This window comes from Gymnodraco acuticeps, unplaced genomic scaffold (assembly GCF_902827175.1).
Source record: "Gymnodraco acuticeps unplaced genomic scaffold, fGymAcu1.1, whole genome shotgun sequence".
NCBI lineage: Eukaryota > Metazoa > Chordata > Actinopteri > Perciformes > Bathydraconidae > Gymnodraco > Gymnodraco acuticeps.
The window spans coordinates 201,284-273,372 of NW_022989924.1; the positions used below are offsets into that span (position 1 = coordinate 201,284).

General features: G+C 42.8%; 2 protein-coding genes across 19 annotated transcripts in view; one reads left to right on the forward strand and one right to left on the reverse strand.

Moving 5' to 3' along the window:
- zgc:158328 (uncharacterized protein LOC567225 homolog) overlaps positions 1–2,342 on the forward strand; it is an 80,452-nt gene extending 78,110 nt beyond the window's left edge. For both annotated transcript variants that reach the window (XM_034209897.1, XM_034209898.1), the window contains exon 39: positions 1,179–2,342. In XM_034209897.1, coding sequence (XP_034065788.1) covers positions 1,179–1,258 — 80 coding nt within the window. In that variant the 3' untranslated portion in view covers positions 1,259–2,342. The remainder of the gene's footprint in view (positions 1–1,178) is intronic.
- A 10,566-nt stretch (positions 2,343–12,908) lies between these two features.
- On the reverse strand, positions 12,909–50,205 carry mecom (MDS1 and EVI1 complex locus). 17 transcript variants are annotated; one of them, XM_034209876.1, is made up of 17 exons: positions 49,550–50,204; positions 47,914–48,048; positions 38,815–38,917; positions 38,597–38,710; positions 38,099–38,210; positions 37,842–37,957; positions 37,512–37,748; positions 32,789–34,151; positions 32,525–32,612; positions 31,093–31,119; positions 25,115–25,281; positions 24,847–24,924; positions 22,900–23,069; positions 21,897–22,041; positions 19,555–19,800; positions 19,259–19,469; positions 12,909–14,716 (listed from the first exon to the last, which is right to left on the reverse strand). In XM_034209876.1, exons 3-17 carry the CDS (start codon positions 38,861–38,863, stop codon positions 14,582–14,584), a joined length of 3,258 nt encoding a protein of 1,085 aa, XP_034065767.1. In that variant the 5' UTR covers positions 38,864–38,917; positions 47,914–48,048; positions 49,550–50,204; the 3' UTR covers positions 12,909–14,581. The 17 variants fall into 17 exon arrangements, with proteins under 17 accessions (XP_034065767.1, XP_034065766.1, XP_034065777.1 ...); XM_034209875.1 differs by having other exon boundaries at positions 32,525–32,615; XM_034209886.1 differs by having other exon boundaries at positions 37,536–37,689; positions 37,810–37,957.
- Positions 50,206–72,089: the final 21,884 nt, after the last annotated feature.

Sequence of the window (72,089 nt, forward strand, 5' to 3'; positions counted from 1 at the left end):
ACACACACACACACACACACACACACACACACACACACACACACACACACACACACTTACTTTAGGACAGTGCTTCTCAAAGTGTGGTCCGCGGACCACTGGTGGTCCGTGAACGTCCCCTAGTGGTCCGTGAGTATATTGGTAACATTTCACATTTTAAATAAATAAGTTAATTTAAGTTTTCCGCACTCTCGCGGAAATATCTCCGCAATGTAACGAGGTTAAGTTTCACTTTCAATTGCATGATATAGCCCAGAGCAACACCTTCGTCACACATGTTACCACCTGTTTGTACAATTTTCAGGGCGATTTGTAATCTGTTCTAGAAAAACGATGTGTTTTTGGATATTTGTGGAGTTAGGTGGTCCGCGAGTGTTTTTGTATTGGTTAAGTGGTCCTTGGTATGAAAAAGTTTGAGAAACACTGCTTTAGGATACTTCATTAACTTACATTCATTGTCGGGACATCAATTGTGTCCTCTTAAAAAAGGGGAGTCCTCTAAAAACTTACTTTAGAGGATATTGCACAAACAAACACACACACATACACACACACACACACACACACACACACACACACACACACACACACACACACACACACACAGGTCAAGATAAAGCAAAACGAACACACACACACACACACACACACACGCACACACACACTTACTTTAGGATGCTTCATTAACTTACAATCATTGTCGGACTTCAATTGTGCCTCCTAAAGAAAGGGAAAATCCCCACAATGTGACTGTACAGACACACACACACACACACACACACACACACACACACACACACACACACAGGTCAAGATAAAGCAAAACGAACACACACACACACACACACACACACACACACACACACACACAGGTCGTCACGGGCTGTAAAGCTGAACCAGCTTTAGTGAAATACTGTCACTGTGTGTGAGAGGCTGAGCCCCATCATTCTGTGTGTCAGCCTGTCTCCCTCAATAGCTGCTCCTGTCTCCTGACAGTTATTTTAATCTGCGCCCAGCATGCAGCCGCCTCAGGGCTGTCTTCATTTTACCTCCTCAAAGCCAAGCACACGGGAGACGACGTACCAGTTACTTCTCCTCCAAAAAACCCAGAACATTTGCTTTTCATTTCCAAATAGTGCTGATGTCTTCTTGCTTATGTTTTTCTCCTTTCTTTTCAGCGCTGCTACACCAAACCCCGGGACCGTTGAACTTTTCAGTGTCCCAAAGAAAGAGAAGAGCGGGCAGCAAAACCACATAACCAAAGCAGAGGTACAAACTCCTGACTGGACGTCCAGACACGGGGCTCGGCTCTGTGAGGCATTACTCAGATCATCTTGGTGAAGGTGATGTTAGTTGTGAAACTGGTACTCAGCTGTCAGAGACTGGCACTCCATCACTGAGCCTGGAGCTGGGGCCTGGCATGTGAGGGGCCCTCAGGGGACCATCTACCTACCCCAGACTGTCTACGATTCAAAGTCCAGGGTTACACAGACTTCATAGCAATAACCCACAAATACCTGCATCATATTTGTGAGTATTGCTGATGGAAAGCGGTTCATTTGCTTTCCCAGTTTTACATTTAATCACCTGGTAAGGTTTCTTTCTTAAGGGAATTTGTACAATACGTGTAACTGAGACATTCTTGTCACTGGAGAACTTTTATAACCTACATTTTGTTTTTATGTGGCCACAAAAAAGTGGATGGTCAGCAGAACAGAAGCATATTTCTGGTGAAAATTGAAATGCCTCTTAAACAGATTTCGAAAGGTATGGGTGACTTATTCAGAACATCCACACAGATCCACATACAGGGACTAACGTTGGGCTGATGTTCTAATAAAGAAGCCATACATGTTGAAGCAGGGGGTGTTACAAATCCTAGGATATAAACATGTACTTGGCTTTAAATTATAATTGATGTCTGATTTGTTTTCCTCACACACATTTCAAAAGCCAGAATCTATTAATATGAAAACATGCAAAGGAAAGTGTCTTCACCCTCACCAAGCATTATGCAATTAATTTTAATTTGTTGCTCAAGTTTTATGTTATGATTTCACACATTTCTTTGTGGAACTGTATATTTTCCCAAACAATTGTAACCCTGTTGTTCTTGTAGTAGGTCGGTAGTGAGGTGGATATAAGAGTGATTAGATTTGACCAGTGTGCAGACAAACACAAATTATTTGAACGGCCAAAGAAAAGGAGAATCATAAACCATTTCATCAGGTTTATCACTCAGGCCCCTCTGCATTCAGTTAAAGAGAAATACATCTCGCAGTACACAACACACTGTCCTTCCTCCATTTGTTTCTGCAGTGAAAAACACTAGTGATGTGTCCGTCGCGAACGAGCCGGCTCTTTTAAGTGAACGACGGGAGCCGGTTCTTTTAAGTGAACGACGGGAGCCGGCTCTTGCCCGCGAACGAGCCGTTTTTTTTTTTTTTTTGCGGAGGGATCTAGATCGGCTTGAAGGCACATTATGCAATGTGCAATGTGCACATTATCCCGCTTATTACATGGCGACATTCTCAACAAAGTAACGACATGACTCCCAATATTAATTTAAATGCTTTTATGGATTTAGAAAATGATTTTATTGATTTAAAAAATAGTTTTATGTATTGATTTAAATTGACATGCATCCGCTAAGAAAAGTAGTCCGTTGTTACTGTTTGAACTAACGTAGCAACGGCAGGAACTGCTTCGATAGTGTTTTTGAGGAGCTTTTTGATTACAGATTTGAAAACATCGTTGCTTGCTTTAAAAGTAGCACAATTCATGATGTCAAACCTTGGAAAGTATCTAGATATCCCTGCCCTAATGCCAAAGTAACTGGCAACTGAATGTGTCGCCGTTTGATGTCTATGTCTGGACCGCTGCGTAAAAAGGAGGGTTTCTGCCCCATTACTTCTCTTCTTACTTCGATAAGAATAAAACACGGAGGACGGAGATCTCTTTTTCTCCCCCTCTTCTGACAGCCCAGCAGCTGATCTCAAAGCACGCTCCCCTCTCCTACAGGGGGGCGTGGTCAGCTGCAGCTCACAGAATCAGCCCCCTGCAAAAACAGCGCTGGAAAGAGCAAATAGAGCGAAATGAGGCATGGTTAAAATGCAGGATCTTTTATATAGGTCGATACAGTAGCCCCTTTTTTTAAATAGTTTTTATAGGTGTTGCTATCTGTTTTGTGTAGCGTGGTTCCAGAAGCAAGTCAATGCATTCATTGGGTGGTATCGGAGAGTTACATGGGTCTGTAAATGCAATGAAAACAATTGGCCACAGCAAATCATTTATATTAAACATGTAATTTTTACCTTTGAATACTTCAGTACAAAGGTTGTATTGAATAATTTAAGTGATATATGTGTACATATATAATTTGTCAAAACAGGGCTACATTTGATTTAATTAAAAGGTATAATATGTGGTAAACTGAAGAGCCGTGTGGGAGCCGAAAGAGCCGGCTCTTCTTGGTGAGCCGAGCCAAATGATCCGGCTCACCAAGAAGAGCCGGAATTCCCATCACTAAAAAATACACAACGACCCGTCTGTTGTGTGCTGAAACTTTTACTTCCTGTCACCTGCTTCTTGTAGCCAATCAGAGACAAGCTCTGTAATCAGTCCCACTTTAACCCAGGTGGAATCAATCTCTCCTCATTTGGAGCTACATTTTAGTCAATTGTACTTTAACAAAAGATAATTATCACATGGGTCCTCTCAAGAGACATAACCACAATTCAAATACATTATTATTTGTTGATATAGGAGCAAAAATTAAATTATTTTGGACATTAAATTAGTAAAAGACTTCTTAAAGGGGAAGTGCACGCCTTCTTCTTGAAGGATGAGGCCGGTAGGGAGTTAAAGTCCCCCAAAAAAACAAAACATTACACATTTATTTCTATAAACTTCGAGCAGATGACCAACATTGACAAAGAAAAATGACATAAGCAGTGGAGGAAATAGGCTCCATGACAAACTCAGATCATTGGTCTCTTGGTTTATAGATTATTCTAAACAAATGCTATCATTTCACAAGAAAAGAACCCTTCACTTATTGTCATTGTCCCTGCACCTTTTACGAAAGCCCATTAAGATATTGCCTATCCATAAGTTATTTCAGCATGGCTCATGGTATCTGAATGAACATAGTTAATTTACCACCAGCGTCAGAAACACTCTCCATTTATTAGCATTGATTGTGGGTTTTCTTATTGCAGTGCGGTGTGCTGGTCGCGAAATACTGCGGGCAAAACTTGCAGACATTGCACTTCTTTCAGATCTGTGTTTATTGAGTCTGTTTGTTTGAGTCTTATATACAAGCATCAAATGTTGTTAATACTTTTTCTGCAGTATTTGTTCACGTTTTTATGGTTGCACAATATTGAAAAGACCCATATCACAACTGCTATCAACACTACACTTGTGCATTTAAATAAGGGTGCGTCTTATTTGTAAAAGCTGTATTTGTATACTATCTCAGGTCACTTATATCAGTCATAACCTACTGTGTTCATTTCCTGTCAGTGGAGCTACATTAGGACATTTTGTCTGTGTAAAAGTGATAAACTCGAATTTCACTGTCATTATTTCCATGGTCTTTTCTTTATTGCGTCCATGTGTCTTAAACGGCCCCAAAAAACACCTACTTTTAAACGTCTATTTTTGAATTGTGTGTTTTGAATGCAGTGTTGCATGGTATTGATTTCTTTGAGTGGGGTGGGAGGGTGCAGTAAGATATGGACGCAAGGTGGAGAGAGGTTGCAGCTGTCATGGAGACCTATGGGATCCTGTGTGTGTGTGGATATATCAGTGTGTGTTTCTACACGCGGCTAATACCAGGCATCTCTCATCAACCAGAGAAGGGTCAAGCATTAAGGCCTCCCTGACAGTAGTCTAAAGTGAGTGGGGGTGTGAGAGGCACCGGAGCAGGGTCCACTGGTGGTGTAAAAGGTGTGTGTGTGTGGCCTAGCATTCCTATACTTGTGGGGACCTAAATCTGTTTACACAGTCACGTGTGGGGACTCGCCGCCCTTATGGGAACAAATTGGAGGTCCCCATGAGGGGAATCATTAATTTTAGGGTGAAGACTTGGTTAGGTTTAGGATTAGGGTTAGGGTTAGGGTTAGGGTTAGGCATATGTTGGTTATGGTTAAGGTTAGTCTCCAGGAAATGCATGTAAGTCAATGTAATGTCCCCTGAAGTGATGTATGTGTGTGTGTGTGTGTGTGTGTGTGTGTGTGTGTGTGTGTGTGTGTGTGTGTGTGTGTGTGTGTGGTGTGTGTGTGTGTGTGTGTGTGTGTGTGTGTGTGTGTGTGTGTGTGTGTGTGTGTGTGTGTGTGTGTGTGTGTGTGTGTGTGTGTGTGTGTGTGTGTGTCAGAGTGAAAGTGCTCTCCCTAAGGCATTTTTCAAGTGCGCTGGAGCACACATTTTCTCCTCTATGGGCCAAAGGGGGCGGGCAGAGGCAGGTGCCTGGACCGAACATGCTCCAGCATCCCGGGGTGAGTGATGGAGGATGGAGTCCCCCCCTCACCCACTCTCTCCGGTGTGGCTGATGGATGGGGGGCCGCTCCTGCTCGCCCTGTGTTGTGACAAGCAGCAGATGTTCTCCAATAATGTTTATCGGCCCGGCCTTCATCTTCAGATGACACACCTGTTTCCAGTCAAACAGGCCCAGAGAGCCCATCCATCCACGGAGCGCTGGGTGGCCACTGCTCCGCCCATCAAACCTGCACATAGAGGTGCCACTAAGAACAGCTGGCATGCCCATCTTTATCTGAAGTGTAAAAAATTAGCGCAGGTTGAAGCCAAATCTTGGCTACGGTCGAATTGTCAAAAGAAATAGGTTAGGGTTAGGGGTTATTCTATGTCTTTTCCAAACCACTTTTCCTTAACCTCAGGGGGAAAAGAAAGATGATAAGTAGAATCCATCAGAATTTAGGAAAACAAAACTGTGGGTGCTGACTTCACTTTCACTTTGCGATGTAATTATTATGCGCCAAGTTGATGTTATTATTCATTTCACAACAAAGAGAATCTAAATTATTCATCCGATGCATTATTTTGGTGTTGTTTCATTCAATCTGCAAGTGAAAGGTTAAGGGTCGAAACACCTGATGAACGTTGGACATTGTCCCCTTCTGGCCAAGACTGCACGTTTTTGTGGAATCATCTCCAGATGGATTTTCATGTTTAGAAAAACGAAAGGGAAAGTCAAAGGAAACGGTGGCTCATGCTCTACCTCCTGTCCACTCATATTAATCAGCATGAATCCAAATTCATAGTATGATTTTATGAACAAATGTAAATAAATAATGTGTTTTGCAATATATGCATGACTTATTAATTTAAAAAGCACCATTACTTACATGATCCATTTCTCACGACAATTTGTTTTCATGAACGGCCAAATGGTGCGTCACTAGAAACATTGCGGCCCCAAGGCATTGTGGGATATGGTTTTCTAATTTCCTTTCATAAAGGATGGTCCAGTGTATCCTAAACTAAAGGAGATTATAAAGGAAGCATTAAACTCCTTTCTGATCATCTACCAACTAAATTTCATCGCGTGCCACATTCGCATAAAGGTTGCACTCAAAGGGCCGGTTGTAACTATATAAATATATAATATATATATATAAAATAATGTATTATATTACATTATTGCCTCTGAATTGGATTATTATCGGATAGGATAATAACTTAGTAATTAACTACGTCAAAGCAGAAGTCCAGGGTAAATAATTGCAAGTCTCTTCAGTGCGCATGTCACAAAACGAGATGCATTGTGGGACATGTAGTTTATGGGCAACCTGCTTCTGTAAAGTGTTATGTAACCATATAATAAACGTATTATATTCTTTGCAAGCTCTTGCGGGGCCACATAAAATGAAGTCGCGGGCCGGATTTGGCCCCCGGGCCGAGTTTGAGACCCCTGATCTAGAGAATTCGAACATCTCTTATCATGGTCATGTTAGGAAACGTCCTAGTTCAAGAAAACTTAACTGGAACCTATATGTGCACCCTTTGCATGGTCTTTCTTCCTTTGATTTGAGATGCTCATAGGGAAAAGAAGCTGATTCAGACATCATTTGGTTTACTCAAAATGATCTCAGCACTTAGAAAGCCACTTTTCTTTTATTACAAACTCATGAACAAATGCTCTTTGTGCAGAAAGGCTTTTGGAGGGAAAAAAGGCCAACTGTTGTTGCATGCTGGCTCATCAGCAGCGAGGGAGAGGGAGAAGCGTGAGGGAAACTGCAGATGTAATAGCCCGTAAAAGGTAAGATCGCATCATGGGTACTTTTTGGCTGTAATTAAGCATAAGCCACTCTTTGCAAAAGGAGATTCTATCACTTAACTGCCTCAGTTTGCAGTCTCAGAGATAACTACTGCCCCTCTGCGTTGAACCAGATCTCCCAGAAGGCCACAGTGTTTTGAACTTCAGCTGACGAAGCTGTCGGCTCGGATAAAAGAAAGAGTGGGAATTCATTTTCGGCACGTCCTGCACCATTTGTTAGGTTGTTGGCTGGAAAAATAAATGTTAAATGTCGAAAGCTGCAAAAAGATGCGTATCAGGGAACTCTCCCACACTCTGGATCTGTGTGAAGACATCCTCTGTTTGGATGCGACATGATGTGTGCAGCAGAAGTTAAACTACACATAAGTGGGTGCAAATGAGTGAATTCACCACTGGATGGCGCTGAACAGACCTCTGATTCAAGTGAGTGCACATACATGACTGGTATGATATAATGAGCATCATAAAGTTCATATAATCAGATTGGCTGATACTAAAGCGTGCATTTTAAGTTTAATTTGTTCCAAACGTCTCGACTGCACTCTTTCTGATCTACCCAATGAGCGAAGAATGAGATGATTTCACTCACAGACGCCAAGATGTTCTGCCACCACGCCTGTCCTGATTAGACCCGTCATATTAAAAGCATGTGCCCCGCCGCTCTGAGTTCCATCAATAACGCTAATGACCCGTAGCCTGCAGGGAGAACAATAAACAGAGAAGGAGACCACAATTTAAAACTCTGCTGCTTTCTAACAGACTGAGAGGGGGGAAGAACCAGCAATATAAGCAGAGAAGAAGAGAAGGAGAGGCCTGCGTCCAAACACTCAGTAACAGTGACACCAGTGTTACTGAAATAAAACAAAACAGACTTTTAAAGGGTTATTTTTAGGGATGATTTAAATATGATGCATTGTTCTTATGTTTATGTACTTGTACTTTATGTACTCGTTTTTGGTATTGCGCTGATGATTTGGTCCTTCTGGACTTGAAAGTATTATCTTTATTATTTGTTTTTGTTTTTAAGTTTTGGAGAATGTTTATCGTGTTCCGAGGCGTGTGGCGCAGTGGGTTGTGCGTAGCGCGTTGGAGTTGGGGTCAGGGGGTCACAGGTTCAAACCCCACTGCAGTTAGCATGTCGTTGTGTCGCTGAGACACTTCACCCCAAATTGCTCCTGTGGGGATTGTCCACACTATTGAGTATGTAAGTTGCTTTGGATAAAAGCGTCTAACAAGTAACATGTAATGTCATGTTTTTAGTTAGATTGCCTTGATTTTCTTTAAATTTTTTACCAGGGGTGATATTATATGATTGGAAGACTCCATTTAACTAACATTTTTTTTTTTAATGTAGCCCATTTGAAACAAATACACCATCACTTACACGTTTTTAAATGTAATTTTATATGTGATTCCGCTGTATCTTCATGCTCCTAAAATGTTTTGTAAAATACTTGTGTTGATGGTGCTTTATAAATAAAACTTGCCTTCCCAAGGTTTGGCTTGCTCTGAGTTTGCATCTGTATTTGGACTTATTGTAAGTCGCTTTAGACCAAAGTGTCAGCTTGATGTAATTTAATAACTCACAGGGGGTATTTTCTCGCCCTCCTGCTTCAGCTAACTCTGCTCTCTTGTCTGTATTCATACTTGATTAGTTGAATAAAAGAACAGTGACAGAGGAGGTGCTACTATTATTGTTAACACAACAGAAACGTGATGATTGGTGACTTCCCACTTGTGCCAACTGTTAGTAAGCACCACTCACTACACCCCCCCCCCCCCTTAAAGGCCTCACTCCCTCGCCCATCCATGCCCCCCTCTCCGAAAAATATCTCCCCCGGCGTCTGAGTCAGCACGGGTGCCAAGTCAATCAGTGAGAGAGCTGCCAGCTGTGATGGGGGGGGTGATGCATGTTGCAGCGAGGGGGCAGTTACATGCCACACGGGCTGAGAGGACGGGTGGCAGAGGAAGAGGAAGGGAGGGGTGACGAGAGAGAGAAGGAAGGAAGGGAGGGGTGAGGAGCAGTGGAATAAGTACTCAGATGTATTACTTTAGTAAAAGTAGCAATACTGAATTGAAAAAATACTCAGTTACAAGTCAAAATACTGCTTTCAATATCTTACTTAAGAAAAAGTACAAAAGTATTACTTGATGTACTAAAAGTATTTGTTTTGCGTAAGGGCCCATTTCAGAATTGTATATTATTAATGATTGGATTGTGGTTATTCATGTGTAAGTGTGTTTTGTCACAGCTAGAGCTAATTGCAAGTGCTTTATATAAAGATGCTGGATTTTTTAAACCTTTAATTATATGTTAAAGTTTATTTATAAATTGACTAAACTAAAATAAAAAATTAGCCAGAAATTAAAGCTTTAAAATAAATGAAGTCAAGAATACAATATTCGATCCAAAATGTAGTGGAGTAGAATAAAGTAAAGTTTAGTATGAAGTAGCATAAAGCTGACAATACTCAGGTAAAGTACAAGTACCTCGAAATTGTACTTAAGTACACTGAGGAGTGAGGAGAGAGAGAAGGAGGGGAGGAAAGAGAGAAGGAGGGGAGGAAACCCTAATGAACTCTGATGGATTCTGAGGCGCTGCCAGCTGCACCATTAGCTGAGTGAGCTTCACCCAGTGCTGCCCACAGTGTGCCCATCGTACACACACACACACACACACACACACACACACACACACACACACACACACACACCCACACACACACACCCACACACACACACACACACACACACACACACACACACACACACACACACACACACACACACACACACACACACACACACACACACACACACACACACACGCGCGCGCACACACACACACACACACACACACACACACACACACACACTCCCAGGTCTTGCCCGCCACACTTCCATACACACTGAGCCCTTTATGAGAAGCGTTGGGTTAATGACGGCCATAACTCGTCCCAACGTGTTGATTAAGTGTGAGAGGATACATGGGTGACGTTGGCATGTGCTAATCAACACGGATCGGACCAGCACAAGGTCCCCTCCGCTGCCCACACACAATGACATTAGGGCTATTCATAATATTTTGGTGTTCTTTCAAGAGGCAGTGCCTTTGGACTTTTGTCTGAGGGGAAGTTCTTTATGTAGGTGATGTAATTACATGGGCAATTTGATTTGCAGGGGGGGTGTGGCTGCTCGCTGAGGGGTGGTGGCAACATCCTGCTGCCAACTTAGATCCAATATGTAGTCGAGGTATGATTCCGATTGGTTAAAAGCTTGCTGTATGCTTGTTGTTCATTGCACCGTGTTGAGGGGGAGACAAAAGTGTTCTAGATTTGTTAATATAGAACAAAGATCTTATAACGTGTGTAAAGGGGACGTTTTATGCAGTTCTTCATGTTCATGTTTGTATTTTGTGTGCCGCTACTGTCTTTATGTTTCTCATACTGCCTGTGCTGCAGCACATCCTTTCATTTTAGCCTTTGCAGACCATTGACATGCACACAAACCCATATAACTCACTACAAGAAAGGGAAACAAAAAAAAGAGCACAAGCGTTTTAATCTGAACTCCAGCTTTGCATTGAGCATAAATGACATAATGAAGCAAAGTCATACACTGCCACTAGAAGGGGACTACAAGAGCATAGACCTACACCAAAGGGTCCATCTAGCAAAGTGAAAAACAATTTGATGATTCAGTTTTGCTTCAAGTCTTATTGGCATCACCCTTGGCCTGTGCTTAACAAGCTTTGGATACAAGCTGACAACCAAACAATATCCTTTGCATTATCAATAGATCAATTCTCTACGTGCAATTTGAAAGGGATGGATTGTAGTGGATGTTTTGCAACAACAAACTTTATTGTTTTCACAGTAGCACTGTGTTTTGAGCATGTATTGCATCTGTTCATCTGGGTATGTCACAATGCTAATGTTTCTTCCATATCACATCATATAATGCTAATGTCACAATGCTAATGTCACAATGCTAATGCTAATGTCACAATGCTAATGTTTCTTCCATATTACATCATATAATGCTAATGTCACAATGCTAATGTTTCTTCCATATTACATCATATAATGCTAATGTCACAATGCTAATGTCACAATGCTAATGCTAATGTCACAATGCTAATGTTTCTTCCATATTACATCATATAATGCTAATGTCACAATGCTAATGTCACAATGATAATGCTAATGTCACAATGCTAATGTTTCTTCCATATTACATCATATAATGCTAATATCACAATGCTAATGTTTCTTCCATATTACATCATATAATGCTAATGTCACAATGCTAATGTAACAATGCTAATGCTAATGTCACAATGCTAATGTTTCTTCCATATTAAATCATATAATGCTAATGTCACAATGCTAATGTTTCTTCCATATTACATCATATAATGCTAATGTCACAATGCTAATGTCACAATGCTAATGTCACAATGCTAATGCTAATGTCACAATGCTAATGTTTCTTCCATATTACATCATATAATGCTAATGTCACAATGCTAATGTCACAATGCTAATGCTAATGTCACAATGCTAATGTTTCTTCCATATTAAATCAAACTAACAGAATCCAAAACAATGCTGGATGTGTATATAAGCAATTCAACGCATACTAAATGTATTGGTGAAGATGTGTCTACACACCTGTCCTCAAGTGACCAAAACATCAGTAAATGCAGGATTAAGATACTTAAGTTCCTCACTAATCTTAGTGAAAAAAGTAATCGTACTCACCACCTGACATGATCATATAAACGAGTCCACATCAGTACAGGTGGCAAACCTCAGAAGCATTATCACTCCTTCCACTCTATAACGCCCCGGTCTGCACCATCATACTGTCGCTGCAGCTGACCTCATCAAAGCTGGACGACCCGTGCTGACCTCATCAACACTGCCTGACCCCCCGTGACCTCATCAAAGCTGGACGCCCCGCGGAGCCCCGAGGGCCGACGACAGGCCTTAAGAAAACACCCCATCCATTAGGGTGCCAGCAGCACTGTAAATGTGGAGTGTCAGCGCCAGCCATCTTCACTGTCATGCCCAAATCTCCACCTCAACCCCCCCACCCAAGAAAAAACCTGGACAATGGAGCGTCTGAACCTCCGCCCCTCGCAGCCACAATGTCCGCCCACGTTGGCTGGCAGCAGTGTTGGGGGGGGGTGGGGGGTGCCGGATGGGGAGGCCTGCTGCAGGATGGGACTCTTATTGAGCGTTTGAGCGATGAGCCAGGTCATCACATCTACCCAACTCATCCATCATGCCCCACAAACGGACACAAATAAAGAGGACACATTCCTGCCTCCGCTCCCACTACCACATTCAAGCCCTCTCCAGCCTTTTCTCTCCTTCCCTCTCTCTCAATGCGAGCCAAAGCCCCGAAGAGCAGAGTTCAGGCTCTCTCTCGCTCTTGGAGGCCATGGGAGCGCCAGAAGAAAGCGCCAGGTGGTTTTCTGACTCACGTCTCTTAGAATAAATCTCCGTTTGGGCCAAAATGATGGGCAGCCAGAAGGACTGTATGGAGTGCGGTGGTGTGAGGGAGAAATGGGGGAGGAATAAAAGAGAGAATGGCAGACATGTCAATCCACATTGTAGTCCTTTATTTCTTAGTTGTTCCTCCCACAGTATTGAATTGAAATGCATAACAGTTACATTGTAGAAAGCATTAAAACAAAGTACCTCAACTCGCTGATTACTTTTTTTTAAATCGATTATAAACAAAAACAACGACAAAAAACAAATCTGGTCCCTCAAAACGGGAGAATAAATGAAAAGTAATCTGTTATTTATCATAAATTTGGCACAAGGGATTAACATGAACCGAACGTCACACAAGCTTGCAGACAACCGTAGAAAATGTCAGATACAGATCTTACCAGACCAATCATGCGTTTATGAAGAAATTATACCTGGCTTTTTTTTATTACTTATTCTTTATAATGTTTTTTTTTTACAATTGAATCATTAAATTGTCATAGAAAACAAAAACCCCTAAGTAATATCTATTCATCGACCGGTTTCATTAGAAGAATAAGGAGTGAATTGTATGTTTAATACTATCCGGCACTCAAATGTAATCTACAAACCCCATTGAACTCTGGGATAGGCCCGGTGAAGAATCTCCCCCTCTCACCCGGGCTAAGAGCAGTGCTATTCAGTAAACAAACTACAGTTTGCCAAGAAATAAATACAATTCTCAACATACAACAGCAAATAACAACAACAACACCAACGAAAAAAATGGAAACAAAATCATGATTGTCTAAAAAATGAAAGACACACGAGCATGGAGTAGCTAACGACTAGCATTCAGGCTATTTAGTGGTATTGTTGGCTGACTAGGATGGATTGGGAAAGAAGACTTATGCCCTTTACAGAACAACAATTAACTTCAGCACTGGCTACTATTTCAGTAAAAAGTGTTTTCTTCTCTTCCACTAAAAAGACAATCTATTTATATCCTTTCACAGATAGCGCAGGCGGGCAGATGGAGAGAACAGAGACACTCGTGTACAGTGCTATGATTGTGCAGACACACGCAGCCATGAAAACGCAGATGGGAAACTGGCCTGATTTCAGTTCAGCAATTACTTTTTTTATATTTGTTCTTCAGTGACTTCAGTGATATTGAAGCGCCTCTAGCGCTGTCCGTACATGGAGCGGTTTTCATTCGAGGCTGCTAGCCCCACCCTTCATTTTTTTTTTATCATCAAGTACATGTCTTTATGAGAAACACCTGTGGATCTCTGGGGGTTAATAAAGGGGGGATTCTTGTAATATGATTTAATGATGCTTTTGTCAGGGCTCTTACGCACAGTGAAACAAGGCGGAGACCGGCTGTCTTACAGACACGACCACATCAACTGTTCTCCTCCCTCTCTATGTGCTGGGCTATACATGTGTAGCATTGATACATCAGCACATCCATCTTCCATGTCCACCAGCTGCCTTCGCTGTGCAAAACATAGAAATTCAGCAGAATAAATACAGCTATTATTATTATTTTCACCACGATCATTATCTTTGCTATCATCCTGGTTGGTGTAAGAAGTCAATTCTCAGAGGCACGTGTTGCTCTCTATCTGTTGGAGGTGTTGGGGGTCCCTGCTCGGTGTGAGGCTCCGCTCAGCAGTCAAGGTGGGCCGTGGTTCTGCTCAGCAGTCACTCTGTGGACCCTGCAGTGGGCTCCCAGTGCCATAGGTCAGGTTTTTAGGGGGTTGAAATGTGAAAGGGAAGCGCTGAAGGGGTGTCATCATACGTGGCTCAGGGACTGGATGGCACTGGACTCAGCAGCTGCCCGGGCCAGACTGTGCCACATGGTGGCCGGGGTGTGGGAGGCCGGGTGCAGAGAGTCCTTCTCAGCCAGGGACAGCATCATGGCATACGCCTGAGGGAGGGACAGGGGTTACAGCTTTTTGTTTAAAAGGAATGCACATTTGTGTTAAAGTTTACTCAGCTTTCCTCAGTTATTGGTTGTTGTGTGTTACTGTCTCCAGGTCCTAGACCTTAGTGGGACGTAGGGCTGGGCGATTTTTTCGGTTTTAACGATTAATTTGCATTTTTACTTTCCTACGGTTTGTGAAATGGCTGAACCGAAAAATCGCGATTTAAAAACATTTCTAGACTCCGCAGATTTGTTTTGCTTTAAGGGACTCCGTAGTAGCTTACTCTCTCACTTTCCAGAACGCGCACAAAACTCAGACACATTGCCTGTGACTACCCGATCTGCAGCTCTGTGTACACATATATCACTTAAATTATTCAATACATCCTTTGTACTGAAGTATTCAAGAGTAAATAAAGTAAATAAAGTTTAATATAAATGATTTGCTGTGGCCAATTGTTTTCATTGCATTTACAGACCCGTGTAAATCTCTGATACCACCCAATGAATGCATTGACTTGCTTGTAGAACCACGCTATACAAAACAGATAGCAACACCTATACAAACTATTTAAAAAAAAGGGGCTACTGTATCGACCTATATAAAGTATATAAATATTTTTTTTTCTTCAAAATACCAAAATATCTTGCATTTTAGCCATGCCTCATTTCGCTCCATTTGCTTTTTCCAGCGCTGTTTTTGGAGGGGCTGATTCTGTGAGCTGCAGCTGACCACGCCCCCCTGCAGGAGAGGGGAGCGTGCTCTGAGATCAGCTGCTGGGCGGTCTGTAGAGGGGGAGGAAAAGAGATCTCCGTCCTCCGTGTTTAATTCTTATAGAAGTAAGAAGAGAAGTAATGGGGCAGAAACCCTCCTTTTTACGCAGCGGTCCAGACATAGACATCAAACGGCGACACATATTCAGTTGGCAGTTACTTTGGCATTAGGGCAGGGATATCTAGATACTTCCCAAGGTCTGACATCATGAAGTGTGCTACTTTTAAAGCAAGCAACGATGTTTTCAAATCTGTAATCAAATGGCTCCTCAAAAAGTTCAAACAGTAACAACGGACTACTTTTCTTAGCGGATGCATGTCAATTTAAATCAATACATACAACTATTTTTTAAGTCAATAAAATCATTTTCTAAATCCATAAAAGCATTTCAATTAATATTGGGAGTCATGTCGTTACTTTGTTGAGAATGTGGCCATGTGTAATAAGCGGGATAATGTGCACATTGCATAATGTGCCTTCATGCCGATCTAGATCCCTCCGCAAAAAAAACAAAAACACGGCTCGTTCGCGGGCGAGAGCCGGCTCCCGTCGTTCACTTAAAAGAACCGGCTCTTTGAGCCGGCTCGTTCGCGACCCACACATCACTACTGACAGTGTCGTCTACCTCCCAGTCAGAGCAGGACAAAATTGAAGCTGAGCTGTCATCCTATTTGTTGTCGTCTGAGACAGACCCTGATACAGACCCACTGCAGTGGTGGAAGCTACATGAAGCTAACTTCCCAAGACTGAGTAATCTGGCCAAGAAATTCCTGCCACCCTTCGGAGAGGGTTTTCAGTACGGGGGGTAACATTGTAACATGCCAAAGAGCATGCCTCAAGCCAGAGGCAGTAGACAGGCTTGTCTTCCTCGCGAAAAACCTGTAGACAACTTCCTAGAAAGTTAAAGGGATGTTATTTTGTTTGAGGGTATTTTTGTATTATTCATTTCATTATCATTATTTATTATTTGTTGTATTTCATTTTACAAGTTTTTTCAGGGATGGCCTAAAAGAGATCTTTTTTTCAGTTTGATTTAAAAATAATCTTTGCACATTAATGACAGCCAAGTGCCGTGGTGCTGTTTTTATTTTATTATTTTTATTCTTGAACAACTGATTTGTTCACATAGGCCTAGACTACTTGGTAATCTCATTTATTTGTATTGTGTTAATAAAGAAAATATGTATTTAAATGTTGCCTTGGTCTGGTTTGTTTAGAAAAAAACAGAAAAAAAATCAAGGTTTAAATCGAAAATTGTCCATTAGTTAGAAAAAAAAAATCGCGATTTTATTTTTAGGCCAAATCGCCCAGCCCTAGTGGGACGTAACATTTACCTAAATGCTTTGAAGCAGATTTCCATTATAAGATAAGATAAGATAGTACTTTATTGATCCCAATTAGGGAAATTGTTGTGTTGCAGCAGCATAAAAAGACATGGCATTGTACAATACAAATGTAAAGACTAGAAATAAACAAGAGAATATACATGTTGAATTTACAAATTAACAATAACAAATGATAAAGCAAGTTATTATATATACTTAAGTATGTCAGCGATGGAATATTAAATATTAAAATGAATATATGAATTTAAAATGTACAGTGTGATTTTAAGTCCATTATGTAGGTAAACAGACAGTGGAGGAAAACATGTACTTTAAACCCTGAGCCTGTTTTTCAGGTTTCAGGCTCGAAAATGACATTCCCAGAACAAATGACCATATCTTCCCTTCTAAAAGGGTTAAATTAATAATCTTTTTTCTCAAAGCAAGGTTACATCTGTGAGTTGGATGTAGAAAAGTCAGAATACATATAGATGTTTTTTATTTTAAAGAAAATTCAGATTGAACATGGTAAAAAACTGTAAATTATAGTGCCCGTCCAAAACATATTTTGTACTTATAGTGAAAACTAACCTTGGATGATGGGTTAGTAGACTAAAGCTTTAGGAATCAAAAGTACCGCATATAATAAGTACCCTGTATCAAGATTGATGCAAAACAAGTGATATTTGACCTTTTTAGACAGATTTAGCAAAAAAAACCCTCTTCTGGGGCCATTTGGGTGGATTTTCCATATCTCTGGCCCCCCTTGCTGGATTTTGACATGTGACATATCTTTCTGACCGTCAGAGCCAATGGAATCGAGGGGAACTCCCACATAGCCCTTATTTGGTAATGTGTGTGTGTGTTAGACCATGGTTAGACTGCTGCATAGCAAAGACCGGAAGCAGCAGCCACTCTGGTGGCTACCATTAGCAGCTAACTTTTGCTCTGTGATTTTTGCATAAAAATGGAATTATGGATTATAAATGAAATATTTTTTTTATACCGAGACGTTAAAAACCTATGGATTAACCGATTCAGCTGCGTTTTTTCTCGTTTTAATGCCATTGAACACGTCTTTTGATCAGATTGACAGCTACGGTGAGACATCTCCCCTAGAAGCTCCGTAAAGGTACGTGTTGTGATGTCTGTGTTTGCTTCCCCTGTCGCGAGTTCGGATCACTCAGTGATGATACTATATACCTAAATAATCTGTGGAACCTCAGCTTTAATCGGATATCTTGTATGTGCAGCTACGATAAGTAATAAGGGTACTTTTATCTTGAGTTCTGTGCCAATGTCCGTTAGCATTTTTCGCTAAGGGGTCATTTAGATGCTTCTTATGAGACTTGTGTTTTGTTTTGGTAAAAATGGTTTGTATCGTCAGTTAGCTGATATTAAAAACATGTTAAACCCCAAGGTCCCCGCCGGCGGGGACCTTGGGGTTTAACAGGTTTTTAACCCATATGATGCACTTCAGTATTATTTGGAAAAGTTACTTGAATATTTCCATTTTGTGCTACTTTATACTTGTATACTCTGCTACATTTTAGAGGCAATATAGTACTTTTTGCTCCATTACATTTATTGATAAGTGATAAAAACAGGATAATATACGATTTTTTACTGTATATATACTAGGGCTGAACGATTAATCAATTTTAAATGGTGCGATTATCAAATCGCAAAGCCTGCGATTTTTTTTTAAACTTTTAATTTTTTTTAAACTTTTTTTTTCTTGTGTGTCAGTCTTCCACACCAATCAGAAGTGCTGTGCTCCACATGAACCAGCCATTGTTAACCAATCAGAGGGGGCCCATGATAGAAGGTGATAGACGGATTGATCCAATCACCTGCCAAGTGCTTTTGAAATACTTTTCCAAATGGCTTCCAATGGAGCTTTCCTAGATGGTTTGGTGAAACAAACCATCTGAGTCAGGTTAGTAATGCTCCATCACATGTTCTATTACAGGGTGAGTCTTAAACTGAAGCTTGACTTTAAAGCAACCCAACGGAAGTTTCATGTAAGTTTAGTTCTTTCACTCGTAGCTCGGGGTGCTAGAGACGGGAGCACGTTGATACGACCTACCTAGCCGGAGATATGGCCGCATTTTACAATAAACTTCCGTTGGGTCACTTAAAAACAAATATCGCAAATCGAATCGCAATATCTGTCAGAAAAATCGCAATTAGATGATTTCCCCAAATCGTGCAGCCCTAATATATACTTTGAAACATTTGGCTGATAATACTTTATGTTACTGAAAATGGCCATCGTGCATAATGAGGACTTTTACTTTTGCACTTTACTTACATTTTGATGCGAATGCTTTTGTATTTTTACCTAAATAAACATTTAGAAATGGACTATTTTAAGACCATTTTGTTTTAGTAGAGGATCTGAATACTTTATCCACCTCAATGATATGTCTGTGTTTCTGTTACCTGAGACTTAGACTTCCTAAAGAGCGGCTGTTTGACAGCGTCAGCGAGCGATGGGGAGCCAAACGATCCGTCGTCCTCATCTCCGTCCCCGTCGCTCATCTCGCTCTCATCCAGCTTGCGCATGTCAGAAAAGTGACGGATATGATCCAAGGCTGAGTAGCTCTGCTCCTCCTCCTCCTCTTCCTCCTCCTCCTCCTCTTCCTCTTTATACCTGCAGGTCAAGCAGAACATTTAAAATAAGCTCATTTCAAGATACTTATGACATGATCATCATCTCTTAGTTTGATCGAACGTACCTCCGAGGAGAGGTTTTGCAGTTGAGGTTCAAGTCGTTGGGTCCGCTGAAGTCCATCTCGTCCTGTATGATGTCGTCAGCGAGGCTGCTGGGAAGTGCCTCGTCTTCCTGTTTCCCAGGGAGGCTGCCCGGCTCTTCTCCTTCCTCTTCATCAGCCCCGAGGTCCTCCGCTTCCTCGTCTTCCAAGTCACGTGACCCGCGGCTCGCCATCAGCGGCTTCTCTTCTTCGAATGGGACGCCGTTTAACCTGCGCACCAAATACAATGATCAGATTAATACAGCTTCATAAAGTAGTAGGAGGATGTTTTTGTACATTGAAGAAAGTTGCTAGGAAACTCCTCTGGTTATGTAAAGTAAATAGTAAGTCATAGCAATGAAGACTATACACAGGTATTTGTTCCTGTGAGAATCTTGTTCTACATACACAAACACTGTTTTGGGGCTCAGAGGTGGATCTGACGCATGATCAGGGTCTGGGACCGAGAGCTGGATTCCTGTTTGTCATCAGGCTCTGGTCTGGAGCCCCTTTGGGCACATCAGCGCTGATCGCTGCAGCACTTAGCTGGAGTGCTTCGCCTCTCTCCTTGTTTATTTTCTCTACTATCTTGTATTCATCTAATAGGCAAAATATTTAGCTGACAGCCCCATTTGTCGGCAGAGTTATGAGAGCGCTGCCAACCGGCCCATTCCTCTTTCCCCACGGAGGCAGAGAGGGCGAGCTATCCAAACTGTCGGAGTCTTAATCTGTCCCTCTGTCTCAGCGGCACAGGAAACCACCATTTGGTAAATCATCTGGAACCACATTTAGACTGATTCACTAATTACACTCCGGGACGTCTTTCGTCAGCTCTAAAAAATGCCGTTTTCTTGCACAAAGGATTCGGACTGGGAACGGGACGTGGAAGGAGAAGATAGATAGGAAACAAAACACATCGAGTCCATCGCCGTGTAATTATAGGATGTTTTTAAACAGTCTACCTGCACTGGATGTGGAAGGGATGCATTTGAGCGTGCAGTGAAGGTAGAGCAGATAACAGATTAGGCACATACAGTATCTATCTTAAATCCTCTTTATCTGCAGCAGATAATAAAGTGCTTTCCACCGAGCCCCCGCTGGGACGGAGAGTTTGTGGCCTCAGTATTCGTACTGTGTGAAGCTTACAGGGCTGAGAGCGGCTCCTAAAGAGAGAGCTGTGATTAAGAAAACAGATTCGCTAATTACGCTTTCAAACGTGGTAATTTGCTGGGGATAAAGTATCTATCAGAAGTAGTCAGGAGCGCAGCACTTTGAAAGGAAACACGGGGCGACCCTTTGACCCCACCCCCTCTACCCTCTTCCTGTAGGCAGACATGTTGGTTCCAGATGTGCCGGGCTAACTGCTGCACCACCCCCCCCCCGGTCCTGCTCTCACAGGCCTTCTGCACAATCACCCGAGATCTCTATCCAGCCTCACAATCTGCCCTGCCATCACACCAACTGGAGTCACATGAAAACAAACACGGAGTCCTGAGCAGACCTCAGAGCTGCTATCCGACCTGATCGCAGCTCCAAGAATTTATTTGCATAATGCTCAGACGTAGTTGCATGCACACAGATATCTGTTGCGTACGTGTGGCCCAATGGCAACTGATATAAGGAGCTCCTGCCGTTATCTTAAATGACATCGCAGATGATTGCTCTCCACTCCAGACCTCTGAGCATGATGTCATCATTAACGAGGGGCCGGCTGGGTGGTAGGAAAATCTCCAAAATGAGCTGATAGCAGCCGACCTATTATTCATACCTATTCAAGCCCTGAGAGTGCTTTGTAAGTCCTAATTATTACAAGAGTTCAACATGCAGTAATGAAGGACTGGGACCTTTTCAGGAGGAATCGTTTATCCCTGCTGTGGGATTATATTTGTGTATAGAGGTCAAAACTGCAGCAAAAGTTGAAACATATAGAACAACTTTAAAAAGGACTTGTTTATAATTTACTTCATTTTCAGGTTCATATCAGTATGTTGTGTCTCTACTGGGACATGTCTCCATGCTTTAATGTTCAAAAAGCTCTTTATTTTTCTCATACTGCCTGTGCTGCAGCACCTCTTTTCACCCTCTGTCTGAAACCAGAGCCCAGTCTGCTCTGATTGGTTAGCTGGCCGGCTCTGTTGTGATTCGTCCCGCCGCTTAACCTACCTATTACGTACAATGTATTTGATGATGATGATCGGATTTTCTTTTCTCATTGTACCTCGGAAATGATCTTTTGCCACTCTGCTTCTATTGTATTTGTGTAAAAACATCCAGTATAGCTCTATAGATGGAGATCAGATCAGAAAAGACGGTCTGGCTCTGCTCACCCTTCCTCTGAGGGGTCCGGGGAGGTCTGGCTCTGGCCCGTGTTGCTGATGAAGTTTCTGATTTCATTAAAATAAGAGTCTTCTTTGTCTTCCAATATGGCGCCGCTACCGTCCACTTCAGAGCGAGGGGACGACATCGCAGTGCCTGCAGAAAGAAAAACAACACTCAGTTCTGATTCTGACTCTTCAGCATAATACATATTGAATACATTTATTTTAAATGTACATTTTCATGTTAAATAAATTATAACGACTGTTTAAACACACAGTTTTGTCTGTTTTCCATAAGTATGTCACTATGATAGTGTAATATATTGACTGAATGACTGAAATATAAAAATTTGATAGAGACCGATTACGTCATATGGAAATATTTGATTGTGCATCATGTTATGTACATTTTAGTGGAATCATTTGTGACATATTTGGTATCTTAAAGAACCTTAGGGAACCTTAAAGGAAGAATGAAAATGTGACATTTAATTAAATGGGTTTTGGCAATGATTGGCCACACAATATACACTTTGAATGATGGACTTGTCGAGGTATCTTTGTCGTTTATCATGTAAACGATGTTAAAACAGCTTTTCTGTTGAACCATTTCCTTTATATTATCTTTGTGTTATTGTGTTTGTGCAGAGGTGTCTGATTAAGCGGACCCCTCCTCTGAGGAGTGTTTATCTCGGCTGCTGGCAGTGTGTCGCTGCTGTTCTGCTGATTCAGAGTCAGAGTGAAGCTGTCAAACCTGTGAGCGCTGCTGCTGATGGAAGCAGCTCATTCAAGAAATACTGTGTGCTGTTGCAGAGGTAGATGACAGATTTATGTCATCAACATTTCCAGCTTCAAAAAAGGGTTTCCAATTAGGAGTAAATTATGTTTTATATGATTCAGCAGCGAGAGTTATAAATACGTTGAACTAATATGCAAAGGAGCTCGGATTTCCCCTGATGAAACATGGAGGGACTTCAAACAGCTGATAATCGAATTGATAGAGACGTCTCACCCGACAGGTTTCCGTTCTCGTGCTTCTTGAGGTGGCGGTCCAGGTTGGTCTGCTGGCCGAAGCAGCGGTCACACAGGTGGCACTTGAAGGGCTTCTCCTTGTTGTGGATGTTGCGGATGTGGCGCTGCAGGTTGGAGGAGATGCTGAAGGAGCGGTCGCAGTATTTACACCTGCAGGAAGAAGTAGAAGGAAGTCTTTGAGTTAAAAATACACAACCTGCGAGTCATAAGTCCAACTGTACTGCATAATGAATCAGGAACCTGTGGTCTGGTCTGTGGGAAACATAATGGGACACACACACGGTCCCACAGTCCCAGACATGATGGAGGAGCTTGTTTAAGGTGAAACAGCTCTGCCTCTTATCTCCAGCCAGCGCAATAAAACTGCATTCTTCCCTCACTAAATAATCACGCAGCAGATTCGGTCGTAGCCCTGCAAAATTAGAGCCTCCTGCCAAGTTTCTTCATGCAAAATTATACGAGAAGATTACATCTTTTCTTCTGCTGGAATTAGCTCGCTCGATTGGCTGTTCCCTCGGGAACCCACCCCCCCTGGTTATCTCCCCCACAAAAAACTTACAATACAGCGGTGTGCTGTTTAATGGCATGCCAGCGTTCAGTGTGGAGAGCAGGACTATTCAGGACCAGGGCAGAGAGAGGCCTGCTCTCGTCTGACTCTCTCTACTCTACTCTCTAGCCTCTCTCTCTCCTCTCTCTACTATCTCCTCTCTGTACTCTCCTCTCTCTCTATCTCTCTCTCTCTCTCTCTCTCTCTCTCTCTCTCTCTCTCTCTCCCCTGTGGTCAGCCAAGCTTTGGGCCAACATTCCTCCACCTTAGAAACTACAAAGCAGAGCAGAGCTGGCCAGCGCTTACTCATTATCCACATGTAGTAAATGTGCAAGATTCATTTTTACATGTGTACCAAACTGCTGCTGCATTGTTACTTCAGCAGCACCTGGGAAGGGAGGGCTTTTATAACCAAAGTTTCACATAAGTCACGTTTCTGCATCTTTTTGACTAATTTTCTAACTTTATTCCCCAAAAAAACATCTATTTTTGTGACGATAGTAAGCACTTGATGCAGCAAGTAGATTGATAAATACTTTATTCATCCCAAATTTGGAAATTATTTTAAGTGTTGAGGCATTCAAATATTTAAAAGGTGTAATAAAGTATATACTAACATAATATACTACAGCAGCAGAAATGTAGACACAACATATACATAGGACAGTATATAAATGATACTACAGTTGTGCAAGGTAGCCAGAGGGCATGCAGATCACTTTGACCTCCTACAAGAGAAATGACCACAGCTGCCGGGACATCTGCCTCATCACCCCAATTTCTCACCAAACTTCCTCCCCTTCCTCGCTCTGTTTAACCAGCCCAGCTTCCCAACCCCCCCCCCCCCCCACTTTATCCTGTCACCCTGACTACGGGCACCATTTTTCATCAGGCAAATTATTTAGCAGCAGGATAAGTACTCCAGGCTTTTACGGCATACGAAAACACCCATAAAGTCAGTCCTAACTGCAGACAAGAATTCCCTGGGAAAACATCCATCGCTGCTTTCAAATACATCTCTCTATCTCTGCGTCTGACGGAGAACGCGCTGAATGAAAGCAGTGATTCACTCGGGATTTAATGTGCAAATCTGACTCTTGACTAGCCTTTTTTAGAGTGTGTATGCTTGGAAGTGAGGACGGTAGGAGGAGGGATGCTGGCAGGAGAGAGAGAGGAGGATGATATTGAGCTGACGTGTTGCTGTTGGACTGTCTCTTCCCTTATAACAGCTCAGAGCAAACCCAAACACACCTCTTCAACATATATACACACACAGACAGCTCTAGGAGACTGTGTGTGTGTGTGTGTGTGTGTGTGTGTGTGTGTGTGTGTGTGTGTGTGTGTGTGTGTGGCTCTTAAGACTTGTAGAGATAGTCTTACTTATACGGTTGCTCTCCTGTGTGAGTCCTGAGGTGGCGGGTCAGGTTGGCAGAGCGCGGAAATATTTTTCCACAATATCTATAAGGGGAAAAAAACATTTAAAAGTATGGTTTACCTTTTGAAATCCCCCGCAAAAACTCTAACAGTGATTACAAAAAGAACAACAAACCTCTACTATCAAAAAACTTGCCAGACGAATGATAATTTACCACCAGCATGAATGTTAACATTTTAAGAATAAGACATGCCACAGGAGTTTCTGTATTACCTGCATGTGTAGCGCTCCTTGCCCTTGCGCAGCAGCGTCTCTGGTAGTGCGGAGGGGGGGGCTCGGAAGTCAAACATGGAGGGGACGGAGCGCAGCAGGTCGCCGGACTCCGGCTTCAGGGAGCCAAACGTCTCCAGCTTATCCGCCATGTTCTCGATGGCCGACATCTGAGGACACACAGGAGAGGAGAGAGAGAGGTGAGTGTGGTGCCGGGAAACACAACGTTAGCATTGCTAAGCTAACATGCAAATGGTACTGGGGAATGTTGAAGCACCACCACTTGATAACACTGATTTGATAGTATGATAATATAGATAAAAAGGATATTATGTGAGAAATTCACTATTTTCTTTATCTGTTAAGCCCCAATCCTGTTTTTCAGGTCTCAGGCTCGAAAATGACATTCCCAGAACAAATGACCATATCTTCCCTTCTAAAAGGGTTACATTAATAATCTTTTTTCTCAAAGCAAGGTTACATCTGTGAGTTGGATGTAGAAGTGTCAGAATCAATATAGATGTTTTTATTTTAAAGTAAATTCAGATTGAACACAGTAAAACAATTTAAATGATTGTTTCCGTCCAAAAAAAAAAGATTACTTATAGTAAAACCACCCTTGAATGATGGGTTGGTAGACTAAAAGCTTTAGGAATCCAAACCACAATAAATAAGTACCCTGTATCAAGATTGATGCAAAACAAGTGAAATTTGACCTTTTTAGAGAGATTTAGCAAAAAATACCCACTTCTGGGGTCATTTGGGTGGATTTTCCATATCTCTGACCCCCCTTGGTCAATTTTGATGATTGACATCTCTTTCGTGGAACTCCCACCCACACACCCACATTACCAAATAAGGAGTGAGACTGACGCATAGCCAAAACCGGAAGCTGCATAACTCTGGTGTCTACCATTAGCAGCTAACTTTTACTCTCCGATTTTTACATAAAAATTGAATTATGGATTATAAATAATTTTTTCAAAGCCACAGACACATTATCAACCTATGGATTAACCGATTCAGCAACGTTTTTTCTTGTTTTAATGCCATTGAACACGTCTTTTGATCAGATTGACAGCTACGGTGAGACGATCTCCCGTAAAAGCTACGTAAAGGTACGTGTTGTGATGTCTGTGTTTGCTTCCCCTGTCGCGAGTTCGGATCGCTCAGTGATGATACTATATACCTAAATAATCTGTGGAACCTCAGCTTTAATCGGATATCTTGTATGTGCAGCTACGATAAGTAATAAGGGTACTTTTATCTTGAGTTCTGTGCCAAAGTGCGTTAGCATTTTTCGCTCAGGGGTCATTTAGATCAGGGGTGGGGAACCTTTTTCCTCTCAAGGGCCATTTCAATTTTTTCAACATCCTCCGAGGGCCGTACAAATTATTGACCTCTGCTTGAAAAACTAAAATCACAGCCCATTAATTTCGCCTTTCTTTCATGCTGTGCAAAGAAAAAGCAACCTCTTAATCCAGATATCTTACCATGACTCGCGTAGGCATGACCACCAAAACAGAAAGATATGGACACAAGATGTGTGCAAATGTATTTAGTTTCATATCCATGTGGAAATGATTTAAGTGGTGGGGGACCTAACCTCCTCGAGGGGGGTCCGGAAGGTTTTTTTTTTTTTAAATGTTGAAGTTAAAAGCATCAATCTGGTGCACTTTGAGAGCAACATTAAGAGATCTATGGATACATCTCTCAACAGGCCAGATGAAACAGAACTGCAAGCAGATTTCTTTTTCTTTATGGATATTTTACAAATCACTCCCCTTTCAAACTGTATTATTTTTTTCATTTTATTTTACTGTCATATAGTATTTTATATAGTAGTTTACTTTATTCTCTTATTTTTTTATAACTATAATGATCATATAAAGATGTGCCTTTACCTCACTGGTTGGAGAAAAAGCTTCTTATGTTCATTAGCATAGCTAGCTAACCAGATGCTAATAACAACAAAGTTATTGACTGTATGATCAGTATGACAGATGAGCAGATCGCCACTGGGCTTACAACTAAAGACACAGCCACGCAAAAACTGCAGCATGTGTACGGCTCCTTATGGGTTCTGCAATTTTTGAAGTGCCGGAGCGGCGTTCTGGTGCTCTCCGTCAAAACTACACCCCTGTCAGACGAGACATATACCACGTGATGACACGTTAGGCTCGTGTTGTGTTCAAGGACCCTGACCTTGGCCATGAAAAACAGGCACTCGCTTGTTTAATTCTTTTGCGGTCTAGATTTCTTACATTTTTTGCTTTTTTGCGTGTGTTTATAAATTACCTCGAGGGCCGTACCAAATTGTCTCGCGGGCCGTATACGGCCCGGGGGCCGGAGGTTCCCCACCCCTGATTTAGATGCTTCTTATGAGACTTGTGTTTTGTTTTGGTAAAAATGGTTTGTATCGTCAGTTAGCTGAGATTATTCCCGTTAATCTGGTATAACACATTAATAGGTTCTTAAATATTAAGATCCCTGAGACACAGTGTCGTGAAAAAAAAACGCAGAGGGGGTCCTTGGGGCTTAACAGGTTAAAAACATATATTTTCCCAGCTTGGACAGTTTAGAAAGACATCATTTATAATACAGGATGTGGTTGAATCCTTTTTTGATTACAGGATGCAATAAAATGTAAAAAATAGGCTTAAATGCTCACACATTTAAATAATTGCAGCATCCATACATTTCTATATATGTTGTAGATGACTTAAAAATAAACACAAATGCCAAATGTTGGATATATTTGAGTCTTATGAACTGTTAAATGCTTTTTACCAGATATATAATTAATACTTTTTTGACAAACGTGTTCCTTTGTGATGGACGAGCCTTGTTTACAAGCTCACCAGGTGATATCAAGTGAAAACAGGTACCGGGAGAATTCTTATTACGACGTTCATCAAAGATTCATGAACAGCAAGGTCAAATCCCTGATTATGTGTGCATGACAAGTACGTTAGATCTTGATTCATAACTTTTAAATAAAAAACAGTGTTCTCCTATTCATGGTGAGTGGAGGGCAGGCATGTTAAATTCAGCCAAGTCTAGCTCTCTAACAAAAGCACATACACACACACACACACACACACACACACACACACACACACACACACACACACACACACACACACACACACACACACACACACACACACACACACACACACACACACACACATGTCACACACATACAGGATTAAGGACTGCAGCCAATCTGCTAATGAAGCTGAACATTTACTTTCATCAGGAACTCTCTGAGGAGATATGTGCACTTGTTAGTCTGTGTGTGTGTGTGTGTGTGTGTGTGTGTGTGTGTGAAAAATAAAGTATGTGCTGCATGGTGGCCGTAGTTGATTAATTGCCAGCAATGTGTGTGAAAATATATGTGTGTGTGTGTGAGAAAGGTATGCATAGGTAATGTATTTGTGTGTAGAATGGGTGTGCTTAGAGGCATGTGCGTAGTATGTGATTGTAGTGTGTTTCTGTGTGTTGTCAGATACATGTTTGTGTGTGTGTGTGTGTGTGTGTGTGTGTGTGTGTGTGTGTGTGTGTGTGTGTGTGTGTGTGTGTGTGTGGCAGAGGAGTGATTCATGTCCACTGCTGGGCTGTAAACCATTCTGTGCACAATGCGGGCAGACAGCACATTCGTCAATATGAAAGATGTTGACATTACTGATCAAGGGCCAGACACGGGTAATAATGATATCGCTGTGCTGAGAGGGGCGGGATGGGGGAGGAGCGGGGGAGTGAGAGGGAGGCGGAGGGCGGAGAGGGGGTCCCAGAAGGCCGCGGGGCCTGTCAGCCCATCCCACACACACATAGGCGCTTTTTCTCCCTTTCCTTTAAAGGGGCCATGCAAATTTGCATTATTTTGCGTGTATTGCATTTTCAGCCTGTTTCTTATTCTTATTTCAATAAGGCAACAAATCAATGGTGATTCGGGTCCTCCACCAGAGCCCTGCTCCGACTCTGACATTTCATCTCCTGCTTTCACCCCCTGTCACTCTCAGGCTTCACGCCAAGACGGAGCAGGCCGTGGGGAGGGAAACAGAGGAAGAGAATCGGAGAAGAAGCATGATGAAGGACTAGACGATAGGGGAGAAGAGGAAAGAGAGAGGGGAAGGGGAGAGAGAGAGGGGAAGGAGAGAGAGGGAGCCCTGGAGAGGGAAGGGCTGATGGATGACGCTGGAGCCCGGTGTCGGGAGCGGCTGATTAGGAGTGACGGCCGAGTGTAAAGTTCCTGCCGCAGCCGTCCACGTTCCCACTGAGGGAGGATGTGGAATGTCAGGTCCGTTTGATTATGAATATGCCAATGCTGCATGCCATGAATCAAAGAGCGGGAGAAGAGAAGGAGGGCGTTGAGGGATTGAAGAGGAAGGTGAAATGCTTTCATATTTCTTAATAACGCGCACTGTGTATTTCATGGGGCTCTTTTCAAGTGAATGCTCAGTTTGTCTGTCTTGCTAAACGAGAGCCCATAACTCCTGGGAACATTAGGAGCCCCTAAAGCTGTCGGCAGTATCGAACCCGTCCGATAAGACACTCTTGAGAGCAGAACAAATACTCCATGTGCTGGGGAGTCTGATCACCGCCTCCACCCACCCACTGCTGCTGCTGCACTCTATTAAGAGTTTAATCTCACACCTTTGGTCAAGCTCGGCCTCTGCGTGCTTTGAATTAAAGTCATTGATATAAAAAATAAAAGGTGTTTGTCTGGCTGATTGTAGCAGAATAACATTTTCATTGGTTTCTATAGGCACTTTGTATCGGAATAATGTTATGGTAAATGCATAAGTTAACGCTTAAAAAAAAAGAAAAGTAAATTAATAATAAACGATTGAGTTGTGTACTTAATATCAAATGAATTATTATTAAAGTATTGTTATTTTCCAGCTTAAACTGATTGTTTCATGGCCTACGTTGGTGGACAAACAAAATCATATTTCTAATCTCTTATGTTTAAGTGCTAAGCAGATTCAAATGACTTGTTTGAAGACAAGCAGTACATTATTTATACATACATACATTTTAGTCAATGAATAAGATGTATTAAAGAATAACAATAAAACCCTCGTCCACTGAGCGGTTTATATGGATGGTGAGCCAGCTTCATTAGGCCACTGTTTGACAATATGTGTGTGTGAAATGTTCGTTTTAAAGGACATAAACGGCCCCACATTTTTCTCTAAAGCGATTTTTCAAAGGTTTTATTATAACGCCCCTACTTCTTTGTATAACAGACCTACACACACACACACAAACACCCAAAACCCCCTTGTCTGTCCCCCCCGGGCAGTGTGTGTGTCTGTGTGCGTGTGTGTCTGTGTCTGTGTGTGTGTGTCTGTGAACTTGCTTGTTGCTGTAGCGTCGCTGGGGGACCAGCAGTTGATTGGCTATCTTCAGATGTCAGTGATGCTGTGAGGGCCTTAATTAGCGAGATGCATTCTCAATTGTTGATCTTTATCGGGAACCAGATGTTTTGCAGGGAGGAACTAACCCCCCGGTCCCCCCGCCAGTGTCCCAAAGAGACTGTTACCCTCGCGCTGATGTAGAGCAGCCCCCCTACACACCACCCCCCGACCCCCCCCCAAACCCATTTGCAAGAGTACTGCTTCATTCGCCAAATAAGCAAACATATATTCAGAGCTGCTGGGTGTAGCTCGTCTGGAAATCCCCACTTTAAAGCCTTTCATGTGAATCTGAGAGGGGGATATTTCCATATGTAAACAAATCAAATACTCAGAGCAATAAAATAATATATTCCGATGTACAATATAAACATTCAGATGACATTTCTGGTTTTATGGCCAGACACAAGTCCAGTCAGTGCGTGATGGGCTGAAGCCATGCGAATGCCGGTCGATTGTAAATTGTAAAGCAGCCCATGCGTTAATTAAAGGGGAGGGGGTCTGTTTGGTATAAAAGCACAGACACACGGCAGTACTGTAGGTTAAAGAGGAACTTACCCAAGTTCTCTGATCTGGCAAACGAAACTGAGGGGCGGAACAGAAGGAGAAAGAGAAGGCAGTCAGAACCAGGAAGTGGCGCATGAATCAACAGCTTTTTGATTGGACACATATGGGTACAGAGGGAATGATGGGTCCCGATGTGATTCACTCTGAATGAGCTGTCTATCTGCAGAGTTATGGCGCTGGAATCATAGGAGGCTCTAATAGTTCCCAACACTTCCTGGTGTTCAATAGGCTCATTATAGCAGGCTACAAATGTGATGCCAGTATGTAATCTAAGCCAGTATTGCTTAGCAGTAAAATATCCTGCCAGGAAATAAAAAGGCTGAATCACGAAAGTTTTTTTTGTTGATATATGGAGTGAGTCAGGTGACTGAAAACAAACCCCCTGAAAAGTATACAGAAGGGCTCCTTCTTGCCTGGTCTGGGTTAGACCTACTCTGGTGTTTCTGGGAATGATTTGTGTGTCCAGACATCATAAAGTCATAAAGATGGCCTAAGCACTCTGTTAGTGTTTCTACTGATAGGACACCTCATTAAGGCGTGCGGGACGGCCATGTGGCTGCTGCAGGCTGGGCCCTCGCAGCAGTCTGGACAGGGGACATAAATCAGACAAATGAAACAGCCTGTAAAAACCAGACCAGAAACGTCCAGAAAGGAGAAAAAAAAAATCATACGCCTGAGAAAGTGGTGTTTTCACTTTCCGACGGACCGTTCTCACCCGCGGGGGGAAGATTGAACAAATGAACGTCAATGCAACACGTCATAGAAACAATGCACACACACACACACACACACACACACACATATATAAGGAGTCTAACCCTGGAAACATTGGCACCGGGAGCCCAGGGGCAGAAATCCCGGCTTTAAAGAGCATATCATTTTTTATATTGTAATTAGAGACATGTTATGGGAAGATGTGTCAGGAGTGTGCCCTTTCCCTCTGCCACATCTGTTTCAGATAGCCAACAATGGGCTCTAACAGGCAGCAGTGTGGATAAGGCTGGAGCCGCATGCTAATCCTTAGTAATCCAGTTTGGTCAGCCTTGGACAATCATTCTGAATTATAGAAAGAGTTGTAATGTTATCCTAACTGTATTAACGCCATGCTGCTAGATAGGGGAACCCAGCGTTGAACTTGTAGCAGTGATGTAGCCGGGGTTACATGGACAGAGTCATCACATTTCAGCTTTTTAAACAGGCATGACTGCCCAGGAAAATAATTAGGGCAGTTTTTGTCCATTTCTAGGGTCATTAAAGACTTCTTATATCTTTAAAATCAATTGAAGAATAACAGAATGGCAGTGTAGGTTGAAACATACCGCTAGATTGGTAAGAATGTGTACACCAAACAAGGTGTGTGCCATCTTGTTATATTTGCTCTAAATGCCCTGAGGTCCCGTTGATTCCCCGGTCAGAAACATACCTGTGGATGGAACAGGAAGCCGGGTGCTGGTCGCATGTACTTGTCTTTCAGAGTCTCAAACGGATCGCTCATCCTCCTCTTCTCAACCCTGCTAATAATAGAATTCTCTTAATGCATGTACAACACCAAACACCACTACATTTGTATTCAGCAATACTTTTTTATCAGTAAGCAATTACATGACATTTAGCGTAGTGAAAACGTCTTCACATGATGTGCAACTGTGGTGATTATGTGTAGGTACGCTACTGGGAATAACAATACCTGTAGATGGGGTCCATGAAGAAGGGGGTGGGCCTGGCGTGTTGCAAAGAAGTGTCAGCTTTCGGGATCTCCACTACGGCCTTCTCCTCCTCACACCCCATGTTCCCCCTCGTCTCCTCCTCTCTGCCTCCACGACCCCGGCCCCCCAGACTCAGGTCGAGAGGCTGTTCCTGCCCACTGGAGCGGGAGGCCCCGAGTTTGGAGGGGGCAAACGTGGCAGATTTCTCCATCTTCCGCTTGGTGGTGAGGTCAAACGCTGTGGCAGCCTTGCCCTGGGCCTTGTTGTCCTCAGCTAGAGACTGAGGCTCGACCTTCAGGCCTACAGGTCTGAGGTTCCTGTCTGGAAAAGGGTAAACTGGGGGAGAGAAAGCTGGGAAGAAGGGCAGCGGGAACATGGAGGGGTAGGGCAGAGCGCCCACCTTCTTTTCCTGCAGGCCGACCAGCCCCGCGGAGCCAAAGTACTTCTCGGCAATGGAAGCGATGGCCTTAATAGAGTCATTCACAGCGCCTGTTACAGCCGTGTGCTCGTCCAGCGAGGGTGGGATGAGGGAGGGGCCCGGTAAGTCTTTGGCAGCACTGCTGCCTGTCAGGCTGGGGCTCTGAGGGCCTCCTTCACTGGCCTTCCTCTTGGGGCCTTTGCCATTCTCTCGAGCAGCCCCCCTCTCCCTCTCACTGTCCATGTCGCTCTCCAGCTCGGAGCCCGATGTGCTCTCCAGATCGCTCCCGCTGGGCGTGCTGACGTCGTCCAGGTCGCTGCTCTCCGACTGGTCGCTCTGCTTGTTCCGCTGCTTCGTGGAGGACGAGGAGCTCTGGCCATGGCGCTCCGATCCTGCCATGTGACCGCCGCCATCTTTACGCAGAGCCTTGAGGAGCTCTCGGGACTCCTGAAGGCCAGGGCTCGGAGCCAGAAGAGGGCTCTTGTTCAGCTCGGGCCCCGGGAGAGGTGCGTGGAGAGGATGTCTGAGAGGAGAGCTGGCGGGAATGAGCTGTGGCCGGTGGTAGAGTCCAGAGGGGAAGAGGCCGGGGAAGCTGAAGGGAAACGCTGGTGCGGCGGGGAAGGTGAGCCCGCTGTGGTGGCGGCTCGCCCCAAAGTAATCAGCCAGCCCCACGACGCCGTGGCCCATCGCCAGAGCGGATTTGTCCAGACCTGGGGCGCCAGAGAGCGGCATACCCTGGGCAAACAAGCCCCCCGCTGTGAAATGGTTCTTCCCTTCACAGAAGCGCCGGTGCTTGTTGAGGGAGGACGTGGTGCTGAACATCTGCCCACAGTCCTTACACTTGATCTGTGTGCGGCAGTCAGCGTGCATGCGTTTGTGGCGGCACAGGTTAGAGAACTGGGTGTAGGACTTGTGGCAGACCTCGCCTGCAGGGACACAGAGACAGAAACACAGCGCATCAGTACACACCAATCCCCCCCTACACACACATTACATTACATCACAAGATAATGACATCTCTAGTTAGCAAGCTTCAGGCAGGCTAAGGGAGAGGAAGTAGAGTATGAATGATCTGCTCCTGTTCCCATCAGCCCTCTGACAACAGTCTTCCAGCAAAAATAAGAAGGAGAGGCGTGTCCAGATCCTGGCATTGTGAGGGGAATCTGTTTGCTTGACGGTGTGAGTCAGTGGCTGCCACTCATCACCTGCACATCAAACCAAATTCCCAGGCATCTCTAGGCCCATTGTCCTCCCAGGGACGCTCCCAGGGAGTCCATAAACAATCACACTCAAGACACACACACACACGGACATGCAGGCACATTCTAGAAATATTCACAGACATACAGATACACATTCTCAGCCACGCGCAATACAATGGCTCTATTTTAAGTTTGTGAAGGAAGCGGAGTTGAATGAATCCTATCCTGCAGTCCGGTTCCCAGGGACAGGTCTCACGTCCTCTGCTGCCCCTCTTCCCTCTCCCCCCTCCGGGCCCCTCTCAGCCCCCTCACCTTGTCCCCACTGTCCCTGTCGTCCTGCGCTGAGTGACATTCCCACAGTCTAACCCCTGTGTGCCTGTCTGTCTGACCCTGGATGACATACAGTGGCTACACCCGGCCCTAAGACAAATCCTCACCGTCTGTCATTATCTACGCCATTATTAGTCTGTCAACATTATCTAATACATTGGATGATTTGTAAGAATTAACAAAGGGGGATAGTGGTTATTTATTTTTTCCCATGACAATTTTTCTTGTTGTTCCGGCCTTGCTTTAAAGAGAACATGTGCTCATTTTCAGGTTCATATTTGTATTAAGTGTCTCTACATGTCTCCATGCTTTAATGTTCAAAAAGCTCTTTATATTTCTCACACTGTCTGTGCTGCAGCACCTCTTTTCACCCTCTGTCTGAAACCAGAGCCCAGTCTGCTCTGATTGGTTAGCTGGCCGGCTCTGTTGTGATTGGTCAACTGCTTATAGATGTCCAGCCCCTAGCCTATCACGTACAATGTGTTGGAGCGCTAGCCAATAGAAGTGCAAGTATTGCTTAGTGATGTCACTATGTTCTTGAAGTAAACTAAGGAGTCCAACTGAGGCGTGGGGGGGAGTGTGTGGGAGAGAAACTGGGATTTTAGCCTTTGCACCCCATTTCCATGCACACAAACCTATAACACGCCACAGGAAAGGCACAAAGCATAATAAGGCCTTTTTAATGTTTTAAGTAAAGCACTTTGCCTCTTTGTCCAAATATGCTAAATTAACAAACTTGTCTTCTCTTCCTGTTCTAATAGAAGTCAAGAATGCAGTTTGGGAAATATGTTCCTCTTTCTTGACCCGTGCTTAAACTCTAGGATATGTTGCAGATCAGCTACAATGTTTAAAAAAAGACTTTGATCCTGCAACAATACCAGAGAGCAGTTAGGAGCAGCTCTGGATGATTGATTTGGCTCACTTTATCATGAGATCTTCAAAACGAGGAGAAGGAAGTGGTTAGGCTCGCACTGCGATTACACTTCTGCATACTCTGGATGCCTTCCAGCCACAAGGTGCACAATTTAAGTAGATGGGGAGCAAGAGCCGGGAAAAAAAGTATTGTGGAAACAGATTTAAATAAACACCCCAGAGGAACGCCAGAAAGGACTGCCGCTCGGCCAAGAGAGAATGTGATATTGTATAAAAAAAGCGTATTGAATGAATAGATCCAGAAAACTCAATTGAAATGAGTTGTATTTGTGGCTTGGCTTCGGCGGATACAATCAGGGTACAAAGGTAGTTGAAAACATTTTTGAAACATCTGGGAAAACAAAATGATTCCTTTGATATCGCACATGTTGTTCCCGCTCTTGGAAGCTTGCACAACACAGATGAAGATTAATGTAAATACTTTTCAAACTGATTCATATTTGAAAAATCTGTTTGGCCAAAACCTACCAAAACGTAGATCTAATTACAAATGTAAGTAATACATTTTGTGTAAAAAAAGCAATGTGTGTACTTGGTGTGTGTATCTTATATCCCTCTCATTGTGTGTGTTTGACACAAACTACAAGAAAAACCCATGCATCATAAATCATGTAGCTGTGACATTTACAGACCAAAAACACACACGCGTGACACACTGTGTGTTAGATCTGCTTCTCCACGCGTGTGTATTGGTAAGCTTTTATTAAACCAAAACTAAATATTATAAACACATTCCTGCGAGGAGGGCGGTGGTAAGTGACGGCTAGAGGGTCGAAATTAATAACCGTGCAGGCCTGAGTGCTTCCCTTTCTTAGAGAAGCCCTGACACACACACACACACACACACACACACACACACACACACACACACACACACACACACACACACACACACACACACACACACACACACACACAACACACACACACACACACACACACACACACACACACACACACACACACACACACACACACACACACACACATCCTTGACACATCGCGTGCATACAGACAGTGCAACACTGTGCAAAACATGTCCTTCAAGGGAACTCGCACAAACAAACAGTCCGGACACACACATGGTCTCTCCCCGGCAGACGTCATGTTTGAGGCTCTCTCACTTTTTCTTTTTTTCTTTTACACAGCCATTAGTTGTTTTTAAACTTGCATATTTTCTGCTGATTACAGCAAATGGACTCCCATTCGGAGGGAAGAGGGCTGTACATGTGGTTGCTATTTGTGAGGAATGGTGCATGTGGCGGAGGGAGAGAGGAGAGGAAAGAGGAGTCAGAGGTCTGCAGCGGAGATGCAGTCACTCCGGCCTGTGTGTTTATAATACGTGTGTTAATATGGGAGTGTGTATGGATTGCTGCGAGCTGGTGTGAGAGGTGAGTGAAAGAGAGACGGGGCAAAGGGTGAAGGTCATAACGCTTTAGGGGAAGGAGATCAGATCCGAGCTGTGAGGTGGTGAGAATGTGAAAGGTCAAAATGTGTTGGCAGGAATTAGCATTTAGCGAGGAGCTGGGAAAACGTGTGTGTGTGAAAGAGAAAGCAACGTTAGCAGGTTGTCACTGTGAGGGGAACCGTTAGACCAATGGGATTGAGTCACATTACATGCTAGTTTAATGCTGTTATCACAATGTATAAGAGTGCTGATTTAACTGCTACTATATCATCCCATGTGTACTTCTTGTAAGACATCACATCATTGACTCTTGAGAAGAAGCTGAGGAAGGATACAAATGTATTTTTGCAGCAACATCACAGTTTTTCTACAACACAATCATATTATGTTTATAACGTACTGAGGAGACTTACATAGGTAGGGTCTTAGTGACTTACACATGAAGGGCTTGACACTGCTGTGGATGTGCTTATGCTGCTTGAGGCCTGAAGATGTTGCAAACGTCTTTCCGCAGTCGGGGCAGGCGTGGGCCCGCGCCCCCACATGCTGAGAGCGGATGTGCCTCTGCAGGTTACTGGGGTCTGTGAACACCTGCTGGGGGAGGAACCACACACACACAGGGGGGGATTTACTATCTGGGGAGCAAACACCTCCAAGAAGAAACAGACACAAGTACAAAGTCAATATCACCTTCAAAAGTCATCACTCTACCTTTGAGCAGTTTTCACATTCGTAGTGCTTGCCATTGTCGTGCGACATCTGATGCCGGATCAGGTTTGACTTCCAGTTAAAGGCCTTGGGACACTGGTCACACTTATATTCCCTGTCGTCAGAGTGGGACATAGCGTGGGCCTCCATGCTGCAGGAAACCAAACAACCACGAGGATTTAGACATTTGCTCTGTGTTGTACGGTTTTCTGACTACATGTGAATTGATGAAAATGAAAATCTGAAGAATATATAACAAAATACACGATGCTTTTGTCAGCCGTTCATTCACCTCTGGACATCGGGGAACACCTGGTCACACTCCTTACACTCGTGTAGGCCGTGGGACATGTGCAGGGATCGCAGGTCTTCAGGTTCTTGGTCCTGCAGGTCACTGTCCCCTTCTGGAAGCACCAGGGGAAAAAAAGGTTAAGCATGATGACTGTTAAAATGAAAAAGCCAAATCTAACATCCCATTGTTTTAGCCCACACAAATAGAATGGTGTGTCTTATTTCACAGTGTGTTGGTAGGCCCTTCAGATACACACATGTAGACAGTTTGCTATCTTTAAGAGAAACATATTAATTACTTTGATCATATGGGGAAAACATATTCATTTGCACTGCTACGTTGTCATTATTATATGACCTCATGTTCAGTCTCTTCAGGAGGAAACAGAGCTCTTACATCATTGGTGTCATATTAACCCAGTTCGGCTACACATCCCTCTTGTGACTCTTCTTATAATGACATGACAATGGACGATCTATTTTTAAATAAAAGACAAACCTGGGTTAAGGAAGGAGGAGGGGGGCGTCCCACACGGCTGCTTCTGGTGGTCCAGCAGCTGGCTGCGGGACTCAAAGAGCTGCTCACAGTCCTCACAGCGGTACTGCCTCTCCTCTGCAGCCAGGGGGGGGGGAACATTAGTATATTGAGCGTTTATGTGAAGGCTAAGTGTTGTTCGGGTTTAAGCAAAGGACAGAAGTGTGTGTTTTGATGCTGACCGTGAATATCAGGAGCCATGATGTCACATGAAAACTCCTCAGCCTTCATGAAAACTAGCAGCTCTTCACCGGGGAAAATCTCACGGGTGGCTTTGTAGAAGATCTGCAACACAAACACAGGGAGATTTAAATCAAACTTTGATATCACACGTTAATGAAAACTTATGAAACAAAACAGAACTTTTTGCTGTCCTTTGCCGTTTTTGGTGGTAAGACATCGCAGCTGTTTTAGATTGTTGTCATGTTGACCAACATTTCATACAATATTTACTGAAACTACCAATTTTCAAACCAGCAGAGGTTACTCTTAGTACTGACCTCAAATCTACCACACAATACGTGTCATATTTGTACCACCACCACACACAGCGGGGAGACATGGAAACACATCTTCATTAACTTGTAACTAACCATCATAATTAATCATTTGTCTAATTGGCAAAAGGATCCCGGTTTTAGGTCCAATGCATGTGTAATGTGTGTGTAAACAATAACTGAGTGGAATTTCCTCTTGGGATTTAATATAGGGTCATCTTAATCTTAATCATGTCAGACATTCATCTATATAAACAACATCATAGCAAACACAATACTGTATTGTAAATACACGTCTCATACAGTATACACAACAATGGATTCTCTACTAATGCTTGTACAGCAGTAGCCAAGAAGATACGATTAGATAAGACATTAATCAAGAACTAATTCTACTTTATTCCAACTAAATACACTTCTTTTAAAGTCCATATAAAGGGTCAGGGTGCAGATATTATTGCATTCAAGGCAGCTATTTGTTTGGGTGGGGGGGGGTCAGTGGTTTTAAAGAATCAGCTGAGAGACCCTGGGACTGCGGTGCTTCCCATGGACACACAATGGCCTTTCTCCGTGAAACAATCAGGCATGGCGTTATTTTTGGCATGCGTCGGAGGTTTAACATATTACCTTCCTCCGCCGCGTCAACGTGACAATGATGATGGGGGAATTTATTAGAAAATGCCATAGGAAGGGGGGGGGGCTTCTGGGAAGGCATGGGTCACAGGTACACCGCTTAGCGACTGAAGTCCTGGCGAGCATTTCTAAGAGAACAGAGTGGCTCCGCGGAGACTTATGATAAATATCTCCGTCACAATACAGATCATAATGTATTCTGTCGAGTGTGCTATAAATGTTTGTGTCATTGTTCTAACTTCTGGCACATGATATATTCGTAAAGAGGACGGTACATATTTCTCAGTGGCTCCGCTGAGGCTTACTGAAGCACAGGATGTTCAGTCAGTAGGGTAAAGGGAGATTAAATACTAATAAAGACAGCAGGGTCAGAGCTGTGGCATGTCAACAACTGAGGAGTTAACCAACTCAGCTTTGTGGTAAAGCATGAAAGTATGATTTAAATAAAAAAATCTTAGCAGCCATGAAAAGCAGTGGGAGGCACGACAAGCCTGACTCCCGTTACAGGTCTAAACCAGAGTAATTACACATCAACCACCAACTGTAATGCACCAAATATTCTTGTTTCTATTTTGCATTTTTCAATGTTTTGAACGGCATGTTCCTAAAGGGCTTCATGATTGTGAAAGTCATTGCGATATTTTCACTGCCAATGAATTATAATAATAATACATTTTATTTATTAAGCGCCTTTACAGATGCCCAAAGACACTTTATAGAGATACAAAATAGAAATAGAATAAAGGTTTAATACAAATGGAACTAATAAAACATTTAAAATGAGGATATCTTTAAGGATATTGGACGGATTGGTCATCATGATCTCATTATCATTGAAAATATATACATTAAGGTGATTATAGTCACATTTGTTTTAACATTTCTGTACAAAACAAATGTTATTAAGTCTGTAGACAATATTTTATAGGCTGGTATTTCTCTGCAGCTCTAAAATACTTTATTTAAAATGATATTTAGACCTATATTTAGCCTTCATAAGCATCTATGTTGCATGTTTTTTCTTATTGTATTGTTATTTTTCACTAAATGTGTTTTGTGGGTAAACACGGAAATTGCACAGTCCCTGTTAAATAAACTCAAAACAAGAAAAAGTACTGTGATTCATTCCGTATGAATATTGCACTAGTCCATATTGCGATTTGATTACATTGAATTGTGCAGCCCAATGCTCCGTTTAGAAAAGGTGTCTTCAGGTTGAATGTTTGGTGCCCCCACAAGAATAAAGGGAACTGAACTGCGAGGGTCCCGACAGAAAGCTTTAATCCCTGACATACCCTCCTCTCACCCCTATCCACACCATAAACACACACATGCTCTGACGAGGATGGAACCCCATACATGTAACACACACAAACACACACACTCCTTCCTGTGCCCGTCACCTCTGCAGGGCCACGCTAAATATTGTGATTCAGAAACAATCAAGCAGCAGTTCAAGCAAACAGGCGTCTCTGCGGGGATCCGCTGCGAGAGACTGATACCGAGAGCGGGGAGGGAGGGAGGGAGGGAAGGAGGGAGGCTCTTTGGACCGAGGCCTCGGAACATAACAATTAATGGACACTGTCAAAACCACTTTGTCCATAAATGCAGGAGTACACGTTCTTGCTGAAGAGCAACGACCAGGAGTCTATCATTTGAGTATGTTTTACAAATAAGATAAAGTAGCTTCCATCTTTTGGGGATCAATAAAAAGCTCTTGTGTGTCAGTACTTGCTGGACAAGATGATGTGTTTTGAGGGCGATTGTGAGGGGAATTCCCCCAACAGCTCCACCCCTTCCCCGAGGGTTCGCCACAGATAAACAGTGTACAAACACACACAAATAAATAAGAAAGCAGCAGAACAGAGGGCGCAGTGTTTGATTCCCAGAGGGTCAGAACCTAACATGTCTAACACACCAAACATGACTGCCAGGTGTTAAGCAGGGGCTTAAAACAACAGGTTTTTCTGAAGATAAGATAGCCATGGTGTCTAAGTTCACACTGAGAAAGCAAAACAAACCTCAACCAAAGGACATTTCTTATTAAAAACGGAAACAGCACATGATTTCAGAACATTCCCAAACCATTTCCTATTCAATAATACACCTTTAATCTGTAAATGTATCATAATGGAAAACTACTCTCCTCACTGACTGATTAGCTATTATTTCTATCTGTCTGTATGAACTCACTATCTCTGTTTGTCAAAGGTTACGAACACGAGAGGATCAAAGGCTATAACCGGACCACATCGTTACCTTGACACCATTAGTCATTAGCAGAGTAAACACGGTCACATTCCCCCCCCCCGGTCGCACCCTGTTGGCTGACTCCTGGCTCACCCACAGCTCACTTCACAGGTATGCCATTCACTGCTGTCCTGCCTCAACCAGCTCTCAGTCAGCTCTCAATACCTCAAGCTATTAACGTCTACATCTACGGGAAAAGGAAGATGCATCATCGAAAACTATTTGTTTTAATATAGAAATTTCAATCTTTACAAGGTATCTACCTGTCTTCCATCAGGGTCACGCAACACGCACCATACATTTGGAAGTGACCATCATTTGATCTGTAAACAAAACGATTTTGTGATTCTAATGGCAAAACATGCTAAGATGTCCAACTTGATCCAGAAAATTGGACGAACACGTAAGAAAGCCAATATGTTAAGAGTTCAAACAAGTAGAATATTGTCTGTACGCAGGAACTTTGTCAAGATCTTAGTGTTGGTTTCCAGTTTTATTTTTAAATGTATTTTGTCCCCAGCCTGTCTTACCTATTGTTCTCTGTCAGTCAGTTAATTATCAATCTTTCTGGATATCCTGGATTTTCCTCGTGTGCCTTTTTATGTACCAGCTTTCATTTAATAAAACTGTCTTTTTGTTTTAAACTTGTATACCTGCCTGAGCTTCTTACCCCCGGTGAAAGACTTCCTTGCAGCACAACCATATCTTATTCAGATTGTTTCACATATATTGCCTTTGCGCCGGAAATTTCACTCAAATTTCAATTAATTAAGCACCCCTTCTTAAAAGGAAGCGAGCACTTCCTAGGGCGACTGTGGCTGCGAGGGAGTGCGGTCGTCTTTCAACCAGAAGGTTGTGGGTTCGATCCCATCCCAGATACATGTCGATGTATCCTTGGGCCAGATACTTAACCTTGAGTTGCTCCCGATGGCCAACGGTGTATGAATGTTAGTTACTAGAGTAAGGTACACTGCTCTGCTCTGTATGAATGGGTGTGAATGGATGAATGACATGTAGTATGTAAAGTGCTTTGAGGGGTCTTAAAGACTGGATAAAGCGCTATATAAGTACAGTCCATTTACCATTTACCTTGTACCTCATAAAGGACATGTTGGAAACTCTGCATTTCCAAACTTTCTATATTTATGTTCTAATGTCTTATTAAAGGTGGGGTAGGTAATTTTGGAGAAACCAGCTGGAGTGCGCTAGAATTTGAAAATACACAGCCGGAAAAAATCTGCCACTTCCTCACAGAGCCCCTCCTCCAACACACACGAACGCGCACATGACCAATGAGGGCACGAGATAAGTTTGTGCACAGATGGAAGGCTGACAGGCAGGTAGGCCATCCAGTTACTTTAGCCGGGCCGGCTTCCACAGATGACATTTTTCTTAAGGATTTGTTGTCAAAGCACTTCAGATATTCATTGCTATCGGGATGTTAAGAGCATTCCATGGAATATAACAAAAAGTGTATCTCGAGCCGGTTTCTCAAACTTAATACTTCCACCACCTTTAAGCAGTGGTGGTAAAGTAAAATAAGCAAAAATACTAAACTGTAAAAACACTCTGTTAGTAAAGATTATTTAACAATAGTTTTTTGATATTAGCTAATAATGTAAATCTAAAATCTAACTAGTAACTAAAGCTATCAAGTACTTAAGTAAACTCTGTACATGGTTTTCCCTGGGTGTTTTTTTTACAATGTATCTCTTTTCACAAAGATTCTTATGCATATTTAATACCAGCCTGGAGCTGTTATCTCACTGAGTTATAATCACTTCATGATTCTCCACCTCCTGTGTATTTACATAATGAGCGACTGGCAGTGTTTTGCTAAAATGCCCCCGAGCCACTTCATCCCGCTCAATAAAGTGAGTGAGAATCAATAGAAAGAGATTAACGCTCATATCGCTCTGCACTGTCTTATGAAAGGCTCTTCAGGGCCTCGTTGGATGATGTTAATTACACATTTAATCCATTTTCCTTTCAATTGAGTTGGTAGGGTGAGGAGCGCGGGGGAGGGGTTTTTTCAGCACTAATTGCCCTAATTATCCTAACGACAAAACACGCTCAGGATCTGTGCAAGAAGTGCTTCAGTTCAGTGCATCAGCAAACAAATGAGGATATCAGGGGGGGCTTTTGTAGGGGCAATCAATGATTAAAGTAAGATACAAACAGCAGGTCGAAGTTAAAATACTTAAAGGGGCCCGATTCTGCTCATTTTCAGGTTTCATAATTGTAGTGTCTCTACTGTGACATGTTTACCAGCTTTAATGTTCAAAAAGCTCTTTATTTGTCTCATATTGTCTGTGCTGCAGCCCCTCTTTTCACCCTCTGTCTGAAACCAGAGCCCAGTCTGCTCTGATTGGTTAGCTGGTCGGCTCTGTTATGATTGGCGAAAAGCTAAAAAAAAATCCCGACCTTTAGCCTATCACCTACAATGTGTTGGAGCGCTAGCCAATGGAAGCGCGAGAGTTACATTGTTGTTTCATTATGTTACAGAAGTAAACAAAAGGAGTCCAATCGGGGTGTTTGGGAGAGAAATTTAATGCAACATAATTGTTCTTAATTGAAGCCAAATTGAAGAACATGTTAAACCATAATTTTAGCAAGAGGTGTTTTTATTATGACTGGATCTTGGAGTTACAGCACCCCGAGTTAATTATAGATTTCAGCGTGACTCACTGCGACACCTGCCATCTCCTTCCTCTCCATTTATTCCTATTTCTTTCCACTGCAGTGTAAAAAAAAAAAAAAAAAGCAATAAAACGTAAAGGTCATTCAAATGAAGCCTGTCCTTGTTAAGTGTTGTAAACGTACTAAATGTAAAGCTAATTCTCTTCCGAGAGAAAACAAATAAAATATCTAATTTTAGTCCGGTTAAATTAACACAGCTGGATATCTACAGTGACACAATTAGCCATTCAAGTCACTCTCCAACTCCATGTTTGTTGACATTTAACTTTGGAACAAGATATTTGTTGTTGTTTAAATAGTTATGAATAGAGAAGGTTGCAAGATTGTAAATCAGTATAAGTTGCAATGACTGTAAAGAATGTATTCTACTGATAATACAACACATATCAATCTCTTTGTTAACATTTACAGAATCCATTTGATTGAGTTGCTTCCAAAACATGGATTTGCTTTGCCATTGTATTACAGCTGAGTGGACAGAAATGAATTGCAGGAGAAAGGAAAAGAAACAGTTCCTCCAGACAAAACAGGCTTTATCCTCCTCTCTCTTTCCTCACTTATTCATTCCTCCCTCACTGCCTCACCCTCTTGAGATTGGTCATAAAGTTTTACGATAAACAGAACTGGGTCAGAAATAAGAGGCGAGTTCCAGTCTCACGCTGGCAGGGGCTAAATTGGTGCTTGAAAAGAACCAGGACCGAATAACGAGCGGCACACCTGGAAACTGCTCTGGTTGTGTGACACTGTCTTCGAATAAATCACGCAACAAGTCATCTGGGCCGATGGCAGGCGGTGAGGAGAGTTGGTTATATTTGGTTCTGAGGGAAGAGTAAAATGTTGTAGCCCCTGGGTATCTGTGCCGGTGGAAAGCTGCTGATGTGCGGCTGCGTCATGTGTGGTTTCAGGCCGGTTTAGACTCAGCACTTCTCGAGCAGTAAAAACCTGTTGGAGTCAGGTACTGTGCGCTTTCACATTTCCAGCTCCCAATGAGGAGCATGGGGAGTCATCTGAACCGCAGTGAACAATTCACAGTCCTGCAGAGTGAGCACACACACATACCATGTATACATCACTTCAGGGGACATTACATTGACTTACATGCATTTCCTGGAGACTTATCCTAACCATAACCATAACCAACACATGCCTAACCCTAACCCTTACCCTTACCCTAATCAAGTCTTCACCCTAAAATTAATCATTCCCCTCATGGGGACCTCCATTTTGTCCCCATAAGGGAGGCGAGTCCCCACACGTGACTGTGTAAACAGATTTAGGTCCCCACAAGTATAGTAATGCTAGGCCACACACACACACACACACACACACACACACACACACACACACACACACACACACACACACACACACACACACACACACACACATTCATGTAGACACACAGTTACAGGTGTGTGCAAATGCTCAATAATCACTTCACAAGCTCAAGTAAATGCACATAACAGCTCTGTAAGCACAAATAGGTGTGCACACACACACACACACACACACACACACACACACACACACACACAAAAACACAAACATTTATGCACACATTTAGAGCACACTTACATTTAAAGAGGTAAATGTGTGCTCAAAGATACATACACTGCATTCATGTCAATGCAAATAAAAGCTCCCTATGTCAGACACACAGACACACATTCATAAGTCTAGAAACAAATTCAGTTGCAGGTGTGTTTGCACAGAAGCCACACACACACACACACACACACACACACACACACACACACACACACACACACACACACACACACACACAACACACACACACACACACACACACACACACACACACACACACACACACACACTCACACAACACATACAGTTACAGGTGTGTGCACAGTTTCAAGTCAGTGCATATAAAAGGCCCCGTAAGCACCCTCACACACAACAGCACACACACACTCACACACAATCAAAAAATGACAGCGGCTCTACAGGACCACCACCCCCCCCCCCCCCTTTCAGCCTTTTCATTTCAAATGTACAGACAGGCATTGTGGAAGGCTACAGTGTGTTTTCAAAAACACCTCTGTCGGCCGGAAGGCTTAAAGACGGCCGATTGTGCCGTGTTGTGACACTGTGTAATACTTAACAATCACCTCATCACAGCCATGTCCGTGACCTGTCGGAGCCTTACAGCGCCACCCGAGCAGAACCGCCGTGTTGACAGCGAGTCACACCTCCAGGAGAGCGCTCTGCGTTTGTCTCTTCTAAAAGAGAGTGGGGAAGTGCTGCTGGAAAGCTTCCCTTCGTCTCTCCACATTTCCACTTCTGGTCATGAAAAGAGCGTGGGCTATCCACTCTTCTATTTATACGCAGAATGACATATAGGTGTGAAGGAAGAAGCTTTCACTTTGAGCACTTCCAAATGATTTTAGGGCCAAGAACCGGCTTTTATTTATGAGTATGTTGTTCCTTGATTACATGGCTGCTACTTTTTTGTATGTACTACGACAGTCTTGTGCCTGTACCCTCAACAAGTAATCTACGTGGACCACCAGTGAGAAGCGATGACAAGCACGCTGCCTAGATTATGTTTTTTATTCGGGGTCATGCTATGGTATGCTCCATACACATGTCAAATAAAGTTTAGCCTCTTGTCTCGCTGCCTTGTTCCTGTGTAGCGGAGGCGTCTGGCCGTGGGATTACTGAGGTGAACAGGCCCCCATGTGTACACCTCTCTGTTGCAGCCAGGTGAGCAGCAAAAAACAAAAAGGGACTGCGACATTCCTGGCATATCTAAGAGTTTATATCGCAAGCGTGACCGGGAAGTGTGTGGAACTATCATCTCGGCGGGCAGCCTCTGATCCTGCCCTGTGGTCCTCGCACGGCAGAAGCCAGAGCACAATTACAGAAAGAAAACACACGCAGATAGCGAGGAGTCTCTACGGTGCAGCGTGGGGGAGAGCTGTGTGTGTGAACAGAAGGCAGGGTGGGCCAGCCGCTCGTGGGTCTATCTCACTTAGATCTCAATAACACCTTTAAACACACCCAGACAAGACAACAAATGGAAAATATAGCGCTTTAAAAGAGAAATCTGAATGACTCTCACATGATTCAGACACCATGTGGGAGTTTGACATCAAGTCATCCACATGTTTCTCTTTCTTTTTCCCTTCTTTAGATCATGTTCATCTTGTTTTTGGTCGAGGTTGTGTCTCCACGTACCTGATCATCTATCTGGCACGCTGTCAGGTTGTGCTGTTTGGCCGCAGGGGCAAACTGGATGAGCTTCAGCCAGCTCCCGATATCTGGCTTGCTGGCATCCACGCAGAATTTTACATGGCCTGACCCATCCAAGATCTGCAGAAAGAGAGAGGGGAGATGGGGGAGATGAGGGGGGGGGGGGGGAGATCAGACTTTGATCAGTATCAGTCCAGATTACTGTGTCCAAACACTGACTAACCACATACCTCCCATAGAGAAATAAGACTCGTTACATGTTAGGAGCTGGTCTGTGGTGCAACACACATAGACACACACATATACACACACATATACACACACACATAGACACACACACAAACACACACACACACACACACACACACACACACACACACACAAATATAACTCTACAACACACACACACACACACACACACACACACACACACACACACACACACACACACACACACACACACACACACACACACACACACACACACACACACACACTTTTAGTACAGTACAAGCAAAGGCAAAGTCTATCATCAAACATTTGTACAATTATGATTTTTATTTCAGAGCAATTTATGAGAAAAACATTTTTTTTCAATGTCCACAAAAAAACTACAATAAATGTAATAAAACTTAGTAAAATGTATTAAATATATGGGATATTTTCTTATGCTTTAAAGGACTTATGTCGTTTAAATTGCAGTAATAAAAATGTGTCAATTATATTAATGTTTTCCAACAACGATAAATCAGAACATATTTTAAAAAACTGTAAATCACAAAAAATATAGCCTGTGAATCAAATACCTATCAAAATAAGAACAAATGAAAAAATACAACTAAACCAAAATATGTGATCTAACGAATTTTAACTGATCAGTCTGGAATTGTTTAGTTAATAAAAACGATTGTTAAAAAATGTTGCTTTATTATTCAGGATTAAACTTGACTTCAGCTGACGTTTGAATTCGTTTCTGAAAATGTAGCTGAAACGAAAAAAAACGTATTGTTTTTAAAGGTTTAATGTTATAAATAGGATGTTTTAATTAACATCCTAATATATAATAATAATAATAAAAACGAATAAAACAATTGCATTTCTCTCCAACAAAACAACAACACTCTAAAAGCATCTAAAGAGCAAAACAACAATACACAGAAACACTGAATGATTGAGCAAATCACAAGCTCGCTGCACTTCTATCGTTTACAAAACATTACTACAGCATTTCTCTCAACGAATTCTAAACGATATGATGTTGTTTTAATGTGTTAATATTTATAACACAGCAGCTGTAAACTTTATAGAGATCAAATCAATCGCATGAAGCCGCGAGAGATAAGAATTACGAAGCCGATTGTTGGGATGCAAAACGGAATATCAGGGTCCCAAATGTTCCGCTCTGCTTTTGTATTTAACCTGCCACTGAATAAATATTTAGCCTGCATAAAGCCCTTTGTCTGCTCTGGATCTGCCCATTCATCATGCAGAAACACGCTGCAGCATTTCACTCATTTAACGCTCAAACTTACAACGAAATAACCAAGAAAAGTTCATTTCATATTTAGCTTTCAATGCAAATCGAGTAATAATGTTTTTTTTTTTTATAAAGTCTGCTTACCGTTGAAACTCTTTAGTTAAACCTCTTGGGAAAATAACTGCTGAGCGAAAAGCGATAAAAAAAACTCCGATTCAAGAAAAAAAACACCGATTATTTAAAATAACTACGAAGTGTCTTAGCTGGGGTGCGATCTCCAGATTTTTTGTATTGTAAAAAAAGAACAAAATAGTTATTTTGTTTGCTTCCCGGTAGCGGTGATTCTCTGGTCTCCAAGCCGCAGGACGAGCACTCCTCTCCGGGTGCGACTGTCCCTCAGACACGGTGGAGTAAATCCGCTCTCTCTCTCTATATTGTCTCCGGTGGAGCTCCTCTCACTGTCCGGCAGACAACACGGATCGAAGCGGCTAGATCACCTCCGGAACATCAACTTGCTCCAAAGTTTATTCTCAGTGTGCGCTTCTCTCTTGTCACCCCTCCTGTCCTGACGCACCCAGGTGTCCTCGAGTAGCCATTCAACTTTTCATTTCTCTCTTCCCCCCTCCTCAGCCAGTCGGGATGTGTCGTCTAAATGATAGCAGAGAGATTCAAAGAGGGGGGGGGGGGGTTGGTTGGTGGATTCAAGCATCGCCCCCTCTACTTTGTGTTTCTCTCTCGGATCCAGCGCGTCCAGAAGCGACTCCAAACACCGGACTGTCTTCGCCTCTGTCCCCGGGTCGGAAGCGGCTCCTCTCCGCAGTCAATTTTAAAGTGACAGGGGCCCGGGGTTGGAGAGGGTGACGGGGTCAGGGAGAGGTCGGGATGGGGCTTCACTGCACACACAGTCAGCACACTTTAATGAACCAACAGAAGCATCAAAGCGCGTGCTATTATCCACGTGTTCCCTAACTTTTTCACAACACTTCATGGAGCATTTTATGACATTATTAACCTGAACAGAGACGAGCTTTTTCTACTTTTTTTTTTTTTATTACCTCCAGGTTATGATTAAATCGCACTTATGTTAAAGTTTAATAAAAGAAAGTGAGGATTAGAGTTAAACAGTCACCTTATCTCTAATTGTGCTCGCTTTACGGGAGTAACATATACTTAAGTGTTCCTCTTGGGGACCTCCAGGAAACTCCATAAGGACCATTGGAAGTCCAAGTGCCACCATTTGGGAAACATTGACCTAATCACCTGCTTTTGTCTGACTTTAATAAAATGCTAGGTTGTTAGGTTCGTGTATTTTCCTCATAAAAACCGCGGACACACAATAAACACAAATGATTAAAAAGGGAAACAAACATGGCATCGAGTTTTTATCAAATATTTAGGAAAATCTGAGAAGAATTTGAATGAAATAAAAAAGATTATTAGCCACAGCAAGAGCTAAATATTTGAATCAATGTTGAAATACAAATACTGCTATATTGTAATTATCTGGCCTCTGTGCACCTGCTTTACGACAAGCTGCAAGAACACAAACATTTTAGCATTATTTCGATTTTTAAGCTTTGGATGCAGATGTACAGTACAAGTGTAAATCCGATCCCAATAATGTGAATAAACGGACAGTGGTATAGAATAACACAGATTGTCGGTGGGGAGTGTATCAGCAGCTCATAAAGCGGACAGGGCTCCGGCTGATGAGAGCAGATCATGATGGATAACACCCCGCACTGTGACATTGACCTTCCATCCCAGATCATGCCTATTGTTTTACGAAATCGCGGAGCAAATGTGCAGGAAGGACAGGAAAAATCATGTGTAAATAAGCCAGGACCCTGCCACCGATTCCCATCGTCTCGCGCTCCTTGAGAACCGAGCAGAGACCCCGGTCCGTGCGCTCATTGATTTCCTGCCTCTCCTGGACTTGTCCATTGTTGGAAGCCTTTTTAATTTAGCCATAAATTGGGAAAGCTCAAGTCGAATGAGCTGTTCTATTTTCTTCCTGTCAGGATGAGGGATTTGTTTTATGATGCATTGTGTATTAAATACAAGTAATCTGGGAAAGTGATTGCTCCGGGTCTGATGGAGGATCCTGATAGAGAGGGGGCTCTTGTGTGAGAATAGGAGGAAATGTGTGGGGAAAGGAGGACAAACACAAGGGGTTTTAGTGGGGTATCACCGGGGGTAAAGGACCCCCATAAGTATATAACGGAATACGTGTTGTACTTCTCCCCACCGTCAGGAGATGGCGTGCTCACCTGAACTCAACTTTTTCACATTAACATCATTTTTAGAATATATGTGTCGCTATTTAAAGCTTTTTTAATCGCAATCTTGACTAATTTCCCGTTTAAATATGCAGAATTCAGATTAAAACTGACATTTTGTGACTAAAATGACCATTTCTTGCACACTTATTATAAATAATATCCTATACTTTAAAATGGTGTTAGCTGTAACCTCCTGGCCCCTTCATAATGTGTATTTGTCAGTCTACAGATTACTATCTTTCACAGTCAACTTGTATATATATTTTTGTTCTGTTTTATTTCTATTTTGAGATTGTAATTCTATGTGAGGTTTTATATTTTATGTTTGTTTATTTTCCCCTTTTATATTTTCAAATGATATGCTGCTGTAACGAAAACATTTCCCAATCATTTGGAATTAATAAAGTGAATCTTATCTTATTAATGGCATCATAGGTTGCATATTTTACATTTTTTTCTGCCTAAAATGGGCTTTGGTGGAAGTTTAAGGCGTCTGCGTTTTTGTGTGTGAGTAAATTGACTCCCTGAGTGCGATGAAAAAAAAACCGTTCCCTTATGGATCACGTGTTGGTCTTTATTTCTAAGCCGTACATTTCCCTCAAAGCACCGCAGTTTGTAACCGTGTGCTCAGCTTTCTGATTTGTTATAAAATGGGGGTCATTTCTCTCTGAATTGCAGCACAACACATCAAGGCGTCAGATTGCTATAGGACATGAAAGATTCAGCTGAATATATAATCACCTGAACGAGCGGATATAAAGCCTCTGAATCTATGGAAAGAGCGATAGGGGTGAATTTAAAACGCTTGTACATTTGTTAATAAACCCCGAGCATGATCTGCCAGGCGTAGCTCTAATTTTATATTTATTCCGCCATAAGCACTGTTCCCAGATGAAACAGATGTGTTTTATCTGAATTATGCCATGCCTTTATCATAATGGTTTTGACATAGCCACTAAATAGCGGTGTGGAAAAGCTGTTTATCAACAAATTACAAAGCAAACACATGCTCCAGGCTTCAGGGTGTGTTAGTTCCGACTATATCATGCCACACAGCATTTCATACTTATTTAAGAGACTCTTAAAACGTAGGAGCATGTTTAGTGCTGAGGCTTTAAAGTGCTGTGAAATTCTGGAAAGGAGGTTCAATTGCTTAAATGGGCTCGTGCTTATTTGGCTTGCGGCTTTCTTGTTTGTTTTAGGAGTTCAGTCACGCAAAAAGCAATTCATACATGAATGTGGAGATTTTTTTTGTGATCAAATAGCTTCATATTTTACTTGATCTGAGCTTCATGGGCGAACATTGGCCTGTTATCCTTTGCATAACTTTTTGGCAATATCCTTTTTTTCTCATAATAAGGAATATGGATTTGTATTCTTCAAATAGAAATGTGTGAAGTCAAGCTAGAGAAAAATGAGAATGCAGTCTTTTCCATCACTTTTCTTATATTTCAATTTTTTTATTTTCGTCAGAGTAAGGATTGAACAAAAACGATGTAAAAGTGATGATTATAATCAAAACAGCCACCCTTTTCTGTATTGTGCTCTCTTTACAGAAGTCATTAAGATCTTATTATGGTCCTATTCTACTCATTACTAGTAAAAGTAATGCAAATGTATCTTAGAACTACACAAGTAGTATCAGCAAATTGTACTATGAGTATCAGACACTGTGCAGGATGGCTCTTTACACGCTATTATTCCGTTTATACATCTCAAATAGTTTTAGGCTGAAGTTAATCAAAGCCAATTTAAGCTACTTTTTAAATACCGGGTAAATTAGTTGTACAGTACTGCATCTAATCATAATATGTGTTTTGGTCTGTACGTAGTAGATAGTATGAGTATAAATACAAAGTAGTAGAGTAAAAAGTACAATATTTAGTGGCAAAGAAGTATACTGGAAATGAAATGGAAGTAGTAGTACTTGAGTATATATACACTGTTACATTCCTCCACTGGGTACAACATATACTTATGTCTTCCTCTTGGGGACCTCCAGGAAACCCCATAAGGACCATTAGAAGTCCCTGTGCCACAGTTTGGGAAACACTGACTTAATCACCTGCTTTACTCTGACTTTGAAAACAATCTGTACACTATCCTCCCCAGATCACTTACTCACACACAAATTAAGGTTTGAATAAATCAAATAATACAAAAATAAAATACTTCATTTAATAACATGCATGAATGTGGAGATCCTGAAATAGCTCCATATTCACTCGATCTGCTCCGTCGTTGACCTGCAATGCTTTGAATAACTATGTTGCCTTTTGTTTTCTGAGTGATTTGTATTTTTCTGCCCCATCTAGATCCGAGATCAGATGGGACAGGCTGCAGAAGAGGGGGATTCCCGAGTGGGTTGCAAACTGACTCCAGAGCAGCCGAGGGGCCACATGGAAACAGTGTGTAGGCCTGTGTGGTGCATTCCAGCACATCCTCCAGGAGAGCGGAAAGAGCGAAAAAAAGAGAGGAGAGAGAAAGAAAATATCGCAGCCAAATCCACATGAAATAGTTCTACCATTCACGGCAAGACCTCCCATTGACACCGGGCGAAAAGCTGCAATAAGCCTCCATCATGACTCTGTTTACCCCCCTGTGCATTTTATTTTAAAAGTGGGGGCAATTCAATCAAGTGGTAAACTCATTTAGAGCTCAAACGGACGGTTAGCCTACCGCTTGTACAACTTTCTCTTTAATTAACACATCCATCATGAGGCAAGATTAGTGCTTATATTAAAAGGATAGTGTCCATATAGCGCCCAATTAGCATTAAAACAGAGCAGAGGAAATGAAAGGAGAAAAATGTAAATAGAGAAATTTCCTCGGGTCTGGAAGTAGGCCCGTTGTGAGCGGCGTGTTAATCTCCACCTCAGTAATTTGGTTCTGCGGGAGAAGACAGAAGCCCTGCTGCTGTGGCCTGCACTTCATAAATCACTGCTTTATGTGGACAAGGTCAGCGCCCCCCCCCAACCCCCCCCCCCCTCCACCGGCCCCTCCGCCATGTTTACCCGGCCGCCCGGGGGCTCTCAGGACCAGACCAGCTCACTTCTAATTACTTTGGATTATTTTCATTTGCCGGGGGTGAGCCAGGCATTCCGGCGGAGAGAGAGAGAGACAGAAAGAGGGATGATTTCTTGACAAATTCAGCGGCCGGGGAGGAACGTGTTTGCTGAATTAGTTTTGTTTTGGCACCGTCTGTTCCCGTCTGACAGATCCTCGCAGTGACAGGGAGGCACGTCTATTTTAACAAACCCTATATCCCGTCTTCAAATAACAGTTTTCTTTTAGAATAGAGGGTTGTTAGGATGTGTATCCACGAGAGCAGACACAATGTTCCCACCAGTTTTCATAGAGTGTGTCAATACTGAAAAAGGCAGGGCATTATGGGATATGATGCCTATTTGTGAGGAGAAATAAATGATCTTATTTACCAGTTTGGATCTTTGAGAGGCTGCTTGCATAGGTGTTATTTGGGGGTTGCTAAACTAAGCTACATATAGATAAAGAAAAAGAAAGAGATAATAACACTTACATTGCTTACATTAAAACATTGAAGTAACATAATACTAATCTTGGATGTAATCTAAGAGGCAGAAGCAGGAAAACCTCCTCCTCCATGGATATTCAAAATGAATACATGTGATGTTTAAAGGTTCCTCAGTGTGAATGAGATTGTTTTTTGTGGTGAAACCAACACTGACAAGCAAAATGTGTGCAGGCGCTGTGACGAGACATGCATGAGTGGCAAGGCAACCTACTATCAAAACACACCTGGGCACTATGAGGGAATGTTATGTAAGAAAAGTGGATATTATGCATAATTGAAAAGGTGAGTTAAAGACAATTGGTTTAATGCAACCTGGAACGTGGCTGCAGCAAGTTTGTGAAGCTGAGAGGGGAGGGGGGAGAGATGTACAGAAAGTAGTACAGGCCGAAGGTAATCACAGACACTTCCTCCGCAGAGCCTCGGCACACAGGGCCACACTGTATGTGGGCTTCAGGGTGCGATAAAGCTGCACAGGAGTCAAAGGCCAGGTTTTCCAAGCATAAATTCAGCGGGCACACAGCTCCCATACGCACAGGACGGACTGGAAACTTAAACATCCCACTGCAGAGAGAGGGAAGGGGGGGGGGGAGGTAATTAGAGCATGTTGCCGGTCGCCGCAGGGTGAACAAATCGGCTCTAAAACGCTCATAGATATCATCTTTAAAAGAGCTTTTTATGTACGAGAGGCAAAGGGCTGTGCAACTGAACACGGCACTTCAGATGTTGGAGTGTCACACATTCATTACCTTTATTGAGCTCTCCTCTCACGTTTAAAGTGCCACTGCCACAATCTGCTTTTCATATGCCGTGTCCAATTGGAAGGCTAATATTTTAATGCTGGGCGGATATCAGACAGACGCTACACTTGTTCAGAGCGACAGGACCAAAGGCTGCCATGACAGTTAAACATCGTAAAGCCACGACAGAGGAAACCCAATCTTTAAGCTAACATCACGTTATTGAAGGATGATCACATGCATATTAGAGCGGGATAGAGGCTGATTGGAGGTACATAATACATGTTAGGCTACTTAGAGGCCTTTTAAACAGACATTTATAACGCGCTATCTTAACATTTATTAGATTTACTTACACTTGTGATGACTTGTTTGGCTTCTGATGATGACTTAATGTTATGTGGCTTGTGGTTAAATAAGGCCTTTACAAAGTCAAACAAATCAAAACAAAAGTCGTAAACATTTCTACTATGTTATATCATTTATCGGTTCAAAACTGTGTCTCTTTAATTATGGCGCCAAGGTAATTGTAGTCTTTTCATAGTCCCTTGACTTCAGAAGTAACAACTGGGTTACAATACTTTTGATTTGATCTTTGCACACAAACAAACAAATGGCTCTTACAGTGTTATTGTTACATTTACAATGAACTGAAATTTGAAAAAGTCAACTTAAAACCAGTTTATATTTCTTAGAAGGAACAATGACTTTGTTTAAAAAGTCCCTTTATCCGATGAGGAGGCAGATGGAATGTTTGGCAAAGCACAGAAAAGGCTTATATTGTTGAACAGAGGAGAAGAAAACATGACAAGTGGGACTAATGGCTATTTCATATCCAAAATGTACAAGTGGTCAAAACTGCAATGTGAGAAAGTGACACACACACACACACACACACACACACACACACACACCCACACACACACACACACACACACACACACACACACACACACCACACACACACACACACACACACACACACACACACACACACACACACACACACACACACACACACACACACACACACACACACACATACACACACACACACCACACACACACACACACATATACCATGTATACATCACTTCAGGGGACATTACATTGACTTACATGCATTTCCTGGAGACTTATCCTAACCTTAACCATAACCAACACATGCCTAACCCTAACCCTTAACCTAAACCTAACCAAGTCTTCACCCTAAAATTAATGATTCCCCTCAGGGGGACCTCCAATTTGTCCCCATAAGGGAGTAGAGTCCCCACATGTGACTGTGTACACAGATTTAGGTCCCCACAAGTATAGTAATGCTAGGCCACACACACACACACACACACACACACACACACACACACACACACACACACACACACACACACACACACACACACACACACACACACACACACACACACACACACACACACACACACACACACACACACACACACACACACACACACACACACACACACACACACACACACACACACACACACACACACACACAGTGGAGTGTGTTACCCAGCCCAGGCATGATTAAAGTCCGAATTAAGTCGGAAAACAACAAATCAGTTGCAGCCTGAAAATGAAGGAAAGCTGAGCAGCTCACACTTTACACGGGCACACGGAGTGGCTCCCATTAAAGGCTTCACTGGCTTTCAGTAGCATCAAAGAGGCCCCTGAGTTAGGCTGGGATTATATTTAACCCGGGAGCTTGTTGCACTGCTGAGTACAGGGCAGTACACAGGCTGCTGGGATGCAGACCAACGCTCTCATTAAACTGTGGCTTGGGCACCATTTCCTACAGGAACACATGGAGGGATGCACGGACGCACGAAACAAGTCAACAACAAGACAAATAACTAAAATACGACAAAACTATAGTGACTTTATGAGGGATGGTACAATAGGGTAATTGTTTATATATCTTTCTAACTCATCATACTTCTATAGCTTTGCAGGCTACAGCTGGGAGATACACAACATTTAGAGATGTAAGAATATTTTTCTAATATTGATGATTTTGTGAAACCAACCCGAATCACAAAATGGCAAAAATATAATATCAAAATCACATTCAAAATTATGTTAGCAGCAAATATGCTTTGCAGTTATGCATTTCATTAGACCAACAATATAAAACATAATATTCCAAAACATTTACTCCACCTTGTTCTCTGATGGAGAAAGCCAACGTTAAACGGACCGGACTTCTTTCTGCGGATTGATATGACTGCACAAAGTCCCTTGATCCTCGATCTCTGGAATTTCCAAACTGACCAATCATAATCAAGTATTCAACTTAGCCGTGTAACACATTACAACTATTGGTGCATACAGGTTTGTTAAAACTAGAAAAGGTGGTAAAGTTCTCCATGTTCGTCTGTAAATCTCTACATCCTGAGATAATGCAATCTCACGTGGCACATTTCAGCCGTCAGACTTGATATGAACCATCAGACGTGTGCGTCAATACTCCCAAGGTTTATTCAATTCCAAACCAATCATTGTGGTGTCATACACTTTTGGGTTAATATTCTAACTGTGAGGCCCAGGGCTGGTTGAAGATAAATCAGCTTTTATGATGGGTTGTTATGGTTTTTACGGCACCAGGGTTGTGAGGGACTGATTTGGGGATCAATCACCTGCAGGTGTCTGCTGGGGTGCTGCGAGGATCGATTGAGGATCTAGAGCTGCACTGATGGAATAGAGCTGAGTGTGTGTGTGTGTGTGTGTGTGTGTGTGTGTGTGTGTGTGTGTGTGTGTGTGTGTGTGTGTGTGTGTGTGTGTGTGTGTGTGAATGCGAGAGACAAAGTGATGAAGGTGTGTGAATGCTTCAGAGAAAGAGAGGAGATATATCTGGGGCTGCAGCGGTGATGAAGGACTGCTGGACTATGACCAGACCATCTTATCGCTCCCCCACCCCCCCCCCCCTGAACTCCACCTCCCTCTCTCTCTCAATCCACTTCTTTATCTTGATGGCACTTTGGAAAATCTCATTGTCACACAACATTTAACAAAGACAAAAGTCTGAGGCTGGCAGACGGAGATGACTGGCTGGAGAATCCCTCACTCAGTGTGGGCGCACAGCGTCGCCAAGACACACACACACACACACACACACACACACACACACACACACACACACACACACACACACACACACACACACACACACACACACACACACACACACACACACACACACACACACACACACACACACACACACACACACACACACACACACACACACACACACACACACACACACACACACACACACACACACACACACACACGAGTAAGTCTGTAAAGTAACTAAGTACATTTACTCAAGTACTGTACCTAAGTAACATTTTGATGTACTTGTATTTTACACGAGTATTTCCATTTTCTGCTACTTTGTACTTCCGCCCCACTACAATTCAGAGGAAAATATTTTACTTTCACTTCACTACATTTGTGCACAGATGGCACGAAAGCGCACACCGACGCACAGACACATTAGTCACTACGAGGTTTGTCAGTTTCTTTCTCTCTCTCTCCCCTGCACGGACACGGTGTTTATACAACATCTCCCCCGACCGTCGGACGGCTGCTTCCTCCGTGCTGTCAGCGCAGCTCGGCCCAAACAAAAGAGGCGGAGAGCGAGGCCTACGCTTTCTCAATCAGAGGAAGTTGGTGCTGATTACGCTGCCCCTGAAGAAGCATTCCGATCCTGTTAACCCGCACTACGGCTGCCAACTCCAAACCATGCAGAAACACCCCTTGGAGAGTCAACCTCACCCACTGTAACCCTGGGTGCCCGGGACAAACGCTCTCTTCCTTTCCTCTTTCCTTTGTCTCCTCTTTCCTCTCTCTTCTTTGTTTATCCTCTATACTCTCCTGCTGCTGTTACCTCTCCTCTACTAAACACTCCATTTACCGTTGTTCTCGTTTACTTTACACTACATTTCATTTAGATGTCCTATACAAATGTGCAATAAACCTTGAAACGGCATGCTCAGAACAGCAAGAAACGTTCACTTCAAATTAGCCAAACCATAGAAAGTGCTAGTGCATTAGTTTCAAATGAGCTAAAACCTTTAGAGTACGCCAATCTGTTATTTTGTGTTAGTTTTATTTTTATGGTTTTATGGCCGATGTGCAGGAAAAACAGGTGGGTTTTAAGTCGGATGATGTGAAGACTTTCAGCTGTCCTGATATCAATAGGGAGATCGTTCCACCGTTCATTTATGCAGGATATCAAAAAGAGAGCGGTATCCACCCAGTTCGATCGCTTTTATATACTTTCACAATCATTTTTATCATTTGAGTTCCCAATGTTTTCATTTTAATATATTGTTTCTGTCTGTCCTCTGTATCTTTTTCCCTGAGGCTTCTTCTATTTGAGGCTTCTTCTATTTTTCCTCAACATTGTGGAGTTTTCTTTGGGAGTTTGTCTCGCTCGGTTGGAGGTCTTAGGACCGAGGGTGTCGTATGCTGCACTGTAACACCCATTGAAAAAAGTTTGTGGTATTGGGATGTTTAAATACAATGTGATAATTATTTGATGAGTATCTGTGTCCAACTCGCATCGTAGCGAGCTGATTGGCCGATGCAGAAGGAAGTGTTCGTGTATGGTTAAACCACGTCAAAGATGTTTCTTCTAATCCCTCATCTACCTTCTGTTTCGTTCTTGTTGAGCCTGCCTCCTCTCCTCGCCTTCATCATCCACTCGACAGCAGACTCTCGTAGGAGGAGAGCACATTCCTCCTTCTTCACACCCTTACCTCTCTATCCCTGATGAATGCCTTCACTCCACTTGTTTATAAGACAGAGGGGCTTATTCATAATCAAACCTAAGAGAGTATGTACACACTGTGGACATCCTGATAGAAGGCAACGTATTCAATTTCTGTTTGTTTGACAGGAGCGCTGTCTCTCTCCTTCTCTTTGACACGAAGACCCCCATCCATCCAGGCGGGGGGCGCGACCCCTGCAGCACTCCCCTCTCTTTCTCTCGAGTGCTAACACATATTAAGTAAATGAAGAGTCTCTTCAGGCCGGCGGGAGACAAACGAGCTTCTTAAACATCGGAGGAGTGGCGGTTTGATCTGGTGTCGGCGGGTGTTTACGGCGTAACTGCGCCGGAGTTGTGTTTGTGATGTTACCCATCTCAGAGTGTTTATACTGTGGTGGGGATGATCCAACCTCCAGGTGCTGAAGCTCTATGGGACAGTATGCTTACGGCTCGGGAGTGGGTGTGCCTTTATTCCCCTGCGAGTGTGTGGGGCACTGCTTCGAGGCCAAACGCTGTCCAAGCAGTGTGTCCACATCGAAAACAGGTTAGAGTGTCTGCTCTCATTCTCCTCGAAGCTTTTCCACCTGTCTTTCTGTTTCATTCTGTCTTTCTCTCAGTGATTGTTGTCATCCTGGCTGCGGAAAAAAAACACTTCTACAAGCTGGAAGTGTAAAAAAAAAAGGAAAAAGGAGGACTGTGCTCTGGCTGGTGACGGCAGCGGTGGTGGTGGGGAGGCTATAAGGCCCCTAGGGTGGGTATAGGGGTTTTGGCGAGGGCTTGGGGGCTGGTGTTGAGGTGTGCTCGGCGAGAGGGCCCTGGTGTAATCTCAGTGCTGAATAGACGGAGCTCTTAATAGAATCCCGTCGTCCGGCTGCCACCGAGAGAAACAAGAGCCGTAATGGATGGGCTCAGCTCTGGCTCCCACTTTCCCCCCCGTGACCTCTGCGTTGGTCAGAAGTAAGAGCTAAAGAAGCATTGTAGCCTCAGGCCTGATTGAATGGGGAGGGAGGGAGGTGGCGGTGGTGGCAGTGAGGGGGGAGTGGGGAGGGGGGGTGTCGGTAGGCAGCCGCACTGATAGACCAATTTCCCACTACTCCGAGCAGCGGGGCTTGATTGATGAGGGCTGGTGCTGGTGAGAGGAGGCCCATCACATGCGATCACATAAATACTTATTCAGCTCGAATTGGGCCTGACAAGCCTTACGACAGCTTTGTGCTGTCACAGATATCATTGGAAGGAAAACGCTCCATTAATCATGCGTAATTAACTTTTCCAAAACGGAGGTTCTGCTTGGAACCCGCTCAGTACCCGAGATAAAAAAAAATCCAGCATCTTAACTGGGATTGGTGAGGGCCTTATTAAAAGCTAGAGCCAGTTTCCCCTGAGTCGCTCCGTTTGTACAGGAAACGGCTTCATTAGTATTGGTTTAGGGCTCTAATGGGCTCCATACAAAGCCTCCTCTCTCTAACCCAGCCGTGTTCAGTGGCCTTACAGTGCAATATCCTGTGAGCGCGCACGGCCATAATGTTCTCTGTTTGAAGTCGGGGCAGAACCCATCTGAACGCCTGCCACTAGTTAACTACCTTGACCCTCCCATAAAGTAGTGTGGAGGAGTGAGCCCAACAAGCTCTCTCTCCTCTCTCCTGGGCTAAGGTAGCCTCCCCATGGGAGTAAACTGGACCAGAGCCCTTTTGTTTTAAAGCAGCAGACCAAATGATCTGCCTTACATTAGGAATAACACAGACACTCACACATTGGTGCATGCATACAGCTACTTCCATATCTCATCTGATCAGCATTCCTCTTTTAACTCCTGCAAAGCTGCTGCTGGGGGTAATGTAGCCTACATGGGAGAGGACTGAAAACAATGGGGGCAAAACAGCCATGTACCTTGTATATTAACTGAAGTCCAAGCCCTAATCAGGAAATACAACAAATAATACCTTAGAGAAAGAGTAAAAACTGTTAGATTAGAAGCTAGGTTACTCAATGCAAAAGCACAACACAACGCCTATAACAGTGACCTGTTATGTGGCAGTACTAATACCCTAGATTAAAGTTCCAAGCCAATTGCAATTAAAACTTGGAGGGCCTTTACAATCAAACAAGTCTACTCAAAATGGATGAAATGCCCCTAATAGACAGATTCATTTGGATAATGAACAAACACCTCTTAGATCATAAGGACATAAGAATAAACTCTTTCAGAAATGATTATGAAATCTGCCTTATGCAGGTAGAATTTACTTTTAAATATTCACTCAGCTAGGTTTGAGACTCTTCCAAATGACCCTTAATCATATATTAAGAGTCTCAAAAAGGCAAAATAAACTGTATTTTTGGCTCACAATGCCTGCGGAGAGAACATTTTTGCATACGTTTTAGAAAAGGAAGGAATAAAAAAAAAAAGGCCTAGATGTGCTGTTATCTACCTGTTTTAGGCCCTAAAGAAATCACCATATCCTGATTGGAGAAAGAGAGAATGCAAAAAGCTGTTTCCACATCGTGTGCAACAGGTGATCTGAATGAACCTTTAAAGGGGACCTATCATGCAAAATGCACTTTTTGATGTCTTTTATACATAACTATGTGTCCCCGGTGTGTCAGGGAACTCACGCAGCGTCAGAAAATAAAACCCTCTCTCTTTTCCTCCGTATCCAAATCTCTAAAAACGGGGAACAACGGAGCTGATCCAGATTTGCGTCCGATATGACGTAATATCTGAAATGTGGACCCACGGCCCAATCAGAAACGTTGCTATCAGAAACAATGCCCGACTGCTTTGGACGTAATATGGTCTGTGTTTACATTAGCATCGCTAACACTCAGAGCTAACCTGTACTGGAGAGCATGTGTGTGAAGAAGCAGGAAGTAAAAAGGAACTCACCTTGTGGTATAACCGGCAAGAGAGAAAGCCTTTGAGCTCCAGACTGTTTCAGATCCTTGATAATCCATGATATGGAGTTTCATCACGGCAGCATTTAGTTTAGACAGTAGCTGCCGGGTCCCGCATGAGCTCAGACCCCTCCTATTTTATTTTTTTAAAGCTTAATACCCCAAATCAGCACTTTTGAAACAGGAAGTGAAGTAGAGAGATATGAGGCATGGCTAGAATGGGTGATCTGCTTGGTATTTTTTGCAAAACACTTCACTTTTTATATATTTGTATATATCTGAGACCTATGCTATTGCCTAAAAATAGCATGATAGGTGACCTTTAACTCAGGGCAAGTATTACGATCAGCTCAAATGAATTGGAAAAATAGGAAATGTACCGAACAAGTACCGAAGAATGGAGGGCTTTAGAAAATATCACAAGTACAGAACTCTTCATAGCCCATACAATGAATATGATTTTACTTGAGCATTGACAGCAATACATACTTTCCTAAACAAAAGATCAGTCCCAGTGGTGCGGTACTCAAGATGCAGGTATGCTCTACCATCCCCCGCAGCCACAGATCCAATGTTTCTCAGTTCTGGTTCTTGTGGGCGTTGCATATTTCTCTAACTCACCTCAGCCCAATGTTCAGAATAACTCATGACACGCTTCAGAGTGTACTGTTACATTACATGATTTCACATTTCTGAGGAAATCAGGCTCCAAGGCAAAGTTTCATTTTGAGAAAGTGCATCACAAACACGTACACAAGCACACACACCCATGTCCAGTCATCCCTCTTCTTCAGTTGGTCATCTTATGGTCGTTTCCTCTAAACATCCTAACTGCGGCAGGAACTTGACTCATTTCCTGCCCAATAATTAGCTCTGTCTGGCCTTCAGAGAAAAAGAAGACGACACTAAAACACGATAGTCATGCTCCATTTATAACAACCACGACACATCTGAGTGGACACAAGCACCCACAAACACACAAGCAACATCTTCCAAACCAAATACTCCCAAACCAAAATAACCTTTTTTGGTGTTAGATCAAATATTTGAGGCAACATTACTGGACACGTAAAACAGTGAGGAGCTTAGAGAAAACAGGCCTCACAGCTGATTGAAATCTTTTTCAGGGACATGGTGAGGAAAGCAGCTGCATTTACTGGCTGTCCTGCCCCCCCCTCTCCACAGGACAATTAAAGCCAAAGTCCTTAAGGTGCCACTTCAGAGTGTCAAACTAACCAGTGATTACTTCATTGATTAGAATGGATTTTACAGGGAAGGTTTTTTTTTTGCTGTCTCCGTTTTTAGGCTTTTCAAATGTCATTTTCATGATGCTTGAGTAGTTTTTCTAAAACATTTGGTATTTGTTGTATTTTGTAATCCTCGCTGGCAGAACCTAAATAAAATATAAACTGTAGAAAATAGCTGTGTTGCTCAAGTTTGAATGAATTAAATTGATTGAATATGTACCTTAATATAATTCAAATAAAGCTGAATTGCTTTGAATAGCAGTCCCATTTCAAATTTTCCACCTCTGGTTCGGAACATTTTTCGATTAACACCCTTTTCTTTTACAGTAACTATGGGAAGCTATCACTATGTATTTTATCTCAACCAGCATTTAATTACCCATACCAATTCCTTTTTGATTTAGTGTTTTACACCTGATCTTTATATCTCTTTCATATTAATCAGCATGTGCAAGTAAAGCAGATTCAAGGCAACCCTACCCCAGACCAGGTGTTGTATTCATAATCTCATGGGTAGCTAAATTAATTCAGGAATTGTGTTAGAGAAATACACTTGAGTTGATTCAAGTACGTTCAACCACATTCAATTATATCTTCTTGTCTAGAGATGGGACAATCCGACGTCCAACATGGAGACAGGTGGTTAAAGCGAGACCACACGCAGTAGGAGTGGAGCAGCAAAGAAGAGGAAGAGTGGAGGAGTGTGAGTGAAAAGAGGGAGTGGGTGAAGGGTCAAGTACATTCAGTCAGCTTAGTTTGACTTATATGGAGAGGGGAGACAACAATAAGTGCTCTCAGGGCCTTGAAGGCAGCGCGGCACTTCTGCTCTCACAATGGCCTGCTCTCCACTCCACTGACTAACATCTCCCCACTTTTCTCCTGGAAAATACATTTCATTGATGCTCCGCAGGATTTGTCTGCTAGAAGAGCAATTCATAAGCCTGTCAAACAATTCAAACAGCCCAAAAACATTGTCTATTTTTTGTTATAAACACTTGTAGTTGGTCTTATAAGCATTACTTGGCACAGTCGCGAGAAAGTGGCTATTGTGTTATAACTTTGAAAAAAAGAGCTCAGTTGGTCAGAATAGATGGCTTAAAGCAGGGGTGTCAAACTCAAATACACAGTGGGCCAAAATAAAAAATTGGGTACTAGTCGAGGGGTTCAATGTTTATTGCAGAACTTATTGAAATGAACTTATTGCACATATTAAACCTGGAACTAACAAAGCTTAAATTATTGCCTATAAAAACAACTTTAAACATTAAATAATTTTGCATTCATTTCTCATGGCTCTATCTGCAGCTTTTCCCGAGTCATTTCTTATGAGTACATTTTCCCACAGGCCAACAACAGCTTCAACAAAACTATTTCCCTCAAAGAAAAACCAAACATGCCCTGTTGTCGTGAGAGAAAAAGTGCAGAAGGAAACATCCATGTAAACTCAGTATGCTGCTCTGTGATGCTAGTTCAGATACTTGGCATCTCATCTCGGGTGCAAGGTCATCAATGTTTGGGCTCAGGCTCTGAGCGGAGGAGACCCTCAGGATGGAGTGAAGGTGTGCATGCAATATACCAGCGGGCCAGATCTAATAGTAATTAGGAATGATCCTGCGGCCCGAAATTAAATCCACCTCCACCTGATTTGGCCCCCGGGCCTTGAGTTTGACACATGTGGCTTAAAGTAAGGGGTGTTTATTCTCTTATTCACAGTTATAGTTTGGTTTAAGGGGATCTTGGTCATTGAGGTTTGTTTGGAAAAATAATAGGAAAATGTACCTTTCCAATTTGTCTGAATCCTTTCTTTAATGGCTTTGCTTTTAGACATTTAATACAGCTATCCTCAAACGATCAATTTGGCTAAGGGTAAATTGTAAGAGCACAACAGGGAAGGAACCCCACTTCCTGGATCTTTTATTTCTCAATCAAACACACAATGAGTCCACTACGGAAGCCCACATCTATTTAACCACAACCTGCCCAATGAAAGCTCTTTGAATTACCTTAATTTGCGTCTTTATTTCGATCCTTTAATCTTTATGCTGGGTTCCGAGCCATATTGTGTGGACGAATATGTAGATATGACATGCCCAAGGCCTGCTGAGGGTGGATAATGAATAATAAACAACAGAGGGTCTGTCTGGTACATACCTCTCAAGCCAAGCAGAGCACCGTCCAGAGGTCTGACTGATGCTGGCTAAACCTCAGGAGCGTGTTGAATGCTAGAGAGATGAGGAACGGGGGGGGGAGACGGCGTTCTTGGTAAAAGAGACCTCAGTGTTAATCAGAGATTTCCCAGAAGAGCCAGAGTCATCGCCTCAGGGCGGAGAGAGCAAGGGAGCGAAGGGTAGGCACAGAGGTGAGGAAACGAGAGAAGGCTTGGATGAGAGATAGACGAGGGAGACGGGAGAGGAGAGGAAGGAGGCGAGGAAGGCAGGCTGCATTCCTGTGGCCACAGCTGCGGGAGCTGCAATCACTAAAATGTAGCGCCGTCTCAAAGCCGGCGATTTCTGGACACGTTACAAACGAACTAAAACAGCACGACATGTCTGTTTTTCGAATCAAAGAAGAGAGTAGCAATCAACATGCTGGGGTTTACAATACCTCCCTCCCTCCGTCCTCCTCATGGCTAACTGTCATTCCCACCATGGCAGGGATGACCCCTTCTCTGTCTCTATATTTGCCCCTCTTTGTTCACCACTGGCCAGTTGGGGCAGGCATCTGAGACTCAGACCATCGATCATTGGCCTGACAGCGGGCCCCAGGCGGGGACGGCCCTGTTATTTGGACTCTGTGATGACTTCCTCAACGAACGAAAAAAGGGGGCCCCTCCTTCCCTCATAGGCCTGGCATGGCTGAGGTTTGGTTTGGAGCCTCCATACCTTCCCCTGCATGTCCATAGAAAACACATTGGATCCACTGGCCTCATGTTTAGGTCACGCTAGGGTGAGCAAGACAGATAGAGTGGTGAGTGGGAGTAAAATAAGGTCCACGGTCTCTGTAGCTTCTCCAGCCCAGAGGAGCACCACGATGAAGACCATGGCAGTGGTAATAATAGAAGTAGAGGTTAACGGAGTACATTTTAAGAAAGAAAACAAAAAGCAACAGCTGGAGTGCTTAATTTATCGACGTGATCGGTCCAAGTTCTGTCTAGCAAGACGTAGAAACACTACATTATAAATACTTTAAGCTATCATTTGGATCCGTGTGTTTATTTTGTCTTGGTTTGAACGCCTTCCCACAGGATAGTATCCCAACATCCTTGGGAGTGAGGAACCTAAAAATACTCCAAGAGTTCCCTCCCTTGCGTCCACTGTCATCATTTACTACTTCACTGCTGCAGTTCTTCTTCGCCCCTTATCCTGCCTCGTCTTTCGCTCCTCAGCTCATCACCTCGTCCCCTTCGCCCTCTCTGAGACTCAGTAGACATGCAGTTGTTCTATTGTGTTGCCGCTCACATCGTGTTATCATTACAGCCGGCTATAATTGGAAACAGGAGTCTTTTTTTATTAGGATGCATGGTGACACGGGTATCTGTCTCTTCTGATATTCCCACACTGGCTAATTTCCCCCCTCATCTGCATTCAACAGAGCGGAGACAAGAGAGCGTGACAGCGGATACGGACTCTGATGCAGACATACCCCTCTGATGTAAACACACAGTAGATTACACTATGACTTAAATTCAGAAAATGCATTAAACTGTAAAATTGTTCTTGTAAAGTTGAAGTTAGATGGAAAGTGGTTGTAAAAAAAAAACACTTTATTCCCTAGAATGACAAAGAATCAAATATGATTTATGGCTCGCACTTGTTCATCCCTTTTATGTCTCTTTTTCTGGGCCTTTGTACAATATCCGTCAGTACAAGATAAATGTTTTCAAAGGATATTTTTTAAAACGGTATTGATATTGATGATTGAGTGGGGCAGTGTTGCATATTTTTTGATGACGGTAGTAGTCTTATTTAGTCACTTGTTAGCAATCACTTTTTTTTACACATAGAAGCTTCTGGCATTCACGAGTGGGGTATTAACTGACATATTTTATTTCTTGGAACAAAAGGTGAAACTCTCCTTAGCTTGTGTTAACCACAGACATTATTTCAGACATCTAACCAAAAACACATTAAAAAAAGTCAGACTAGTCGATTAGGGCTGAACGATTAATCGATTTTAAATCGAAATTTGAAATGATGCAATTATCAAATCGGAAAGCCTGCGATTTTTTTTCTTCTTCTTGTGTGTCAGTCATCCACACCAATCAGAAGTGCTGTGCTCCACATGTACCAGCCATTGTTCACCAATCAGAAGTGGCCCATGATAGAAGGTGATAGACAGATTGATCCAATCACCTGCCAAGTATTTTTGAAAGTGCCTGCCCTTTCCAAATGGCTTCCAATGGAGCTTTAGATGCTTTGGTGAAACAAACCACCTGAGTCAGGTTAGTAATGCTCCATCACATGTTTCTATGACAGGGAGAATCTTAAACTGAAGCTTGACTTTAAAGCAACCCAACGGAAGTTTCATGTAAGTTTAGTTCTTTCACTCGTAGCTCGGGGTGCTAGAGACGGGAGCACGTTGATACGACCTTCCTAGCCGGAGATATGGCCGCATTTGACAATAAACTTCCGTTGGGTCGCTTAAAAACAAAATCGCAAATCGAATCTCAATATCTGTCAGAAAAATCGCAATTGGATTATTTCCCCAAATCGTGCAGCCCTATAGTCGATGAAAAAGTGATAAAATGCTGACTAACTGTCAGGTTTTAGGACTCATTCCTGCACCACTCTAATTAGAGCATAATGTTTTTGTCAATGTTCATCTTAATTATTGTTTCTTTAAAAGCTATAAAGAAGCCTATTTGAGCAAGGACAGATACATCATACATCACATATTTCAGCAACTCAAACTTTGGAATACTTTAAATCCTGTAACTGCTTGATGCAACCCTACGGACACTAAATACACACTGCAAAGATGTTTGTGAGAATACAGTCGTGTCTGTAAGAGTGCTTGGCTCTGCGTGAGGAGGCTGTCTAACAAAGGGTGCACACACTTCATTAGCACTGTCCGTGAGAAGGAAGGAATCTTACACATGGAATCACTCCTGATCTCTCTCGTCTCAGGCTACTGCTGTGCTGAGCCCGGGCTCGCTGGCTTCCTTCCTTCACAATCCTCCTGGCCTCTGCCTAAACACAATGCTCAATTTGTTCACATCCAGCGCCAAAGAAAAGCGAGACAGACAAAGCATGGGAGATAAGGTTACAAACTGTCCTTACACCCACAGGTGTGGAACTCTCAAAGCCTTCACAACAAAAAAGAACACCTAGCTCCCCGCCCAATGCCACCACCAACATCTCCGCTTTCTGGCTAAATGTAAGAATGGGCTTGAAGGATGGACAGATGATGATGAGGATGAGGATGAGGAGGAGGGTGAGGGATGAGTGAGAGCTAATAATGGAGAGCGCTACAATAGGGGGATTGGCGCGTTTAGAGGGAATTTAGTCCACACACTCACACTTCCACACAGAGAGCGCTAACTCAGCTGCTATCTCACATTGCATCACGCTGCTCTGCACCTTCACACTAGCACTTGCCTTTGCTCTCTCAATCTCTCTGCCTTGCTCGGTTTCAATGGCATCAAATGGTTGGAGTTGACAAAAGAAGAGAGGGAGTGCTGCCAGCTGCCCCAGTGAGATCATTCCCACACAGACTCTTGCTTTCAGCCCACTACCATGAACATGGCCTTGACCCCATCCCTTTTCACAACAATAACTTTGGTCTACTAATTTACACAAAGTAACTCCACTTGTCTTTCTACAATTGCCCACTAGACACGTCCAAAGACATGCATTTCATCAGCATTTGTCCCGTGAAGCACCATGGGGTTTAATGCCTTCAAAATGTACTTTGGGGTACAGCAAGCATCTTCTGTTCCCACCAGAAGTGGCAGTCTGGTGTTACAACCAGTATGTTGAATTCCTAAAGGAACTTGTATTTATGATATCTTATTGCAAAAACCTTCTCTTTGGGGTTTCTCTGTGGTTTTAAAATGATCTCCATATGAGAAACTTGAGGGTATTGATAAATGTTTCCTCTGGCTATATAACAATACAATGTGGAGTTCTTCAGGGATCAAGCGTAGGCCTCTTGATTTTATATATTTCTTGTATATTGATCCACCAATAGCATTTGTTTTTGTATATGGTGAAGATGAGCAAATGATAGAACTTTGATATCAACAATGTAACAGATACTTTTCTTAGTGGTACCGTTTAGTTTTAATTAGAACATTATGAGTCATTTGAATGTTTTCTTGTCATCTGCTTGTTAATATAAATTAATGTAATATTCATTCATCTATTTAATCAGCGTATACAAATAAACAAGCAGTTGATTTGACAAGTTATGCATCCTTCCACCCATTCATCCATTCATCCATTCATCTATGGAATTCATCCATCTTCAACAGCATTAACGTGGCTTTATTAGGATGAGTCCTCGGAGACCCGGCTGGACTTTGTCATTCGCTGTCTCTTTCTCCATTACTCTTTGCTATTGGTCCCCAGGGTTGTCACAGCAGCTGCAGAAAGACTCTAATTGGCCGGTTGGGTTTCTTCTTGTGAATAACTTGCTGTCAGTAGCGTGTGGAAGGCGTGCTGTTGTTCCTGTCTTTTTTCGTCTTCTTTTACATTTGCATTCAAATTGTACAAGAGAGGTAAGTGTGATTGAATTATCCCTGAATTACCTAATTGAAAACAATGAATGAACTCTAGCTCTTTCTCCCATGCGCAAAGGTACAACCACACCTAATTTTGTCAAACATTCAAATCTGCTCTCTCCTTGAATAAGTCAAAAAGTCCATATTTCTTCTTAGTGGTGTACACTCTAGGTCACATGTGTCAAACTCAAGGCCCGGGGGCCAAATCAGGCCCTTTGTGGATTTAATTTCGGCCCGCAGGATAATTTTGAATTACTAATAGATCTGGCCCGCTGGTATATTGCACGCACACCTTCACTCCATCCTGAGGAGTTCCTCAGCTCAGAGCCTGAGCCCATCACAGAGCAGCACACTGAGTTTCAATGGATGTTTCCTTCTGCACTTCCTTTCTTGAGACAACAGGGCATGTTTGTTTTTTTCTTTGAGGGGAATAGTTTTGTTGAAGCTGTTG

Excerpts from the sequence above, each read along its gene's own strand:
- mecom (XM_034209875.1), bottom strand. The coding sequence starts at position 38,863 with ATGAAGGCTGAGGAGTTTTCATGTGACATCATGGCTCCTGATATTCAC. Across the intron at positions 37,749-37,841 it reads TCAGATGTCGCACGACAATG|GTGTTTGCTCCCCAGATAGT; the intron begins GCAAGCACTACG and ends TTCTTCTTGGAG. Across the intron at positions 32,616-32,788 it reads TTCATGGACCCCATCTACAG|CAGGGTTGAGAAGAGGAGGA; the intron begins GTATTGTTATTC and ends TTCTATTATTAG.